Raw genomic sequence first — 60,948 nt, 5'->3', positions numbered from 1 at the left:
ATACATATACTGTAAGTAGGAGCAGATCAGCCCATGGTTTACATAACATCAGTACATACAACTGCAACGCGTTTCAACTACAAGAATCTTCTTCAGGCAGCGTTGAGAGATTCTCACAAATTATACTAAATAATCTGGACCAAGCTATTATGAAAATACTGATGATGCCATTGACCTCAAGAAGCCTATCAGTCCCACAATGTCATGCTGGTGTCCACCAATGCAACCATCCTGTACAAACAATAGATAACTGACCTATCTGAATCATTCAGGTCTGTTTTCAGGTCTGTTCAGGTCACACAATTCAGGTCTGTTTTCCAACATAACATGGAAATTTCAACTGGGCTCTTATCAAATGGGTCGAGCAAATGTGATTTTGATAGTATTATTGATTTGTGTCCTGCTGACCTTAGTACACTTGTGTTTGGATTAACACTAGCTGTCAGCTGTAGTAGGCTATGCTAAATCAAGAAAAGAAAGAGCATTCAAGATAAGATGTTCACTTTTCTTAAATCCCTAAATTACATAGACACGTATAAACCTATCTACTTGTGTTTTTTCCCCCTCTGTTGAAGTGATATGCCAAGACTTTACAGATATTCTAGTTTTTACTAGCTCTTTAAAATATTGCTGTTATATTAATGCTCTCAATAATACCACATAATTTATTTTAATGGCCTGTAATATATATATATATATATTGTACATTGTACATATATATTCCGTTGAGGAGTCAGCTGATCAGAGACACCGGAGAAAGATCTGGAAGAAAAAGGGATTTCCGGAATCTCTCCAGCCAATAAGCGCATTCCACATGCGGACACCGAGCGCAGTATTCGGAGCATGCGAACTGGTAGCGGACAAATACGATTGGTGCAGATGGTGATAGTAGTGAACGCGCGGCAGCACACAAGAAGGAACACACTGCGGACATACACCAAAGCAGCACTTTCAGACCTACCGTCTTGCATTAACTTACTACGCATGTCTTAAGTTATTGCTCCGTTAAGAATGAAATAGTTTTGATGGTGGTAGCTATGAATTATCCGTATTTCATTGTGGTGCCTGGAACGTTGTAACCGGCGAGTTTGAGGGGGTAAGGCATTGCTCTAGTAACAAGTGGCGAGGAGGGCTAACGCAGTCATTACACTAGCCAGTTTTTTTTTTTTTTTTTTTACTACATGTGAGGTTATTAAGTTAGATACAGACGTTTTTGGGATAACATACATTTCGAGATTGTTCCGGATTTTCGACAGCGTGAGTTGGGGGAAGACGTAAACGAAGTGAACAATCAGTGGGGTTCTTGAGGTTTCTTCAATTAACTATCTAGATAGCTGTCTAGCTAACGTAAGCAGCTAAGTTAGCTAGTGTTTATTCGAGCGGCTACTCACCATGGCGAACGCTCACACAAAGACGGTGGAGGAAGTTTACAGTCATTTCAACGTGAACGAAAGCACAGGTCTAGGTGTAGACCAAGTGAAGAGGCAGCGGGAAAAATGGGGACCTAATGGTGAGTAACATGTTTTTGAAATGTGATATCCCTTTCCTGGCAACACGGTGCACGGCCTGTTAGCTAGCTAGCATTCTTAAGCAACCGGCATGCGTGAAAAATTATTGCTGACGTCACGAACATGTTCAGGCTGACAGACAATGACTGTGTTAAAAAAAAAATGAATAAAAGACTGCAATTAATTCAGTAAACTGAAACAAAATGCTGCACATTTTGTAATGATCGGCCGATTCTAAACGATGTTCAATTCTTATTTCTTAGACGTGGACTGGATGAACAAAACATATCTATCTAGGTGTAATTTCACTTTTGATTTTTTTCCCCGGAAAACGTTCGTTCTGTTGTACATCTTGGAGTTGAGAAACTCGACATCGTATCAATGCCTAAATAAAGTATTCACACCGACTGCGACTTTTTTCCCCCACATTTTGTTGTTAGACTGAATTTAAAATGGATTAAATTGAGATTGTCATAACCAATACCCCTTAACGTCAAAGTTAAATTATGTTTAGAGAAATGTACAAATGAAAAGCTGGATTGTATTTAGCCCCTTTTGTTATGGCAATCCTAAATACGTTAAGGAGTAAAAATGTGTAAGTTGCATTGGCTCCCTCTGTGTGCAGTAATGGTGTTTAACATGCTTTTTTGAATGACTACCTCATCACTGTACCCCACACATGTAATTATCTTTAAGGTCCCTCAGTTGAGCAGTGAATTTCAACCCAGATTCAACCAAAGACCAGGAAGGTTTCCAATGCTTTGTAAAGAAGGGCACCTATTGGTAGATGGGTAAAAACAAAAAAAGCAGACATTGAATATCCCATTGAGCATGGTGACATTATTAATTACACTTTGGATGGTGTATCAATGCAGTCACTACAAAGATGCAAGTGTCCTAACTCTGTTGCCAGAGAGAACAGAAACCACTCAGGGATTTTACAATGAGAGGCCACTGGTGACTTTAAAACAGTTTGTATTTAATGGCTGTGATAGAACTGAGGATGGCTTAACATTGTAGTTACTCCACAATACAAACTTAATTATAGAGTGTAACGGAAGCCTGCACAGAATACCAATATTAAAAAATATATATCCTGTTTGTAATAAGGCACCAAAGTAAAACTGCAAAACATTTGGCAAAGAAATAGCTTTTTCTTCATAAAGCATTGTCGTGAATAGAAAGGGTTATGTTTGCGGAAAAACCAACACATTACTGAGTAACACTTCATATTTCAAGCATGGCTGCATCATGTTGTGGGTATGCTTGTCAACGGCAAGGACTAGGGAGTTTTATGATATAAATAAACTGAATAAAGCTAAGCACAGGCAAAATCCTAGAGGGAAACCTGGTTCCGTCTGCTTTCCAACAGACACTGGAAGACAAATTCACTTTTCAGCAGGATAATAACCTAAAACACAAGGCCAAATATATACATACATGCACTGCAGCTGCTTACCAAGATGACATTGAATGTTCCTGAGTGGCCTAGTTACAGTTGACACTTAAATTGACTTGAAAATCTATGGAAAGACTTAAATGGCTGTCAAGTAATGATCAACAACTAACTTGACAGAGCTTGAAAACAAATACAAAAAAAATAAATATATATATATATAATAATATTTGTACATTCTAGGTGTGCGAGGCTCTTAGACTGTAATCGCTGCCAAATGTGACTCTAATGTATTGACTCAGTGTGAATACCTATGTAAATTTAGATATTTCTGAAATTTAATTTTCAATTCACTTGCAAAATATTTAAAACTAGTTTTTACTTTTATGGTGTATTGTGTGGAGATAGGTGAGATCGGTTTAATCCATTTTGAATTCAGTTTGTAACAACAAAATGTGAAATATTTAAGGCTGATACTTTCTGAAGGTACTGCACATATGGTTGAGAAACACAGCTAGCTAGTTCTGTCGTAATATTCCGGGACACGCTCTTTTCACGCTACTTTGATTCAGTGATTTTCGTAGCAGGTTACCAGAGCATTTTCGCTAACCCTTATCCTAAGCTGCTGCGTAAGTTCTAACCTGTTACAAAAAAGTCACTTTGGTATCGAAGTGGCATAAAGAGTGTTTCTCGTAACATTTTTCTCACTCCTCTATTTTCGGTGTGGTGTCCCTTGGATGAATCGCAGAATTGCCTGCTGAGGAGGGTAAGCAAATTGTTTCTTTTTTGGATAGTTTGTCTTCAAAGCCACATACGAAGGTATCCCATTATTTGGATGCTCTTTTGTTCTCTTAGGAAAATCTTTATGGGAACTGGTGGTTGAACAGTTTGAAGATCTGCTTGTGAGGATTCTTCTTCTTGCGGCCTGCATATCCTTTGTAAGTATAACATGACTCAAATCAGGCACATGAGGATCCTAGTAAGTTTCATATGTCCAGAATAAGTATGAAGATAATTGGGGCACGCACAAATCTCCTGTAAGGCAGACCATACTCAATAGGGTTTTCTTTAGGGTTCAAACACACCAATGGCGTTTGCCTGCAGAGAGTACGTGTGAACAAATTTTACATGTAGAATTGCACAGAAAATGTCAACAGCGCGCTGAGCGATTAGTAGACGAATGGTAGATCCACATTCAGTGCGACGTGTGCCACCATTTAGAAAATGCAAGCTCCTAGGTTTTCATTAGGCCTGATGCCCACAGCGCCAGCCTCATGATGGATTTATATAGAATCTGACTATTCTGGTGAAAATATAATGAACTGGCATTTGTCCAGTACTATAGGAATAATTGGTTATTGCTCCTACTTGTATGTCATTACGTCTTAGGTTACAGTATTGGAATGAGGGGTGTGTGTAGTCCTGGTCGGTCCCTGGATGGGAGACCAGATCGAAGTTGTGTTGGGGGGGGGCTATTAGAAGGCACCCGTTACTCTGTAATTAAAAAATAAAAAGTTCCGGTGCCCCAGGGCAGTGTGTTAGGGTGTTGTCTTTTGGATGGGACATAAAACGGGTGTCCTGACTCTGTGGTCATTAAAGATCCCATGGCACTTATGATAAGATAGGGGGTGTTTACCCCTTCCTGTAGCTCAGTGGTTCTCAAACCTCTCCTCGGGGACCCCCAGACGTTTCACAATCTTGTTTGGCTTTGGCCCTCAAATAGTTCACCTGATTCACGAAGTCACAGGCTTGATGATTAGTAGGCAAGTTGAATCAGGTGTGCTAGCTCTGGAATAGATCAAATGCATGGAATGGCTGGGGGTCTTTGAGGAGAGTTTTGAGAACCACTGCTGTTGGCTGATATTCAATGCCACTGCTGTAAATATCACCAGCAGCAAGGACACACGGTGATGATGGTCAGGAATCTAGCCTGTAAATCACATCCAGTATTAGGCAGATCACATAAACATGTCCCGGGCGGGCTTGAGCTGTTCATGTTTGACATTTGATTTGATAGGCTGTGTTCGGATGAGGATAAACTTGTGACACATTTCTGGTTCTGGCCTAGATTCTGATTGAGGGGACAAGTTACTCCTGTCCCTGTTCTGAAATAGTTTTAGAGACCTCTCCCATTCTCTGGGGAAGATTTGCTGAATTGGGACAAACCCATTACGCTCAATATATTTACTAATGCGCAGTGGTGAAAGGCTTTCAATCTGCTATTCATAGCTCAAATGATTGTCGTTATATTATTGACTGTTATTGCCAAGAGCTTGACCAGGCTAATTAGTTGGGCTCTGAGTTAATGATGCCAAGGCCTTTGTAGTGTACTCCGCTGCCCGAGGAAGAGTTCTACTCTGGTCCATCTCCTCCCTGTATATTGATTGACTGTCGGGGACATCAAAATAGAATGAGAGGGTGTGGCTATTTAACCTCCTCATTCAATGAAGTGGTCATTGCATTGTAAAGCAATCAATATCAAGCTTGGCCTTTATGAACACCGTTGTGAGGGAGGCTACCACTCCAGCCCTGAAGTGTAGACTAGTTTGAGATGTGCAGTTGTCAGTATATCTACAATTATACCCTCCATTTCTCTGTGTCATTTCTTTGAGGTAATATGTTTGGGCCTCATCAGATTGATTTGATCTCTTATGTAATCTGGTCATTCAAACTGCGCTGGTTAAAATCTATGCATCTGATTTCAGTGGCTGAGAAGGACTTTATGGAAATGAACACCACTTCAAAGAGTAGTCGCTTGCTGTTCAGATAGAGGACTGAATGCTTAGCCAGAGACTGGGTGCCTGAACAGGACAGAGTTGTGCGGTGCTTTGAATTTGAACTACTACAGTTATTAGCAGTAGCATGTTCAACTAGGGCTGTGACGGTCATGGAGTTTTGGATGATGGTCATGTCAGCCAAATGACCGCGCTCACCATTTTTATAATCGTTCAAATGGCAACAATTTTTATTTTATTTAAGACACATTTACTCCGCTCATGAATGCCTGAGCTCCTGCCAAATGTGCACGAAAGTTAGATAGCTAGCTAATGTGCTTGCTAAAATAACATTTTATTGGCAACATACACATAGTTATCAGATGTTAATGTGAGTGTAGTGAAATGCTTGTGCTTCTAGTTCTTACAGTGCATTAATATCTAACAAGTAATCTAACAATTTCCCAACAACTACCTAATACACATAGATCTGAAGGTGTGAATGAGAATATGTACATAAGTATATGGATGAGCGATGTCCAAGTGGCATAGGCAAGGTGCAGTTGGTGGCGTTAATGTCATGAGTAATATAAGATCTGTAAACATTATTAGTGGCATTGTTTGAAGTGACTAGTGGTACATTTATTAAAGTGGATTGGGTCCCGATGTAGGCAGCAGCCTCCCTGAGTTAGTGATTGCTGTTTAGCAGTCTGATGGCCTTGAGATAGAAGCTGTTTTTTTCAGTCTCAGTCCCAGCTTTGATGCACCTTTACTGACCTCGCCTTCTGGATGGTAGCGGTGTGGACAGGCAGTGGCTCGGGTGGTTGTTGTCCTTGATGATCTTTTTGTCCTTCCTGTGACATCAGGTGCTGTAGGTGTCATGGGGGGCAGGTTGTTTGCCCCCGGTGATGTGTTGTGCAGACCGCACCACCCTCTGGAGAGCCTTGCGGTTGAGGGCGGTGCAATTGCTGTACCAGGCGGTGATACAGCTCGACAGGATGCGCTCGATTGTGCATCTGTAAAGGTTTGTCAGGGTTTTGGGTGACAAGCCACATTTCTTCAGCCTCCTGAGGTTTAAGAGGCGCTGTTGCGCCTTCATCACACTGTCTGTGGGTGGAACATTTCAGTTTGTCTGTGACGTGTACGCCGAGGAACTGAAAACTTTCCACTTTCTCCACTGCTGTCCCTTCGATGTGGATAAGGTTGTGCTCCCTCTGCTGTTTCCTAAAGTCCACGAGCATATCCTTTTGTTGACGTCGAGTGAAGTTGTTTTCTTGACACCACACTCCGAGTGCCATAACCTGCCATAACCATAACCATGCTAGCCATATGTTCAACATTGGATTTGATTGCTGTAACTGGAAGTCCTCGTAGAAGGCGCTGATGGGTAGCGTTTGTCCACTGACAGTTCTCTGCAATAGCATTCCCTTGCCTAGATGTATAGATAAAAAGCTATTTGATGGGCTTGTGCTGACCACATTTTCAGCGCAGACGAGCCTTGTCATTGTCCCAATGGATGCCGATTTTCACCCAAAATTGAAAGTCTCCTTGTTACCAAGTGATTGCCTTTGCCCTGATTTTACAATATTTCTCCTGGCTCTGTTACCTTGACTCTTGCCTCTGGCTCGCCTCATCTCCTCTAGTGTTGCACAAAACTTTGGGACTTTTTTGATACTAGAACACAAACGGTTTATTACTTGTGTCAAATGACTTGCATGGTATACTGGTTGAGCAGATCACGTATATCAATGCAGCCAATGTTCCCATATAGCGTGAGTGCACCGTTCATGCCTCTTGCCTACTCCACTTACTCATTGCGACAACACTGGGAAGCAATATGTTAGCTCCCCACTCATGCTGCACAGAAGTTAACACACTCGAATATGCCCCAGTATCTGTGCGTTAGATGTTGACAAAGAGAGGAGACGCGTCATACTCAAATGCCCAGGAACCCCGGACTCAAACTCCCCTTAGACAGCCCTACAAGCGTTCTCAAAATGTTTGTTACTCTAAATATGGAGTTTCGCTGAGCAACCATCTTCATTCACTTCAACAAAAAAAGAAGGGGGGAAAGGTGTAAATACATTTGTAGCAACCTCCAATTGCTCAGTACTGCCATGCACCAGGGTATTTGGAAATTGGAAATACTTTATTATTATTTTATTCTTTTTAACTATCTTTTGTGAATTTTTTGTTAATGTGAATATTTGTAGCTACTTTTAAGTAAATACCTGCACTCAACTTGTGCAATACGTTCCAGAGAAATACGATCGTATTCATTTCACCTGTTTCAATTTGAAGTCCCAGCCACGTGGTGTTTGTTTACAAGCACACAACGACGAGAGACCGGAGCCTAGTTAAAGTATGGAATTCACAACAAAATGTTTGCCAGCTAGATATCTTCTAAATATTTAAATCAACTGTCTAAAATGTGGTAAATGCTCTGTAGTTGTGCATTTGGTTTGCTAATTTAGTAGCTAAGTGGTTAGCTTCTTCCAAAATTTAATTTTGCTTGGTAACCGCAGAGAATTCCCTCCTGGATCAAGAGCGTTGCTGTCTTACATTTGCTTCGTCCATGGAGCAAGCTGAGTAGCTTTTTTTTTTTGCTGTTTCTTGTATAACTTAATGAGCTGGGATTTCTGTCTTTACAAATAATTTAGGTAAGCAACTATATAAAATGTTTGCAATGCTCTCATTGGTATTTAGTTAGCATTGCTGTAATTGTTAACATTAGCATTGCTAACCTTCGGATTACGAACTGTTGTGTTCAGTTTCGGTATTACCGAATATCCTGGTATGGCACAAGGTCGGTATAACAATCTGGATACCGGCCAAGCATAGTTGCTTGTACATTTTTATTTCAACCTTTTCTGGAAGTACATACCGGACCATTTTTACCATTCAAATAAATTAGCATTATGTTATAATGTTTTACAATTGTAATTGGCCGACATTAACCTTTCATGGAAATATTTGTATCTGTCTTTATTCCTCAGATAAAGCACACATTGTTTACACATAGGTCTGCTCATTTGGGGTCATTTTTATAATTTTTCAATGGCTGCCTTGAGAGGGCGGTCTACAAGCTGTTCATTGAATGATATTCAATCTGTAAGTCACGACGTGGGCGACGTAGGCATGGTGGTTTGCCAGTGAGTAGCTTGCCAGCGACAGGATATTTGAGTAAGTAAATAATCAATAGTACACTTCACCAAGCAAGCAGCCCTGTTCTCATAGCTAGCCTGCGAGGTAGTTAGCCTAGCTAGTGAGCAATCTTCGCTACTTATGTACGAACAGTGGACTGGCGCCGACGTGAACTCAACCTTGATACAAAAATAACACTTACTGTCTGGGCCTGTTAAATTTGTGGGCTTATGTAGTTTTCCTGAAATATTCAATCTGCATAAAGCAAGACAGTTGGCCCAGATCTATAATTTAGGCCTTGCTTGCTTGCGTTCATGATGAGAAGATTGCTAGCTAGCTAAATTAGAATGTTTGACTAAAACCAGTGCGGCAAGGATTTTCCTGCATGAAAGTTTTCAGTCATCGCCGCATTTGCAGCTGAAATATAAAGTGTACGAAACATTAACACCTTCCTAACATTGAGTTACACCTTCTGCCCTCAGAACAGCCTCAATTCACTGGGACATGGACTCCTACAAGGTGTCAAAGGCATTCTGCAGGGATGCTGGCCCATGTTGACTTCAAGGCTTCCCATTGTTGTGTTAAGTTGGTTGAATGTCCTTTGGGTGGTGGGCCATTCTTGATACACATGGGGAGTGTGAACCCAGCAGTGTTGCAGTTCTTGGCACGTTCAAATCGTTGTGCCTGGCACCTATTACCATACCCCGTTCAAAGGCACTTAAATATTTTGTCTTGCCCATTCACCCTCTGAATGGCACACGTACACAATCGATGTCTTAGGTTAAAGAAGGATTTTTAAGCCTAGTCTCCTCCCCTTCCTCTACACTGATTTTGAAGTGGATTTAACAAGTGTCATAAGGGATCATGGCATTCACCTGGTCAGTCTGTCATGGAAAGATCAGGTGCTCCTAATGTTTTGTACACAATGTGTAATTTCAATTATGCTTTCGGAGAGAACATTACGTAACAGCCAGCGTGTGCTTGTCGTAACAAGCTCTTATTGCGAGGTTGCCATAGTGTTTCTTTACATGACCTTTGACATGTAAAGCACTAGTGAATTTACTCCTCAATACAAATAGTGGTTTCATTATAAAGTGCATTTTACTGTATTTCACTGCATAGTTTGTAAACAGTGCAGTTTCAGATGTACTTTGAGACAGTTTAGTGATGCTTCAGCATCAACCCTGCTGCATTCTTATCCACTGCCGTAGAAAAAAATCTTTAAGTTGTACCTAAGGTAAACTGAACAAGTGTTTTTGTGTTTATAGATGCAGTTGCTTTTTGGTGGTTCATGTAAACTACAAATAAAAGATTCTGTTAATTTGTGTTTAGAGATCATTTAGAGTATCTCTTAATCCTTTGTAACACAACTTGTTTTAGGTTTTTTTTTCAAGTGGAATGAAATAACATCTCGACAGATTGAGAATCGGTGACTTTGGCCTCCCTAAAATCGGTATCAGACCCAAAAATCCCATATCATTGGAGCTGTAGTTGTTTGGTTGATGAAAATGAAGTCAAATGAATAGTAGGATTTGTATAATTGATTCATTTATGCATATGTGGCAGTTACTTGTAAAATAAATATTGTGATACCAAACCTGGTATCGTAGTAAAAATGCTGGTATCGTTACAAGACTAATCTCCTCTACATCATAAAACTGATATTTGATTGAGATGTTAATATCTGGTAATGCAGGGCACTATGTCTAAATCTGTTATGCATGTATTGCTGTCTGACTCGTCTGCCTCTTTTTTCCCTCCTGTTAGGTGCTAGCCTGGTTCGAGGAGGGAGAGGAGACCATCACTGCATTCGTTGAGCCTTTTGTAATTTTGCTGATTCTTATAGCCAATGCCATTGTGGGTGTCTGGCAGGTAAGCAGATCTTTTAAAACATTTTCCTTTTAATATGGTTAGCTTAGTTATTCTTTGGGGTTGGATTTACCGTCCTACCCGAACAGTAATTGTTAATTGATTGTAGTAGACCTAGCTTATGATGTGATCAGGCCACATCTCCAGGCCATATAACATACATAGGTCTGAACCAATTCCAGGTCACATTTTTTTGTTGTTGCTCATATTACGTTCTGTTTACCTTACGAAAATACCTCATATTTAGTGACAGATGTCCTCTGTGTCAAACTGCATGTAACTGCCAAAGTTGTGCTTTGGCAGTTACATGGGGTGGGGTGGTTATGAAAATGTGTCAACTGGTTGTCATGCAACAGACTGCCAGTCTCACGGTAATTTACTGCTAATTAACATAAACACGTTTTGCATCTCCAGGCCTCCTTGCATAAAAGCCGCTGATGTGCGCCTTTGGAACATCTGCATGTGAAAAAAAAAAAATAATAATAAAAAAAATGTTTGTATACATCAATTTAATATACACCATCACAATTAATCAATTTGTTTTAGGCAGGTTTAAAGAAACATGAAGAAACTCATTCTGTTCTTCTGAAATACATTTTTCTTACTGTATGTTATCTGGCTATGTGCCATGTCTATAGGCTTGTTCATTTGGCAAACAAGATATGCTTAAGTCCCATGCAATTATTTCATATTATGATTTTAATGTAATTGAACTTAGCTGAATAAAATAGAAAGGATTTTTTCCCCGTTACAGAGCGAGTGGCTATGTTGAGTGTAAACGTGATCATTTGAAACAGGTCCTATATGCTGGATTTAGTTATTTGGCAACTTTAGAGTTGAATGATACAAACCTCAATGTTCTAGAAATCAAAACATACAGTATATGGGATGCACAATGTTACTATAGGCTATTGATGATTGTGAGAAAGTAGCAAAAAAAGCTTGCACTCTGTTCCATGACTCAGGCTGCACACGCTGTTAATATTTTCACTTCTACATTTAATCAGGTCTTTACTAAATAAGTAAATTTGTTTTGATTTAGAATTGCCCATTTATCAAATGGGCAGGGGAAAAGATATCCATATGACCTTGAATAGTAACCGGAGGCCGCTTTCCAGCTGGTTTGTTTTTCAGACCACTCCGGTTATTTCACTCCATGCATCAACCACTGTTTAAGGAGCCTGCCGCCGCTTGCTGCACAACGGGTTATATTCTGCCCAAACTCTCTGTGCCATGGGCTCTCCAACCCTGTTCCTGCATTTACCCCGTGCTTGGGGAAACGTAGTGAAATCTGTTAAGGAACATTGATCATAAAAAAATGGCGCAACAAAACATTTCATTAAAACAGTTATTTTATTTTTCTGCTGTGCGTAAAATGCGTTAGGCTATGTTTTGTATAACAGCACAATCATTATTTTAATTTCGTTTTTTTTCGGGCTTGGGCAAATATGCCTATGCATAAACTCTATGCTTGTTGGATGTTTTTGAATGAAACATCACCTTAGAAAGCGCTGTCCATTTCATTCTATTAGGCTTTGAAACATCCACAGTGACCATGTTTTTCACTGTTTCAACCTGTTCATAAATTTGAAGAAAGATGTTCAATCACAGTGAGGTGAGTTTTCAAAAGACATACTGTTTTGATATGTGTTTGATGCCATTTTCATTTGCATTGATGTCAGTAGTTAGAGGGACATTGGAGCCCAGACTACCAGGCCATTAGGACCTGATGGAGGGACATTGGAGCCCTGAGTACCAAGCCATTGGGACCTGATGGAGGGAGGGACATTAGAGCCCTGAGTACCAGGCCATTAGGACCTGATGGAGGGACATTAGAACCCTGAGTACCAGGCCATTGGGACCTGATGGAGGGAGGGACATTGGAGCCCTAAGTACCAGGCCATTAGCAACCATATGTTTGGTACTACCAACACATTTCCAGAGTGCTTAAAAGGTTACCATTACATCCCGTGAAATTTTACTGTGGTCATGACTGCCGGTGTGGTGGTAATATGGTCACCGCAACAGCCCTAGTTGTGCTATATATTCATTGGCTATTTCATAGCTAATTCGAAAACGATAAATATTGATTCATTACTAGCTCATTCACTTAATCTGTGTAAATGCTCGGCTCAGGTGCATACATTTACACACTTGTCAGCTCAGACAAATCCAGCTGAGAGGCAAGGCTCTTCAGCTCCACCAGCAGCAGTTTGTAATTTATAATGGGAAATTAATGTTTATGTAAAAATAGTGAATCGCATCGTTTCAAACTAAAACGTATTTTTCCTGTATCGTATCAGAGCCCATGTATTTACATGCATATCACATCATAAAAGGGAAAGAAGCACATCTCTACTCACCTATCTACAGTTAAATGCACTAAGTCTTTCTGGATAAGACCGTCTCCTAAATGACTCAAATGTAAATGATTGCCTCCTTCACTGTAAATTGAGAGAATTGATTGTGTGAATGCAACTGAAATGATAGATACATGGTAGCAAAGATATTTTTTTTCCCTTGCTGGTGTAAAGACGAGACTTCTGGGTCACTCCAGTCAGTGGCGACCATTAGTTGCCTGTGATTGGCCACTGAGCTGGTTCTCCTGATGAACAAGGCAGGGATTGGATGCCAGGAAGAGGGTTTGGAGGAATCCCCATGGACGTCCTCTGGCCAGTTCATCTGCCTGTCCAAACGATCCTTCAAACCTTGGAGAGAAAATGTCATGAACAAAAAGACAGTTAAAAATAGATCCAAGCTTCGCGCTGAACCAGAGGCTATTCTTCTGTCCTCTGTGAAACAGGAGAATGAAGCTATACACTGGGCATGAAGCTATCCACATTTTAAACCTTAGTTATTTAGTTTAGAAGTTGAAGTCAGTCGGTTGAATCATGGCTGTGTGATGGTGTTGCCAGCCAGGTGCATTATTATTATTATTTTTTAAATTCCTAGATGCAGATGGGGATGGAGTTGGATAGTGAAACTTCAGTTATGAGTTAAAAAAAACGGATTAGCCTATATGCATGGTTTTCAATGTAAAACTCCAGGTCTAGATAACTCTCCCCATCCAGGCTAAAGATAGAGCAGGCGTCCCACTGGAGCACCGGGCCTGGAGCAGAGTGAGAAGAGGTCACCCTGAAACCCTCGTCCCACTTTCTTCTCCTTGGTTTTATTTTCATCTGCGTTCATTACCCTGACTGGCCTGAAGCCTTTGCCTACCCCAGCCCCCTCCCCCCACCACCACCACATACCAAGTTCCCCCTCAGTCTTGGGTCATTTTTAATATTTTTTTTATCCCTGAATGGCACAACCTGTATGGTTGTACTGATATGCCTCTGCGTGTGCTTTCCCCTGGACTTCTGGCTTAGCCCAGGGGGATAATGTGGCAGGTCATGGAGGAGTGAATTATTGATTTGGCCGTGTGCACCTTGGTGGAAGGAGCAGGCTTGGGGAGACACAGCCTAATTACCTTGCTTTTTGCCCTCTTTTTTTTCTCAATCCAAATTGGAGCAGGAGCGGATCATCCTGGAGTGGGGCCTGCTCGTGGGGCACAGGGATTCCCTAGTATCAGCCTGGCAACGCAATATTTAAAAGGACACTGAATAATGCCGGGCGTCTCGGCAAGCGAGGTGGAAACAGACCAGTTAGTGTAGGAGGGTGGAAGTGATGGGTCAACAGCACATTTGGAATATGTTAAACATTTACTATCATAGCATTTTGTGTTTCACTCTTGACACCTAGATTCGTCACCGAGGTTATTTTAAATTTAAAAAATTGTCCTGTTGGGTACTTGTCCACCCAAAGTCTGAGGGAATCCCATTAAAGCAGGTTCATACAGTCTGTCTGTTTTAGTTGTACCTTTTTGGTCAATAGTGTCATTGGCCACTGGAGTTTAGTATAGAGCAGTATTTTTTGCCTTTTGGCTTTTACATCCTGTGGATTTCTGAGATATTCCTCAAACAAGAGGATGATATTTTTGTCTAGACATAGAACCCTGTGGTGAGTTGTTCTAAGTGTATATTACCCACATTTCAAAAGGACACATTGTAATTCGCAACATTCCTTTGGCTCTTATTTGTGAACAATCGGTTACGCAGTTTACACTGCCGTTGAACACACCTCAGTCGCTCGGTACAGTGTGGCTCTGTGAAATGCTTTACGACATTCTGTCCCTCTTTGCTAAGCTGTGATGTCTGAGTTCTTATAATTTATTCTCTAGCCCCTGTTGAGGGTTATGCAGTCAGTCAGCTTGACTGGGGACGGCGGAGGTGAAGATGACACATGTTCAGAATACCCTTCGTGTTCATACGCAGTCCCCTACCCTACTTCAATAGAGGTGCCTTGGACCAATCAATGCCCACAACGACAACCGTTAACTTACAACACTCACCCTGCCACCTGTGTTTTTAACGAAGACATTTCCATGTTCCCATCCAATGAGAAAATCAAGCGGGGGTATCCTGAGCTAGGGTTGGGCGGTATACCGTATTTTATGATATACCGGTATTGATGCAGGGACCGGTTTGGGTCAGTTTGTTTCTTAATATAAATCCACTAGCGTTCTATGACACACTTAGTTTTTGTTTCTTACATCAGGTAGTTTGTCTTTCCTTAGCAAGTTGTCCTAAATCTTGTGAGATGCTAATTGTTAGCTGTTAATAGCTAGTTAGCTATTAGCGACTAAGAGCAAACGTAGCTAGCTAATAGAACCTGATAAAACCAGTGATGGTGTAGACCTAAATCAGCATGTTTGTGCAACAGTATCTTCTAAATCAGAGGATTATGCAAAGCAAGAATATGTTTGCAACATGAGATAGCATGTTCTCTCTTAGCTATGTAACCAAAGCTTATAGGGTCCCCTAGGAAACACTTATCAACACTTTAATTCCTACCCTGTCACAATAACTCCTCCCTGGCATTTTTCATCTCAAACAACACTGTATTTAAAGTGCCCACTTATATTCTAACTATAGAATTAGAATAAACATTCTATTTCCATGATTCCAATAGTTTTGCTTTAAATCGCAATTGCAACATTTGGTTAAAAATAAATCCTAAATTATTTGGCAGTGTGGAAATTCTCAATTGAGCAGGTGTGTAAAAAAATACTTTCAAGTACTACGTAACTTTTTTTGGGGGGGGGGGGGGGGGGGGCATCTGTCCTTTACTTTAACTTCACTACATTCCTAAAAATACTGTACTCTTTACTCTATATATTTTCCCTGACACCTAAAAGTACTCGTTACATTTTGAATGGTTAGCAGAACAGGAAAATGTTCCAATTCACGCACTTCTCAAGAGAACATCCCTGGTCATCTACTGCCTCTGATCTGGAGGATTGACTAAACACAAATGCTTTGTATGAAATTATGTCTGAGTGTTGGAGTGTTCCCCTGGCTCTGTAAAAAGAAAATGGTGCCATCTGATTTGCTTTAATATAAGGAATTTGAAATAATGTATGCTTTTACTTTTGATAGTTAAGTATATTTAAAACCAAGTGCTCTTAGACTTTTACTCAAGTTTATGACGTATCTACTTTTACTGAAGTACTTTTTCCGCCACCGCAATTGAGTGCAGGAAATGCAGAAATTATTAAAGTGCTGAAATGTATTTTGTTTGAATTGAACAGTAATAAACCAATCAGAATGGAGAAGGGCTAATTGAAATCTCTTAGAATGTATGTGTTGCCACCCTAGGATCACTCACTACTCATAAAGCAAATGTACAACTTTTATTATTCATAAACTAAAAATGCCGTCATACAATTTTTTATATTAAAAAAACCTTTTATACCCTGATATATTTAGGCTATATCGCCCTGACCTGTCCAGAGTGCTATGTGACTGTCCCTCGGGGAGTAATCACACAGAGGGTTGAGGTCAGCAGATCGCTGGCTGGGTACACCAGTCCTCAGCCATATCCGAGGGCACACTGACTGACGTTAAGCTTACAATATGTTAAAAACACAATCCAGTTGAACGAACCAGGAATGTATTGTTTCATTACACTTGATTAGGGGCTCAATTTTAGATGTAATGTTTTTTTTTTTTTTTTTTTGTCCTATTGTTTTTATTTTGTGTATGATGAGAGATCCACAGATTAGCATTGTAAATACTGTGATATTTCTTTCTTACAATATTCAATGATTTGCTGTGGGAAGCACTTCTCTCTTGGGGTTGATTCCTTTCTCAGCTTGAGGGTCACTGTTCAAGTGATCATTCCCATCGTTGAACCATCTCTAAATTCTGTGTGGGATCTTGTCAACCCACACTTAAAGTTAACATTATCTATAATATTGATCTGGTGGCTTGTCTTACAGGAGCGAAATGCAGAGAACGCCATTGAAGCACTCAAAGAGTACGAGCCAGAGATGGGCAAGGTGTACCGGCAGGACAGGAAGAGTGTGCAGAGGATCAAGTCCAGGGACCTTGTACCAGGGGACATCGTGGAGGTGGCTGGTAAGATGCTTCTAATACACTGAGTGGTGGATCAAACCTCTCTGTAGGAACTGGCTATTAACTGATTATTTGGTTGTCAACCAACCCCACACATGACTACCCCTGTACACTGTATTCAGACCCCTTGACTTTTTCCACATTTTATTACATTAGAGCCTTATTCCAAAATGGATTTTAAAATGTTTACTCAGCAATCTACACACAATACCCCAATAATGACAAACAGGTTTTTAGAATTTTCTAATTTACATAAATATTCAGACCTTTACTCAGTACTTTGCTGAAGCACCTTTTGGCAGCGATTACAGCCTCAAGTCTTGGGTATGACACTACAAGCTTGGCACACTTGTATTTGAGGAGTTTCTCCCATTCTTCTCTGCAGATCCTCTCAAGCTCTTGTCAGGTTGGATGGGGAGTGTCGCTGCACAGCTTTTTTCAGGTCTCCAGAGATGTTCAAGTCCGGGCTCTGGCTAGTCCACTAAATGACATTCAGAGATATGTCCCGAAGCCACTCCTTTGTTGTCTTGGCTGTGTGCTTAAGGTCGTTGTTCTGTCGGAAGGTGAACCGTCGCCCCAATCTGAGGTCCTGAGCGCTCTGGAGCAGGTTTTCATCAAGGATCTCTCAGTATTTTGAGCTGTTCATCTTTGCCTCTCTCCTGACTAGTCTCACAGTCCCTGCCGCTAAATCATCCCCCACAGCATAATGCTGCCGCCACCCTGCTTCACCGTAGGGGTTGTGCCAGGTTTACTCCAGATGTGGCGCTCGGCATTCAGGCCAAAGAGGTCAATCTTGGTTTCGTCAGGCCAGCTCTGGGAAGTGTCTCGGTGGTTCCAAACTTCTTCCAATTAAGAATGATGGAGGCCACTGTGTTCTTGGACCTTCAATGCTGCAGAAATGTTTGGTACCCTTACCCAGATCTGTGACTCGACACAATCCTGTCTTGGAGCTCTACGGACAATTCCTTCAACCTCATGCTTGTTTTTTGCTCTGACATGCACTGTCAACTGTGGGACCTTTTTATATAGACAGGGGCACCTTTCCAAATGTCATACATCATCCATCCCTTATATATAAATAGATTGTGCATCCCTAATTATATATTAGGGATGCATGATATATTAGTGAACATATCGGAATGGGCCAATAATATCTAAAAATGCCAACATCGGTATCGCCCCGATGTCTAGTTTAACGCCAATGTGCAAGACCAATGTCAAAGCTGACTTGCATACCTAATATAATGTAGGTACATGACACAATGTACATTTTTGCACTACACGTGCAACACAGCATTCCTAACATAGCCCACAATGTCTGCTGTATGAATCGAGCAGTCATTTGACAGAGTAAGAATTTCAGTGCGACAACATAAAGCTAATGGAATTCATTGCCCTTGACAATCAACTGTTCTGTTGTGGATGATGTTGGCTTTCGCCAACTGGTCGAGCACTGGTACACACGAACAAGTGCGCTATTTTTCAGATGTTGCCCTACCGGAGTTGCACAGTAATAGCGTCAGTGCTATTAGCTAAACGGCATACATACTATGGAATGCCATTTGGGTCTATGCGTGTCAAAACGGATACACAGTTCTATTATAGAATGTTGTGTGTTCTGAATTTGCATGTGCAAACCAAGTGCCACCACTACTATCAGTAGCACTGTCAAAGGTGTACAAAAAGGTCTGCAAACACCGGCCACAAACGATGTGTTTACAATTCCGCTTTGGTAATAAAGCATTGTTTGTTTGACCAACTTCTGGGGTAGCTAGCTTTAGCTGGGTACCTAACTAGCACCAATACAACCAGCCTGAAAGCAATGACCAGTAGAAACTGAAGTCATTTTTATTATTCTTAGCAGTGATTTAGGAATCCTTGTAAATATTAGCTAGGTTGCCACTTGTTGTTCGCCTACTGAAATTGAACTTCAGTTCATGAAAATAAATAGCTAGCCAGCTACTTAACCCTGTTGCCAAAGCTAACGTTATAAGCAGCCATCTAGCTTCATCTGGCTAGTGATGCTCGACCGGACTGGATTATGTGTTGTGAAGATAGCCGCAATAGTGGAATTTGCGGTTTGCCTTCAAAAATAAAAGTTCGCCTTTGAAAGTGATGCAGAAGGTTACAATTGATGGAATCATGCCATGTTTAACATTATCTAGTCAAATAAGGTTGGAATGTGAAGCAATGAAATATGAGTCTACTCGGTGACACCCACAGAACAGTTTATGCAAATATTAGCATTGTAGCTGTTAACGCAGGTCTGTGACAATGAAATCACCTCCCCAGTCAGCCTATTGTGTGTGACATTCATATTGCACTGTAGAGCTTTAACTAAGGATTGGGGCTCAATGAAATGGGGTATCGGTCTACTCAATACCCAATATTTATCAGACTCCAGAACATCCACGCAGTATTGTTTTTCCTCTGGAATAGTGTTCAATAGTGTTGACAAATGTGGCTCAATTCAGTTTCAGAATCACGCAATAAGAGCTAATCTTCTTTGGGCCTCACTAAGTAGACTGATACCCCATGTCATTGATCCACAATCCATAGGTATGGCTCTACATTGAAGTAAGTATGCCCCAACTGCAATTCTAAAGTATAATACAGGATCACCACTTTGTCATGTGATTTTAACAGATTTTTGTCAAATTAAAAATATATTTTATTTATTTTTTGTAATATAACATTCCAACCTCTTAGCATGATCTATTCAATTATGGCACAATTATAATATTTGTATTAATTTGCGTCACTATCAATTACATATTTTTATTTTGAAGGATAAATGCAAAGTCCACTATTGTGGCTAATCCTTATTGTGGCTAGCTTCACATAGATGGGTCCGACCACCATTAATCAAATAAGGGTTAGGGTTATTTTAGATGACAGCTATATAGTTAGCTAGCTACTAAAACTACAGATTATCGTTTTGCTGTGTCTTTGGGGAAGAACATTGTTAGCATCCATGAGCTAGCTAGCTTTTTTTAATGACCAGCACTGTAGGTGCGCGAGACAACTTTACCAGCATCGCACCATATGTATTGATGAATTGTTGTGACTTGAAATACAAGTGATGGTGTAATCAATGTGTAATAACTATGTAAAGGTCCTGATTGGTTACCTAGTGTTATTTTACATGCGAAGACCCAAACAGCATTCCGTAGAAATCCTGGTTGAGGATGAAACAAATGACAACGAAACGGCACAGGAAGTAGGTGAAAGAAATAGGTTTTGATTTTGTTTAACATGAGTAAATGTCCACAAAATAACTTTTGTGTCTGTGTAACCTTTATTTAACTAGGCAAGTCAGTTAAGAACAAAATATTATTTACTATGACAGCCCGGATGACGCTGGGCGAATTGTGTGCCTCCCTATGGGACCCCCAATCACGGCCTGATGTCATACAGCCTGGATTCAAACCATGGCTGTATTGATGCCTCTTGCACTGAGATGCAGTGCCTTAGACTGCTGTGTGTGTTAACTGTACAAGAATGCTTAAAAGGCTGCTAAAATGTGTATTTATTTGGCAAGGACGATATCGGTGCATCACTAATATATATTTATATATGTATATATGTATATAAATATATGTATGTATGTGTATGTATGTATGTGTATATAAATATATGTATGTATATATAAATATATGTATGTATATATAAATATATGTAGGGCTGAGCGATATGGCTAAAATATTACATTCTAAATTATTTCAATGGGTCTTTCTCCATTCTGATTTGTTTTATTCTGTTCAATTTAACTTCAACGTTAAATAATTTTGTGCACTAATTTGAGATCAATTCCACACTGCCACGATATGGACAAAAAAAACTAGGCCTTATTTTTAACCAAATGTTGCAATTGCGGTTTAGATCAAAACACTTGGGTGAACTTTTGCAATCATGGAAATACAACGTTTATTCTAATTCTATAGTTAGAATATAAATAATAGTGGGCACTTTGAATATAGTATTTGACATAACGACTAATGAAAATGCCATGGACGAGTTACTGTGACAATGTAGGAACCAAAGTGATGTTCCGTGTTTCCTAGGGGACCCTATACTCTTTGCCTACATTAAATCTTTATGTAGCCAACATATTCATGCTTTGCCTCATCTTCTTTGATTTTAGAAGATACTGTTGCACATACAACATGCTGATTTAGGCCTCCACCAGCACTGGTCTCGGGCTGTATTAGCGCAAACGTGGCTAGCTAACGTTGAGTCAGTACTAGCCAGCTAACTAGCGATTAGCATTAGTGGCTAACACAGTTTAGCTTAACATGCTAAGAAAATACACACTAGCTGTTTGCAGATGTAAAAACACAAACTAATATTGTAATTATAGAACGCTTGTGGATTTATAAGAGCAAATTGGAAACAACATTGTTGTCAACAACATTGTTGCATTGACCATGCAGACTGAACGAAAGTGTCCCGATCTTGTGATACGGCCCGGGATCGAACCGCTGAGCCATCCGGGAGCCAGCCCCCAATCAATTGAATTTACCGCAGGTAGACTCCAATCAAGTTGGAGAAACATATCAAGAATGATCAATGGAAGCAAGATGCAGCCGAGCTCAATTTTGAGTCTCATAGCAAAAGGTCTGGATACTTATGTAAATAAGAGATTCCTGTTTTATTAATATATTTCTAAACTCGTGTAGATAGAGGAAAAAACATTTTTAGAGGTTTTAACTTAACAAAATGTGGGAAGAGTCAAGGTGTCTGAATATGTTCCCAATGCGCTATCTCTGCTTAGGTTTGATAAACTAGTCTCCGGTGATAACACACATTGTTTGGGGGGGGGGGGGGGTGCAGGTCTGTCTGTCTTTAGGTGTGCGTGAGCATTTTGTATTTCATATTTGTGGTCCTGTTTTTTAATTTTTTTTGTGCATGCATTTTCTTTCATGTATGCAGATGGAGTTGTTTGATCTTAGTGCTCTGATAAGCAGAGAGGGATCAAAGCTGTGTTGCTCCTGATCTCTGCGCCTCTCTCCCCTGTCACCACCGCTAAACCCTGAGATCAGACACCACCTGGCATTGGCTCTGCTAATTGATTTAAAGATGCATTCACTGCAATTGATAAACCCAAACATTCTTTGATCTTGGCTGGTAAATGTTTCAATGTCTGATGTAGACAACTTAGAGCTATGAGCTCAACCTTTTTTTTAATTGAGTTTCACCGTACTTAATCACTTGCAATGAGGGACATTAGAAGGCTCTAAGCAGTTGACGCTCACGGTACTGCCAACAACAGATTATCAATGTAAAACTGGCCACTGTTTCTCTCTGGAGGGATAGACGCGGGGTGAGGCTGTTTGCATGAGAACTCCCCCTACACTGTTGTCAAATCTACCTGTACCTCGCCAGGCTGCGGTGGAACAGGTGCTTGAGATGAAAGATAGGCTCTGCTAAACAGGCTCTGCTCGCATTGTTTGCGATGTAGATAAGTCTCTCCCCCAACTTGCACATCCACAGCCTCCCTTTTTTTTTAGATTACATCAATGGTCAGATATCTGCCCTACTATTACACCATAATAAACATGTTTTACATGAGCGGTTTCATGTGGACAGTTTATTACATAAAAAAAAAGAAAGTTACATCTTTTTGTCCCCCGATATGTTTGCCAGCCATTGGTACTGGCTGCCTCCTGGTGGACTTTGGGTTCTCTGTAAGCATGGGGTCAGAGTAGAGTTCCTTTTGAGATTGTTGAAATGTGGAAGCCCCCGGGGGGGCTATAAACACAGCGGTGGTGCTAACGAGTGGAGGGGACGACCTCAACATGAGCTGAGGCGCGTGCCAGAAACCTGAGACTGCCTTCACCACGTCGTCTGCTGTGGCTTTCACTTTAACCACGTCGTGTGGCTTCAACCCCCGTTAAAGGAAGAGGGCGACCAGGCGGGATCTAGAGTGGAAGCCACTGCTTAGCTGTTGTCAAGCCTAGGTTTTTCCTCCAGTGCTAACAGCATTCCCGGTCACTCTGCTACAGGTTGCCTGATTCAGAGATTCCCTTCCTCGTTTCTCTTTTCATCCACAGTTGGCTGTCAGGATCAAACATTCTGTGTGATATTTCCTAAAACATCACAACAGCAGCAGTTCTTTCGCCAGCTCTCCTTCCAGTGATTTTTTTTTTTTTTTTAATTGTCTAAGTGATTTGACATCACCACTCACCACCCTCCCTTTCAGTATTCAGACCCTCACCAACCAACTGCTACTGTTGCCATGGCAATAACCCTGCCCCTTCAAGCCACAACATCCTGTATATAGGAATCAAACAAGAGCTCTCTCTTTCCCTTGCTCTCTCACTACACGTCCACCATGGCAGGTGACTGTCAGAATAGGTGAAACGACCCAGGAAATTGCAGGCCTACGTGCAGCCTCAACAGGGAGTAGTAGGAGTACTGGCCACTGTTTCTGGACCCCCCCCCATGTAGACTTAGCCCTGGGTGAATGTTTACCAGGACAGGAGGGGTGACATGACCTGCTTTTTTCCCCCCTCCACTTGTGGTCTGCAGTAACAAGTTTTACACAGCTCCACACAAGCATACAGGAGCACCACTGCAGCTAAGGCCAGGTTCCATGTCACAATGCGTGCACCTGCATTAGTGACTGTTAATCTTTGTGCTGAAAAGGATTGCATTGGCCTTTGTGGGCTGAAGTTTGTGTTGCTTCCCATTTATCTCTCGGAGAGGAACGTTGAGACGCCGGGGGGATGGGAAAAGGTCCTCAATCTGGAAGCAAAAGTCTGTCCCTTTCTCAGAAAGTTGACCAGCTAAATAAAGCTTCCTGGAGAATGACTTCTACAACCTCTAATGCAAGCTAGTTCACATTTCATTGCATTTTTAGAACCCCACGTCTGTCTGCAGTGGTGAGTCAGTTAAGGTTATCCAAACCACAGCGACATCCGAGGACACGGTGTGATACTCGGCTCTGCACTATGACTAATGGCACGGATAAGGTTGTGCGTTTCTGCTCAAACTGTTATTTATCTATGGAGTTATTAGGAAATTACCCTTAGTGACCCTGGTTTTTGGAGTAACCATTGATGGCACCAATCCATCCTACTCTTGTCAAACATGTTTTGAACAGCTTGTCTAAAGATTACCTATTCTTACAGACGCTCTGCTCTCATTGTCATCAAAAGTAGGTTACCCTACTATTCATGACCCTCTTAACCAACCCGCCGTGTATATTGGGAACACGCTCCACTATTAGCTAGTTTGGGTTAGGGGCATTTTGACAGTGGCTTTTTATAAATTTAGTCCACACAGGGTGGGAGAAATATTTAGTATATTCTGCACATGTATTTGTTATTGAGCTACCCTCATCTCACACATCCCAATCCATCCTTCAATCTCGTCCTGTTGAGATTGATCTAGTGTGAAGCCTGGCGGGTGATAATGATGTTTTGACAGCCACCAAGGATGAAGAGGATAGTGCTCCAATTTAAACTTTACTGCTGGAGTTGGTACAGCTAAGGCCAGACTTTTATCAGAGTGTTTGGCGGGATAAATCTAGAAAATAAGTAGCTGCTTCTCTTGCCTAGTTCCATGAGGCCCATAGCAGAGACTCCTGCCCAGCAGCGTTTCCATCGAAACAACAACTACTGCACTGTAGAACTGATCAAAATGGTTTTCCCTTTTCTGGATGCATGTTTGGCATAGGGCTGTCCCTTTTTTACTATATGCTTTCCTGATGCCGTAAGTGAACTGTTTGAAATACGACACAAATGACTCGGGAGCCAGAGATCAATATAACCAGAGAAAAAAACTTAACCTCACCCGACCATCCTCCCGTTCCTGCTGGCTTTTTCAAATTCTGCCTTTACTCTCCTGAAGTTGTCAGTAATAGGCTTCACGAGGAGTCAGCAACCTTTCTCATGTGGAATGCCAATTTATCTTTCCCACCTGTGTGCCAGTGCTGGTTTTCATATGCACAGTTTCGTGGAACATTAGCGCTCCAAACTAAAGACAATGCCTAACTTGACAAACATTGTAGATTAGGAATTAATGGTAAATGTACTACTGGTGATATATGTAAAGGGAATTGATCGACCCTAACAATCAAGGCAAACAATTCACACAATGATGTCGTGAAACAATGAATGTGCACAAATTGTCAGGAGAGCACATTCTGGAGAGAAGTGCGTTTTAGCCACACTCCCCTTGGACTGTGCCATCCACACGGCCTCCAACGGATTAGTTCACTGAGATGGGCATGAATCCGACGGTTGTCTCGTGTGCCATAAAAATAATATAGATATTTGCTACTGCTCGACAAAAACAAAATCTTGTTCGACCAACAGCCCGTCGACTAATTGGGGTCACCCCTAGTTTTGCATGTCGTACAGTAGGCCTTCCCGATCTTCAGGCTTTGTCTATATGAAGTAGTTGGACTAAATACACAGTAAAACTACATCTGAATAAGCCCTTATAAATTCTGCATTCTTAATCAAACCCCACTACCTAAAGCAACTTATCAGTCCCATTTTATCTTCTGTATGTAAAGTCTTTTGTCTGTAATGTGTTTTTTGTTGTCTGACCCCAGTAAGACTAGCTGTTGCCATTGGCGTCGGCTAATGGGGATCCTAATAAATCAAATCATATGAAACCTCATTTGGAAATCCCTGTTCTTTCAGGCTGACAGCAGGATACACTGTTACCCTCTCAGCTCTGTTACCCTCTCAGCTGTAACTAATAAATGTCAAGAGCCTTGAATAGCATCTTGTTCCTGTCCCATTTCAGTGGTGCAAAGAATTGTTTGGTAATGGGAGATTTACATTTTACCAAAGCCCTGTTTTAGTGGAAAGAATGAGCTGCCTTCTATTTCAGTCCCCCGCCCGTCCAGTGGAACGTTCATCGCTTTAGCTGCAAAAATGTTTCGTTTGATGTCTTTAGCCTTCATTCTGCATGTATTAGTGAGCCAGTGGTTTCGTGTTGGGAGAATTGGATGTTACCTGTGAACGTCATTAGTTTTTACTCTTTTTCACATGAAATAACTTGTTTTATAAAGCCGTAATCCATTTACTTAAGGTATCCTCACCAGTATAATCAACTCAAAGACCTGTTTTTAAAAAGGCTCTAGTTGTACTTAATGGTTTCTCCCTACATTGTTTTGCTCCACAGTTGGCGACAAAGTTCCTGCAGATATTCGACTGACCTCTATCAAATCCACAACCCTGAGGGTGGACCAGTCCATTCTGACAGGTGAGTCATACTTTTCAATCTTTGTCTTTGCCATTGCTCTTGCAGCCAGAAAAGCATTGCAGGCAAAAAAGCATTGCAAGAACGAAATGTTCCAGGGATTCATAGTCTGAAGGTTATTTACCCTTTTTTTTTTGTGTAGAGCTTGTATGTAGTTCAAATATATGGGCTGATGAAGAGCTCCAGTTTGAGTCACCAATTGAGGATGACCCTGAAACGGTCAATGTGAGAACAATGATAATTTCTCTCACTGAGTGACTCACTGATCATTTATTCGAGAGTCAGTCGTGCTTAGGCAATGCAGTGTAGAGGAGGATGGACTGATAGAGGGAGGGAAAGACAGACCGAAGGTTATGAGAAGGTCGTCTATTGTATCTGTTGGCGTTGATTATTTTCTGTCGATTTGTGAAAAATCATTCACGTGAGATGGTAAGGACTAAGAGGTTGCAACCTTGCATGATGTTAAAGCACCACGCTCTCTCATGCAATGCCATGCCAATTGGCCACATGGTGGTGTTGTAACAAGCGATTGAAAATGCTAACTTCTTTAAGGTCACACCCCTCACCCTGTTTGAGCTAGAGTACTGAAATTTGGTATAACGGTCACTCACAAGGAACAAATTTGCCTCAAGGACCCATAAGGTCTGCCATGAAGGATTTCTGCCATTTTGAATTGTTTAAAAAACTTAAAACACTACTCTGGCACCTAATGACCAATCTGCACAGAACTTGGTATCTATGGACCAAGCACTCACAAATGACTTGATGACCAAGCACTCACAAATGACATTTTTCCAGGATATCATCTCAAACAACATGACTAATAAACATTCATGTTGGCGTGGTCTGGCACGTGAAGGCATAGAACTCTGACACGGATATTTATTTGACATTTTAGTCATTTAGCAGATACTTTTATCCATAGCGACACACAGTGGTGAATGCATACATTTTCGTACTGGGAGTTGAACCCACAGCCCTGGTGTTGCAAGCGCCATGCTCTACCAACTGAGCCACATGTGACCCATCGTATTGTAACAAATCCTGGTACACATGTTCCATACTTTGTCGAGACTTAACATATCGCTCACATTCATATCGACCACAAGGTGTCGCTGTAACGGGCATATTTTTATCTCAATCTGTTTGACTCAGTGATGACATTTGACACACACTCAGCGATTTTGAGTCTTATCTATAAAGAATTGGTCAGTTTAGCCTCATGGTAACGATGTTGGACAGGAAATATCAGTCATGCAAGCTCATTGGCTCAGTGGCCATGTTTGAGCATTAATCTAGGAAAATATTGTGTTGGAAGATGTGCTTCTATATATGCTATATACCTATTTTGGTGCTGAGCGGTTCTGTAGTAAACATAATTTGAAAATGGTCCAAATTACATCAAAATAATATCGTAGGATCAGTTTGAGTTCTGATATTTGGCAAGCGTAAACGGTACAGAAGTAGCTCGTCCCAGGGCAATATGTGCAAATTTCCCTGATGGTGGCAGAGTGGGCCACAGCTGCTTGCAGCTACGCTACATGGCCCATTCCCAGTCAGTTGAAATCCATATATTAGGGCCTAATGAATTTATTTCTATTGACTGATTTAATAATATCAACTGTAACTCAGTAAAATCTCAGGAATTGTCACATGTTGGGGTTGCCACGGTCAACTGTAAGAGCTGTTATTGTGAAGTGGAAACGTCTAGGTGCAACAATGGCTCAGCCGCAAAGTTTGTGTGGCCTACCACAAACAGAACGGGACCCCTGAGTGCCGAAGGGCGTAAAAATCGTCTGTCAGTTGCAACGCTCCCTACCGAGTTCCAAACTGCAACGTCAGCAATAGAACTGTTTGTCGGGAGCTTCATGAAATGGTTTCCATGGTGGCGCAGCCGCACAAGCCTAAAATCGCCATGCACATTGCCAAGCGTCGGCTGGAGTGGTATAACACTTGCTGCAATTGGACTGTAGCAGTGGAAACGCGTTCTCTGGAGTGATGAATCACGCTTCACCATCTGACAGTCTGACCATTGGCACAAAGCGTGGTCCATACAAAAATGGTTTCTCGATCTGTGTGGAAGAACTTCACTGATCAGAGCCCTGACCTCAACCCCATTGAACACATTTGGGATGAATTGGAATGCTGACTGTGAGTGAGCCAGGCCTAATTGCCCAACATCAGTGCCCGACCTCACTAATGCTCTTGTGGCTGAATGGAAGCAAGTCCCTGCAGCAATGTTCCAACATCTAGTGGAAAGCCTTCCCTGAAGAGTGGAGGCTGTTATAGCAGCAAAGGGGGGACAAACTCTATATTAATGCCCATGACGAGCAGGTGTCCACACTTGTGGTATTTCAGCTGCCCCCCCCCCCCCCCTATAATCTGTGAAAAACGGTGCAACACTTGCTGACCTGATTACCCACTAGGCCTTGCTTTCCCCTGCAGTACAGATTCAGGAGTGTGAAAGTCTTTTGCATGCAGCGTTTTGTAATTGGCAGCCATGCTCAGTCAGCTGTGAAGTCAACACACCTGTCAACCTGTCACCTCATTGCTCTGTGTAAGGGCTGCGTTTGATCCTTACTCATCCCTCTTTTTGTCCTTCTGCAGGAGAGTCTGTCTCTGTGATCAAGCACACTGACCCGGTGCCTGATCCCCGGGCTGTCAACCAGGACAAGAAGAACATGCTCTTCTGTGTGAGTCTTTTAGAAAACCTTGAAATACCTCTCTCCTCCCTTCCCCTTTCGTCTTCTCTTGCCTCTTCATTACATGATCCTCTTTCTCTTTTAGCTAACCCAAGACTTATGTCCTCCATTCCCTCTATCATCTCCTTTACATGTTCCTCTCTGGGATTTTGATAGCTGGCCTCTTATCCTTGTCCGCTTCTTCCCCGGTTCTTTTCTGCTCCTCCCTCACTTGTTCATGTCCCAATGTGTATTTGAGGTAATTACATCCCTCAGCAGTGTACACCTGTAGTTTCACCACCTCTCTTTTCTCCTCCACAGGGCACCAACATAGCAGCGGGTAAGGCGGTGGGAGTGGTGGTGGCCACGGGCGTCAACACGGAGATCGGGAAGATCCGGGACGAGATGGCGGCCACAGAGCAGGAGCGCACGCCGCTGCAACAGAAGCTGGATGAGTTCGGGGAGCAGCTGTCCAAGGTCATCTCCCTGATCTGCATCGCCGTGTGGCTCATCAACATTGGCCACTTCAACGACCCCGTCCACGGAGGCTCCTGGATCCGCGGCGCCGTCTACTACTTCAAGATCGCTGTGGCCCTGGCCGTGGCCGCCATCCCAGAGGGTAAGAGAGTGGGAAGAGGAAGTGAGGGGAAGCCGTCTATAGTATACAGAAAGCAATACATTGGGCTCCAGCGTTGTTAGTATGTCTAACTCCCCTCATCGCTCTCTTTACTAGGGCTGCCTGCTGTCATCACCACTTGCCTGGCTCTGGGAACCCGCCGCATGGCCAAGAAGAACGCCATCGTCCGCAGCCTGCCCTCTGTGGAGACCCTGGGCTGCACCTCGGTCATCTGCTCGGACAAGACCGGTACCCTCACCACCAACCAGATGTCTGTCTGCAGGGTGAGTCCCCATCCGCAGAGCACCGTGGGGGGAGTAGGGGCGCTTGATAAGTATTATGGTTACGTCTGACTGTCAGGGTCGTATTCAGATTATTAAAACTAACATTACCGTAGTAGTGAAAAATATCGATCATTCTAGCTGTATTTGTGCTACAGCCTAGTCACTATATGAAACACATCTCCTGCTGCTCAATGTGAAAGCCGTGATTAAAAACACCACCTCACACCTGGCCTCCTAGGGCAAGCTTTCTGCACTAGCAGGTAGGGGTCCAGCTGAGATAAACAGAGCCTACAGCAGCCTCTTCCACACTTTAAGCTCTCTAAACTCATCTTTACTCGTCTTTTACTTTATGTAGCTGTAAACCTGCGTAAGGAGAAGGCCATGTTCTTGCCAACCGTGAACAATCCATTCAGTGAAAACATTGACAATGATTTGGCATCATCCCTGGAAATAAATCAGTCTTGACAGCATCTGCTGACAGTGTGGATTTATCCCCAGGGTGTTGAAGGGCAACACTTTATAATGAAGGATTCATTTATTTGCAAGCACGGTTTAAATGAGATTGGAAAGAGGGAGCTATGAAATTTCGCTGTTCCCGTATTCATTGAATTTTACCCTATTAGATAGATTAAATCCATCTGCCGAACTCTGTACCTTCCTGCCCCCACCTTGTGTGACTCATCGCCAGTCTGAGGGCAGTGAAAAGACCGTAATGCGTTATCACCCCTCCCTCAGTCCAACAGCCTGTTTCCCCAATGGTCTCCTCTGCTGCTCTTCTCTTCCACTACATCACTCCTGCCCTCTCTTCTCATGTTTAAATCCCTATTTCTTATATTCTTCATCCCGCTACCTCCACTCCTCTCCCCCTCTCTCTCATGCAGTATTATGGTCTTTATGCAGCAGTCAGTCACTTGCAGTAGTGTTGCATAACTGACCTTGTGTTTTAGATCTGTCCTTCTCCCCTCTAACATAGTAGCGTGATGCAGTTCTTGAAATTCGGGGGGGGGGGGGGGGGGGGGAGCAACATTTTGTTTGCATTGGAAAACAATTAGACAACGTAAAGGTTCCTAGCATAATGTACTTTTGAACTATTCCTGTACCGATACTGCAAATCGGCTGCTGTGTGAGAGGGGTAGCTCTAAAAATTAGCCGGCTGGAGTAGAGGAATGTTAATTTATTCTGTGATTTTGGTAAAGCATTCCTGATGTCACAGCTCTTTGAAGTCTGTACTGTGCCTCAGGAGAGAAGGGGAAAGAACACCGGTTCATCCTTTTATTTGGATATTTCTCTCCGTCTCTCATCCTGCCTCGATTCTTTGCAGAGCAGACGCCTGGGAGATGAGTTTTACTCCTTGTGTGTGTGTGTGTGCGTATCTCTCTGTTGCATGCCAGCTGTGGAGGCGGCAGGCTTGCCCTCTTACTCACGCTCTGTTTTCTCTCACGCACATGCTTTCTCTCTCTCTCTTTGTTTCAGTTTTTTCTCACTGCTCTTTCTTTTCTCTCACCCTGTCCCTGTCTGCTTTCTCTCTCCTCCTCACGCTCTTTCTCTCCCCTGTTCCGCCTCCTTGCTGGTTTGTCTGTTTTTGTTCCTTATGGAGAACTAATGTCCTGCTCCTCCGTCACATTGTGTGGGCTAACATTCATTTACATAGAGATGACATCCACGCTTTCATCCCAGCACGGATGTAAATTGGTTACCCTTGTCTACCCTGCAGTGAGAACACCTCTTCAAGAGACATATAGCCACCAGTGTAAAGTGTGCTTAATCCTTAGTGGTTTTATTCCCAGGCGCAGTAGAATTGATTTCATTCATTTACCTAAGGCTATTATGGTTTTTCAGTGCCCCCCTGTTGTATTGCAGTTACCTGCTGCACCCTACTGGGTAGGCTGCTACTACCGCATGTAGATCAATGGACTCTTCAGTGTTAGGTTGATTCAAGGGATCTAGATAACTACTGGTCCAGAACTGTTGCTGTGTGACTTGTAACCTGACAGATTCTCTCCCTGTGTTTGTTCTAGATGTTCATTATTGACCAGGCAGAGGGCAATAGCTGCTCCCTGAAGGAGTTCACCATTACTGGCTCCACATACGCCCCTGAGGGACAAGTGTGAGTAATTAGAGTACACACACACACAGTCAAGGAAACATGTTGTGTAGTCTCATTGTCAATACACCAATACAACCTACCTCAGCTCACTGTTCCCCCTTTTTCATGGCTGTTGTCTTTTTTTCCAGGTACCATGATGGTAAACCAGTCAAGTCCTCCCAGTATGATGGATTAGTGGAGATGGCCTCTATCTGTGCCCTGTGTAACGACTCCTCCCTGGATTACAATGAGGTTTGTGTCCTTTACATACTTCACTGTTCGGTACTTTTCAACCAGCCGGAACCTGTCACACAAATCAGTGGTTAATTTATTGGTTTGAATATTAGTAGTCTTCACTATTCTTTTTGTGGATATACAAGTAAACTGGTTTTTAGTTGTTCATCGCTACGATCTTGCTAATAATTGTGTGTGCTTTCTCCTCAGACCAAAGGTGTGTATGAGAAGGTGGGCGAGGCCACAGAGACTGCCCTCACCTGTCTGGTGGAGAAGATGAACGTGTTCGACACCAACCTCAAGGGCATGTCCAAGATCGAGAGAGCCAACGCCTGCAACTCTGTAAGCTACTGTTTGCTACTCTCTCAATCCCAACATGTTCCTCATGTGAAGTATTATACAACTGAGTGTTGGTCCCAAATGTCACACTATTCCCTTTATTGTGCACTGCTTTTGACCCAGGCCCTATGGGCCCTGCTGGTCAAAAGTAGTGCACTATATAGGGAATAGGGGGCCTTCAAGGATGCTGACTGAGTGTGGTGTTCCACTCCTCCAGTTAAGGATGTGTTGGTGTTTCCTCTCTGTGTGGTACAGGTGATCAAGCAGCTGATGAATAAGGAGTTCACCCTGGAGTTCTCCAGAGACAGGAAGTCCATGTCTGTGTACTGCACCCCCAACAAGGCCCGCTCCTCCATCGGCAAGATGTTCGTCAAGGTAACAATGAGGAGCCACCCACAGTATAGCTTGGATAGTAGACCACGTGGACACCTGAGAAATTCCCTATATGGTGCACAACCTTTTGAGTAGGGCACTATATAGGGTGCCATTTGGGATGCAGGTCTAGATGCCACTTCATAATTACTATGATAAATTATAGGATCTGTTTCTGTACCAGATTACTTTAGTAGTGTCTATTTAAACAATAAGGCCCAATGGGTGTGTGGTATATGGCCAATATACCAGGCTAACAGTGCCTGGGCACAGCCTGCAGAGTGTCTGGACACAGCCCTTAGCCGTGGTATATTGGTCATATACCACAAACCCCCAATGTTCCTTATTGCTGTTATTAACTAGTTACTTTACTTGGAACAGTAAACAAGTATTTTTGCATCATACCTATGGTATATTGTTTGATATACACATGGTTGAAATGCTATTTCAGACAATCAGCATCCATGACCGAAACTACCTGGTTTATAATGAAGCAATAAGGCCCGAGCGGGGGAGTGGTATATGGCCAATATATCACGGCTAAGGGCTGTTCTTGGGCACGACGCAACGCCTGGATACAGCCCTTAGCTGTGGAATATTGGCAATATACCACAAACACCCGAGGTGCCTTATGAACTGGTTACAAACATAATTAGAGCAGTAAATGTTTTGTCATACCTGTGGTGTACAGTCTGATATACTACGGCTTTCAGCCAGTCAGCATTCAAGTCTTGAACTACCCGGTTTATAATTGTAGTTTAATCTACAGTATGTAGTAAATGAGCTGAGGCTGATGCTTTATTTCCCCTGGTTTGACTTCCTCTCGCTCTCTCTTTCCAGGGAGCCCCAGAGGGAGTGATTGACAGGTGCACTCACATCCGTGTAGGAGGGAAAAAGGTGCCATTGACCCTGGGCATCAAGGACAAGGTGTTGTCAGTGATCAGGGAGTACGGGACGGGGCGTGACACCCTGCGCTGCCTGGCTTTGGCCACAAAGGACAACCCCGTCGCCAAAGAGGACATGGTGCTGGAAGACTCAAACCGCTTCATTGAATATGAGGTGAGAGAATGGAGGGAGAAGGGGTCTTAATGAAGTGAGTGACAGGAATAGCAGGGCATTTATTCAGAGAAGTGATTTAAGACTAGCCTAGCCCGTAGGCCTATGTGTTTTAAAAAGATTTGTATTACAACTAAAGTGGCCAAATAACTTAAAATAAATCAGCTTTACAAGGGGTGTAGAGCGTAACTTGCATATATAAGCAGTGAGTGATTTTCAAGTTTGGGGATGATCATTTTCACCATAACTGCACATGCATAATCGCAGTCACTTTTGATAATGGAACATTTTGTGTTTGTAACCTCCTACCATGAGCGCATTGCTGAGTTCATGCCTTTAAAGTAACTTTTTTCAAATCATCGTTAGTTTTATTTATTTTTTATTTATCCATCCGTTATTTTACCAGGTAAGTTGACTGAGAACAAGTTCTCATTTACAGCAATGACCTGGGGATTATTAGGTGACCGTGATGGTTTGATGGCCAGATTAGGAATTTAGCCAGGACACCGGGGTTAACACCCCTACTCTTAAGATATGTGCCATGGGATCTTTAATGACCACAGAGAGTCAGGACACCCGTTTAACGTCCCATCCGAAAGACTGCACCCTACACAGGGCAGTGGGATATTTTTTTGACCAGAGGAAAGAGTGCCTCCTACTGGCCCTCAAACACCACTTCCTGCAGCATCTGGTCTCCCATCCAGGGGATGACCTGGACCAACCCTGCTTAGCTTCAGAAGCAAGCCAGCAGTGGTATGCAGGGTGGTACGCTGCTGGCCTATTAGTCACGTCATGCAGCCTTACAATGTATTAAAAATATAATCATATAGCCCCATGTTTGGAGAACTAAAGTTACATTAATAACTCTAAATTAAGCATATAGGAGAACCTGTTTCTTTGTTAACCGCTCAACAGAGTAGCCGCATGTGCACACTCCCTCAATTCGTTTGGAGAGAATATCCTTTCTATTTTATTCAGCTTTGTTCAATTGTATCCTTCATACCAGAAAATGCCACAGAATCCTAAGCAAATCTTGTCTGCTCCATTAACTAGTGTAGTCCACAGCCAGATGAGGACAACTCGGTATGCTATTCTGTTCTTCTGAAATCGACTACATTTTCTTCATATCATGCTTCTTCAGACCTGTCTAAAATAAATCATGGCTTTATTGTGAAGGTGTAGGCTATATTACTTTTTAAAATGTAGATGTTTCAAAGGTCTGCATCAGTGTTAATTAACGTTTAATTATCGTGAGACCGACAGTTAATTGCTTGACAATCACCGGGTGCTGAAACTTTGACCGCCACAGCCCCAAGTACAACTAATAACACTTTAAACTTGATGAGGCTGCAAAGTAATTATAAGTGTATATTTCAGAACTGTATAATTTTGGTCATTGGATGAGGCGTGAGTGAGCCAAAGCCAGGACTCTAGTCTGGTCTGACTGTCCCGCCGTGTCTCTCCCCAGACGGACCTGACGTTCGTGGGCTGCGTGGGCATGCTGGACCCCCCCAGGGCTGAGGTGGCTGCCTCCATCAAGCTGTGCCGCCTGGCTGGCATCCGCGTCATCATGATCACCGGCGACAACAAAGGCACGGCCGTGGCCATCTGCCGCCGCATCGGCATCTTCAGCGACCACGACGATGTCTCATCCATGGCCTTCACCGGCCGTGAGTTTGACGACCTATCGCTGGCGGCCCAGCGAGACGCCGTGGTGAATGCCCGCTGCTTCGCCCGCGTGGAGCCATCTCACAAGTCCAAGATTGTGGAGTTCCTGCAGTCCATGGATGAGATCACAGCCATGGTGAGACATTGTCCACCTGAGACCTTCCTCATCAGTTTGTACTGAAACTCCACACTTTGTGGTTGGGCCTTCATGATTGATCAGCCCTCGGCATGTAATGTAACCTCGACTCAATCCAGTATGTGATTATTCTAAACGGTTTATTAACTGGGTAACCATGCCCTGTCCTTTCTCCATGGCCAGACTGGTGATGGAGTGAATGACGCCCCTGCTCTGAAGAAGGCAGAGATCGGCATCGCCATGGGTTCAGGCACGGCTGTAGCTAAGTCGGCCTCTGAGATGGTCCTGGCCGATGACAACTTCTCTACCATCGTGGCGGCTGTGGAGGAGGGCAGGGCCATCTACAACAACATGAAGCAGTTCATCCGCTACCTCATCTCCTCCAACGTGGGAGAGGTCGTCTGGTGAGGATCCCGACCGGCTCCCGATTTCCATTTGAAGGGCACTACTTTTGACCCAATAGGGAGGTGGTCAATAGTAGTGCTATATAGGGAATAAGGTGTAATTTGGGACGCACACAGCATCTCCTCTCTTCAGCGGGGTAATCGATAAATGGTCCTCAGTGCTACGGTAACAAGCCACCATGTAAATGTTTTTCCATCATTCCTACAGCATCTTCCTGACTGCTGCTCTAGGCTTCCCTGAGGCTCTGATCCCTGTCCAGTTGCTGTGGGTCAACCTGGTGACGGACGGCCTCCCTGCCACAGCCCTGGGCTTCAACCCCCCCGACCTGGACATCATGAACAAGGTCCCCCGCAATGCCCGAGAGCCCCTCATCTCTGGATGGCTCTTTTTCAGATACCTCGCCATCGGATGTGAGTGGGCCTCTATAGAACAACACATAAATATCCCTTCACCTTCATTGATTTTATTTAGTTGTATGTGTTTAGGCTGTTGTGTGTATCCAGATAGCCATGTGACTCCTGTTCTCTACCTCTTCAGGCTATGTGGGTGTGGCAACAGTTGGGGCTGCTGCCTGGTGGTTCGTTGCTGCTGCGGACGGACCCAGGATCACCTTTTACCAACTGGTAAGATGCCAATACAACACACACTCACACACACACACGCACAGTTACTCTTACTTGGCTGCTTTTCTCCTCTACCCACAGAGCCACTTCCTGCAGTGTGGTCCTGAGAACCCTGAGTTTGAGGGTTTGGAGTGTGAGCTGTTTGAGTCCCCCTACCCTATGACCATGGCCCTGTCTGTGCTCGTCACCATTGAGATGTGCAACGCCCTCAACAGGTCAGACTATGCCACTACATCTTTCACATTCCCTGTCTTATTTCACTGTTGCTTTAGGCTTGTCACTAGTGGTATAATGTTGTGAGATTCATCTGGTGTACATGGTGAAATGATGGGCAAATGGGTGTTCAGCCAGTGACTTAACCCAGTTCTTTCTCTCTCCCTCAGTGTGTCAGAGAACCAGTCCCTGCTGCGTATGCCCCCCTGGGAGAACATGTGGCTGCTGGGAGCCATCTGCCTCTCCATGTCCCTGCATTTTCTCATCCTCTATGTGGAGCCCCTGCCGGTGAGGTTACCTGCACTAATAATGGGCCCGAGGCTACCAGAAATGCTTTCTAGAACAAGATATTATAATGCTAGTGTAAAAGGTGGGATGGGTGGAGAAACTGCGAAAGCAGGAGAGGTTATCCGGCTCGCTCATTTTATCCTCTCCTCTACAGATCATCTTCCAGATCACCCCTCTGAACCTGACCCAGTGGCTGATGGTGCTGAAGCTCTCCCTGCCCGTCCTCCTGCTGGACGAGGTCCTAAAGTTAGCAGCCAGGAACTACATGGAGAACTACCCTGGTAAAGAGCTGGAGAAGCCCAGCAGCAAATGCTGCTCCCTGTTTGCTTGCATGGAGGGCATCTCCTGGCCCTTTGTGGCCCTCACTCTCCCGCTGGTGCTGTGGATTTACAGCACCGACACTAACATGGCAGACATGTTCTGGTCCTGACTGACTTGAGCACAACCCTCTTCCTCCTGTGTGTGCGTAGCTAGAGTGAGTGTGTTTGTGTAGACTTAGTGTGTGCCTGTGTGCCTGCCGAGCATGCACGAGGACACAAACTAAACAAATAATATAAAAATGTAACAATTAAAGTCCTGTTGAGTGTCAGTTGACCATCATGCCCATAGCTGTGGACTTTTTGCTGGTTCGAACGGGAAAAAAACTTGTCTGTTTTTATTGTTCATATTGCCTTTTTAAATGTGTATTTTTTTAATGATTTGGGATTGTAATTTTGTCTCATTTCACTACAGTAGAAATAATACATTCCTGTTTTCCGCTTCCCTTTTCACGAGTATACAAATTAGGTATTTAAAAGCAGTCCATTGACCTGTACAGAGATTTAACACTATTGTATGCAACTGTTTTTGTTCATCACTTTGTGTAAACGATGGACAAGTCCCGGTTGGCAGGAGATGGGTGTGACGAGTTTGTGGAGTGATTGTATGCATTTCTGAAAACAAAAGTATCCTGAAAAATGAAAGCTGCATGTTCTTTGACCTAGCATGAACTGTATGTTTTTTCACTTACGAGTTAGTCACGTCTCCCCACATCAATGTAAAAATGACCATGGATTTGTTTATTTTTAAACTGAACTCTTTGATTTTGAAAAGCCAGTATTTCTGCACTAGGCAGAGCACAGCTACCTCAATATGATCAATTTAGCTCATTTCTAGATGTTTTTACATACTTGGCTTTAGTCTCTATTCAACATTTAGTCAATATAGTTATGACGCCTGAGGTGCGCCCCTAGTTCCTTGTGTAGAAAACCAACTTGACAAAAAGCCATTGACCTTCCCTCTAACTTGTTTTAAAGGATGTAAATGTTGCCGTGTCTGTGGGACATGGGTTGATTCAAAGGAGAGCAGAGGCTACGAAACATTGATTTAAATGCAGTTTTTCCAATTGACTACTCAAACCATGAACTTCCAACAATTATATTTTTTTTCTACTTAAAACAAATACATTCATGAACCCTTTGAATCAATGTGTTTTTGTCTTTCTTTACCAGGAATAAGCTAAAGGTGTCTAGATCATTTCTATACAGTGTGGGTTTTGGATGGACACATACTTGAATATAGATAATGTACAAAGTCTTTGAATGCTTAATGGTCGCGACGTGGTTGTCAGGGTGTGTTTATACAGAACTCTGATCTAGAGTATTTTTCTCCCCTCTGGGGGGCTTACAAGTCTGACAGGTGCCGTATACTTTTAGAATAGGAGTCCATACAATCACGTTATCGGCTTATTAAATGGGTCTGATTTTCAGCAATCCAATGTAGAAACTTCCCTCTGTGTGAAGCATGTCTTTTGGTAGAGGCCTTGGTTTGATTGCACTGTGTGTGTTCTTTAACAACTACTTTCTCCTTCAATGCCTTCCACTTGCTTCCCTTTCGCTAGTGAGTATTACATTCTTCCTCCACATTTCTTAACACACCAATCGCTTATACCAAGAATTGATAAGACTGACTTAGCTCTTAAACTTTTGATTAACTGCAGGCATCAGCATATATTTGGCATTAAATAATTGACTGACCAGCTGAGCCCATCGGATCAATCCATTTCTGCTGTTCTTGTCATTTTGAGAGTGGTCTATCTGGTGCTCGGGCAGCTCTGCTGTCACTGTGATTTGATGACAGCTAGGGCTCCGCTCATCAGATTGAATTAACTTGTCTCTGACTGGCTAGACTCAGGATGGGCTTTTGACTGTAAGGCGAAACGTTCTTTTTTTGTAATTTAGTGCAAATAATGCACTCTGCTAAAGGGTCATGGACACACTCACAGTAGATCTTGTCTGTTTCTTTTGCGCAAAGTCTTAAAAAAACAGCCTCGATTCTATTGCTGCTCTTTTGGGGATTTTGAATACACATGTAAGTTACTTTTAAAGGACTGATAAGCTACTGATGTTGAGCATAGAAGTCTGATTCAGTTGGTTGTGGTTGATATTGAAGCGAAGATATTTCAAATCTATATCATAAATCGAGTATGTCACCGTTCTTCTAACGGACGTTACCTGAGAATCTTATTTTCTTGCACATGAACAGTTTTTCACCTTAAGCTTATGCTGCCACACAATCACAGATATCAGTGTGGGTGTCATCTAGTGTTGTCTGCAAGAAAATATACTGTACATTGTCTTTTGGAAATCCTGTCGAATTAATTTTCTGTGCTCATATTTGTACTCATCATATTTTCTTTCTCTACAGGTGAGGATTAAAACCTGTCATTCCATCTAGTCTGATAGTCTCTGCAAATATACTAACTGTCCTGTCCAGCATGTGTCCTGGGTAGTATCGCACCTCTATCATGACCCGTACTCTATATGTAACCTGTGCAGACATGGGTACAATGCATTTACAGTATATTCACAATTATGAAAAAGATGACCTAATAGTAAGTGGGATGAGATGGTATAGGAATGTGGGTGAGGGTTAGAATGGTTCGAGGGTTTTTCTTTCTATTAATGTTAGACTGGGGAGAGATGATGCCATTTGGATTCTTCTATACAGGGAAGCCTTCCATGTCCCTGACATTCCCACCTGCATGAAGAACCTTCTTCCCACCTTCAAGATTTCACATCAGGTGAACTATAGTTTTCTATCCATGTACAACACACAGTGCATGCCCTCCAGGTGTAAGCCATGCAGTTTATCCAGATTTCTATAGTAAAATAATATTGTGCAATTCTCCTTGACATATTAGATTTATTTTAGAGACCTATACTACAACATCACAAATACTATTTGTGTTCATCACTGATCAACAATATTTCTCAATGACATTGTTTGAATTTGCACAATATTGTTCCAGGAGATACTGAGGTCTGCTGAGTGAACTGTAATAATATAACCTCTCCACTACTGACTATTAGTTGTGACTCGTGACAAACAGAAGACAGACAGTGACTTTAATTTATCAGTGACTTGCAATATAGCTGTGTCCTATATATGTTGAATAAAATTGTCCCTTTTTGTCTTAGCAATGTCATGCAAGTTATTGAAGCTGCAGTTAAACTGTGATGCCTCTATCTGCTAAGAGCTGTTTTAACTCACGATGTTGAAACACATGAACATTGTAAATATGACTGATCATTATCTGCACAAAATGAATCACAGGTTGGTTTCTGTCAAATGGTTTCAATGGTTTATTAATCGGGGTCAATCCTTGTCTTGCAGCCTGAGTGTCGGTCTGTGATATAACTTGCTTTCACTCATTGTTTGCCAAATCTGCGATCAGGCTATGTGTCTTGATGAATGGATGGATGTATTATTGTTCACATATCAGCTATTATGGAAAAATACAAAATTAAATTGGGAATAGAAAGTTTTTTTTATTTTTTTTTATTATTATTTTTTTTGGGGGGGGGGGGTGGATCAGCTTAATATTGCGGAAAGAATGTTGCTTCCAATGTAATTGTCTGCATCATTTCCAATCCCCCATATTTTTTGGGGTAAATATATATATCCATTCACGTATGCATACATATACACATATATACATACACATACCTACATAGACATACATACTTTTTTTAAAGAGTATACCTTTATTATTATTCCCCGCAAACCCTACCACCGATCCCCCAATTGGAGTAAACTGATAAACATTTCTGTTTTTACCTTCAATTTATACATCTTAAACACATTTTAACAGACACAGTCTACTTTATAATAGTTCTCTCTTGTTTGCACATTTGTGGCCTGCTGGAGGTCATTTTGCAGGGCTCTGGCAGTGCACCTCCTTGCACAAAGGCGGAGGTAGCGGTCCTGCTGCTGGGTTGTTGCCCTCCTACGGCCTCCTCCACGTCTCCTGATGTACTGGCCTGTCTCCTGGTAGCGCCTCCATGCTCTGAACACTACGCTGACAGACACAGCAAACCTTTTTGCCACAGCTCGCATTGATGTGCCATCCTGGATGAACTGCACTACCTGAGCCACTTGTGTGGGTTGTAGACTCCGTCTCATGCTACCACTAGAGTGAGAGCACCGCCAGTATTCAAAAGTGACCAAAACATCAGCCAGGAAGCATAGAAGTGGTCTGTGGTCACCACCTGCAGAATCACTCCTGTTTTGGGGGGTGTCTTGCTAATTGCCTATAATTTCCACCTTTTGTCTATTCCATTTGCACAACAGCATGTGAAATTTATTGTCAATCAGTGTTGCTTCCTAAGTGGACAGTTTGATTTCACAGAAGTGTGATTGACTTGGAGTTACATTGTGTTGTTTAAGTGTTCCCTTTATTTTTTTGAGCAGTGTATATGCCAATTATGTGATGGTTCGACCGCATTCTGTCCCCTATCAAACACTTTTTAACTTTTGGTGCCAGAGAGAATGATATAAGAAAGTAGTCAAGGCGACTAGCTTGATTAAGCCTCCGCCATGTATATCTCACTAGGTCAGGGTATTTAAGTCTCCATATATCCACTAATTCCAATACATCCATGACATTCCTGATTTCCTTAAGTGCCTGAGGGTGATAGTTTGTAGTGTGATTTCCTTTCCGGTCCATAGAGGTATTTAAGACCGTATTAAAATCTCCCACTATAATAATAGAGTCTAGTGTTGCTTGTAGAGTTGATACATTCTTATATATATTGTCAAAGAAGCTTGGATCATCATTATTCGGACCGTATAGGTTAATAAGCCATATATGTTTATTGTCCAATAACATATTTAAAATAATCCATCTACCTTGAGGATCTGTTTGGACAAGTTGCACATTTGGATCAAAGTTATTATTAATTAAAACCATCACCCCTTTTGAATTTCTTTGCCCATGGGAGAAATATATTTTGCCCCCCCAGTTCTTTTTCCACAAAACTTCATCTAAAACTGTCATGGGTTTCCTGTAAACAGTAGATATTATAATCCTTCTCTTTTAGCCAGGTAAATACTGATCGTCTTTTCTTATTATCTGCTAAGCCATTACAATAGTAACTGGCTATACTTATATCACCAATTACCATAATGAGACACACCTTTCAATTAATTTTATCAAAATATATGTTTGTAAACGTCCTATTAAAAAGTAACATAATGATTGAGTGTCTATATAGTTGTACCATGACATTTGCATCTCCACTAAGCAAACCTCCAATTGGTGCCCACTATTCCACCCGCCAAAAACCCCCATCTCGAGTTGGGTTGTCATCCCAATGCCCGGCAGACCACCCCCGACCCCCCGCATCGCACAGCCCCGGACCGACTGGGATCCATCCTTCGAAAAGTGCACACAGCACCATCCACCGAACCGAAGCAGATCCATTGCCAAATGCATTTCCATCGCCCTCACCTCGATTTTTATTACATATTGCTGTGAATCATCCTCTATAGTCCCTAACATCTTTTACTTCTTCCTTCGCAACAGTTGTGGGATACACACATACACCCACACACATTCAGCCCTTACCCCCACACAACCATAAGCTCACCCTCTCAACAATTGCACCATCCCAGAGCCCAACTCCATTATTCCAGTTTCAGCTGTTCTGCCTGCGGTTATGGAACCGCCACCTGTCCCAGACCTGTTGTTTTTCAACTCTTAATGATCAGCTATGAAAAGCCAACTGAAAATTATTCATGATTATTATTTGACCATCCTTGTCACTTATGAACATTTTTGAACATCTTGGCATAGTTCTGTTATAATCTCCACCCGGCACAGCCAGAAGAGGACTGGCCACCCCTCATAGCCTGGTTCCTCTCTAGGTTTCTTCCTAGGTTTTGGCCTTTCTAGGGAGTTTTTCCTAGCCACCGTGCTTCTACACCTGCATTCTAGCTGTTTGGGGTTTTAGGCTGGGTTTCTGTACAGCACTTCGAGATATTATCTGATGTACGAAGGGCTATATAAAATAAAATTGATTGATTGATGATTGAACTCAAGAAATAGAATAGAATAGAAAGTTACTTCAGTACTACTGTACTCCTATGTTTACCTTAAATATAAATGCAACATGCTACATTTTTTTATACTGAGTTACAGTTCATATAAGAAAATCAGTCAATTTAAATAAATTAAGAATCTATGGATTTCACGTGACAAGGAATACAGATATGCATCTGTTGGTCACAGATACCTTAAGGTAGGGGCGTGGATCAGAAAACCAGTCAGTATCTGGTGTGACCATTTTCCTCATGCAGCGCAACAAATTAATTTTGCATGGGGTTGATCAGGCCTGTGGAATGTTGTCCCACTCTTCAATGGCTGCGAAGTTGCTGAATATTGGCAGGAGCTGTAACACAATGTTGTAGAAGTTAAACCAGAGCATCCAAAACATGCTCAATAGGTGACATGTCTGGTGAGTATGCAGGCCATGGAAGAACTGGGACATTTTCAGCTTCCAGGAATTGTGTACAGATCCTTGAGACATGGGGTCGTGTATTATCATGCTGAAACCTGAAGTGATGGCGGCAGATGAATGGCACGACAATGGGCCTCAGGATCTGGTCGCAGTATCTCTGTGAGTTCTAATTGCCATCAATAAAATGCAATTGTGTTTGTTGTCCGTGGCTTATGCCTGCCCATACCATAACCCCGCCTCCACCATTGGGCACTCTGTTCACAACGTTGACATCAGCAAACCGCTCACCAACACACCATACACGTGGTCTGTGGTTGTGAGGCCGGTTGGAAGTACTGCCAAATTCTCTCGAAGTTGGAAGGGACTTACGGTAGAAAAATGTACATTCTATGGCAACAGCTCTGGTGGACATTCCTGCAGTGCGCATGCCAACTGTGCGCTTCCTCAAAACTTCAGACATCTGTGGCATTGTGTTTTGTGACAAAACTGCACACTAGAGTGGCCTTTTATTTTACATGTAATGATCAGTGCTGATTTTAGCATGCAAATCTTGGTGGGGCAAAAAAATATATAATGTATATGCATGCCAGCAAAGCCACAACACTAAACAATACGTTAATTGCACTTTATAACGGTGACGAACGGTGCCCACAAACTGTTAGGTCCTACATAAAGCTGTCCCAACAGCAGAGTTTTATTTTCAGCACCATAGAGTGAATCCTTACCACTGCTACACCTGTCTATCAGCTGAGCCTTGTCTGGCAGCAAAACAATTCATTCAGCCTCATTTACTGCCTTTTAAAAAACCATAGCTGATATGGTTGACTTGCTTAAACAAATGTAAAAACTATGGCATAAGGGAACGATGAGCGGATCATTTCTATTGACAATGAGTGAGCTAAGACAAATGTAGTCAAAAAAACGATTTGTTTTCTGCACTTTTGAAATGTACATCGACAGAATTCAGAACATGGGCCATTCTTACATTATTTTTGCTGTACACCAAGTCAGAACCGTAGGATAAATAAAGGGGGTATATAAGCAGACAGTGAAAGCTCTTACAATATTCGATGATGACATTTCTCTAAAACAGGCTATAGGCTACATGTGCACCACCAAGTCAGAACAGTAAGCACATGGGCTACTAATAGCTTACTACACAACATACACTTAGTATTACTTTCTTAGCTACAGTATAGATATCGCCCTGGCATATTACAAAATGTATGCAGCAACATACAATATATTTTTGGACTCACCTTGTTGTGCTGAACAGGAAGGTGGCCCGGCACTTCTTGTGGGCAAATTTTGTCATGAAACTTTGTCATCAATGTCTGGCATTCTCTGGATTTATGGTGCTTTCAAGACAACTGGGAACCTGGAAAAAAACACGGTTGAATCATGATGTCAGTGATCTTCATGTCGGAACTCTAGAAAGAGGCCCGAGTTCCCGACTTGGAATTCCGAGTTGGATGACCATTCAAAACGTATTTTCCCTGTCAGAGCTAGTTTCCAGTTATCTTGAACTCACTAAAGTCTGAGATTTCCCAGTTCTAAATTTCCAGTTCTTTTGAACTCGGAAGAAGTAATGCTGTATTGACAGCATGACCAATGTATTCAACCTTTTCTGGCCCATGGTGTTGCCTGTGAATGTTTATCTTTTTAATCTTTGAAAAGAGACCCTTAAACCGAGACTTGGACCACACACCCTCTCCACCGAATAGCAGGCTAGTGATTGCTTTGCAACGCTTGCAGTTAGCCACTGATTCCTTCCAAACCACTTATTGTTGAATTTGCGATTTCCAACTTGTTGTGTAATGTTTATGTCCAATGGCTGATGAGCACCGATATGTTTTATCTATAATTTATCTTCATGTGACTAGGATTGAAAAGGATTTGCCAGTAGATTGTCGACTTAACTCATGAGGATGATTGCTTGTCTAGCTTGCTAGCTAAGATTTTGAAAGTATGATGTTGACATGATCAGTCCAACCAAAGCAACAGGAGATATAATGTGATTTAACATAATTTTATCTGTGGCCAATGACCTTGAACCTTCCTGAGATGGGCACTTCTAACGTAAATCTATGGCTCTGTAGATTTTGCGGTGACATAGTGTCCCCATGAGTGACCGAACACTGAGCCAGTCACGGCACAACTAGAGAAGATTACCACCCCCTACACTCTGTATTTCCGCTGGCTGCCACTCCACCACAGAAAGCGCTGAGCTAGGCAGCTCCAAAATGCAGGTGTTTCAGCCTTACTCAAGAAAGCAAAGCGAAATCATGTTTGTATGAGGCTTTATTAAGTCAATATATTCTTTTTTTACATTGTTTGTCAACTGATATGTGACACGTATTTAATGCCAAAATAATTTACAAACAGGCTGAACATGGTAATTGTCTTGGATATTTTATTTCAGCTCATGAAACATGGGACCAACCCTTTACATGTTGTGTTTATATTTTTGTTCGGTGTATATTGTGGATTTGAAGTGAGTATAATCATTAGCCTACTACTGTATGCACTTTAGGTGAACAGCCACAGGGTTGCAGTCTGGTGTCATTTCAGGAATTCCGACGCTCCCACAAGTATCACACCTGCACGGCAGGTTGATTTCAATCACTGTAGCATATTATAATTGCCATTTCTTAGTCCATATGAAGAGAGAACACAATAATATATTTTAATACCTCTTTCTACCATCCAAGCTGCAATGCATAGAATATAGACTACATCCATCAGTCTCGACTATATATTATGCTTATAGGATTGACTGAAATATCAATAAATTAACCACCTCCGGAATAATGAATTATTATCTGAAAATGGAATAATAATTGTTCTGTGGTATACTGTTGAATACATCCATGCCCTGTCTCTTTAATTGAACCGAAACCGAGTGTGGCCACTGTCAATCATTTTGCGTCTGGTCCCTCCCTTTCCTGCAGTCTCAGTCTCCAGTGCGAGATTGAGATGGGAACACGAAGCACAACCACAGGAGAGGAACAGGGAATGTCTGCATAAACTGTACATTGACACGAAACCGCGAAAACATGGGGTAACAAGACAAAACAAATTATAATTAATTATCGATTTCGAATAGCAACAGGAGTAAATTAATTTGTCGTGGGAAATTATATCATTCTCGGGTTTCTATTTTTATGCCATTCTCCTTGGTCGCTGCTGGTACAAAGGGCTAGGAACAACTGGAGGCGATAATGGAACAGGGATGTTGTCATGTGAATGAACGACGATCATCAATGATGGAATAAAGTGAATTGAATAAGAAAATGTAAAGTAAGTAGTTGCAGATCCGTTATCACTTTCTAATCACACGGAAGATCCAGATCCGCTCTAGATCCTGATCATCCGCTCAGGAGGACAGATGCTGTCATTGTGTCGAGACAGATTTTTTTTTCTCATTCTGCAAGTGGCCTTTCAGGAATAATGCAGAACAGGCGTTTGACTGGAAATATTTCTATTGTTGACAATACAATATATTTTGTCTGCGAAATCGGTAAAGACGTGACAACAGTTAAATTGTCCGTTTTTGAACCGCTTTATCATACCATTAAAATGAATGGGTTTTTTCTATTGTAGATTCTCTAGGTACATTCCGATTTTTCCCCTGTTGGAAACTGGATGATAGGCGAGAAATACGGTTACTGGTGACATCAACCGGGTCAGATCTGTATTGCTATACAGTAAATGTCAACAATGGTGGAGCCGGTGGGATTTATTGAAGCGTGGAAAGCTCAGTTTCCAGAGTCAGACCCCCCAAAGATGGAGCTCAGGTCGGTGGGGGGCATTGAGCAGGAGCTGGAGAAGTGCAAAGCCTCCATCCGGCGGCTGGAGATGGAGGTGAACAAGGAGCGCTTCCGTATGATCTACCTGCAGACGCTGCTGGCTAAGGAGAGGAAGAGCTATGACCGCCAGCGCTGGGGTTTCAGGAAGGCCCAGATGAATGAGGGAGGGGACCAGGCAGGGCTGGGCGCTGAGTCTCAGCAGCCACACGTACAGGAACAAGGAGAGCGGAGCCGGTTCCAGTCGGTGGGGGAGGCCAGATCCAAACAGAGACCCCCTACAGCCCGGAAGTCAGCCTCCCACGGTGACGAGCTGGAGCTCCAGTCTGCCTTCGAGGTGCCCCAGCAGGCAGAGCCCTGCGAGACAGACGGCCTCTCGCCCTCCAAACAGAAAGGGGGTATCTCCCCTCGCCGCCCAAACCCACCCTCAAACAAGGACCTAGCGTCTGACCCCAATGACAAGCTTGGCATGGGGCTGGGGGTGGCAGCGCTGAGGTCCAACTTTGAGAGGATCAAACGGGCCAACTCTCACTCTGCCGGGGATGGAGGAAAGAGCCAGGAGAAGCAGCAGCAGCAGCCCTTCTACACCAACATGGAGTTTCACCATGACAGGGGCCTGGTCAGGGTGAACGACCGAGACGTCTCTGACAAGATCAGCACCCTTGGCAGCCAAGCCATGCAGATGGAGCGCAAGAGGTCCCTGCACTCTCTGCCCGGCAACCTGGCCACTGTGGCAGGCGAGCTCCGCACCCGGCCGGTCTACAGGGGACGCTCTACCGAGAGCACCTGTGGGTACGATGCTGAGTATGAGGACGGGGATCCCAACCCACGCCACCCCAAGACCAACGGGGGAAAACAGCCCCCTCCACCCCCATGGCAACCCTCTGACTTCCAGCCTTACACCAGCGTCTACGTGGGCGGGGTGATGATGGGCGAGGGCGGGGGGGATGGGAAAGGGGGCGTCACCATGAGGGACCACGTTGGAGACGAGCACCACCTGACCTGGCCCGGGCGCTCCTACTCTCCCGGGAGCTTTGAGGACGTGGGGGGCGGAGGCGGCGGCTACACACCAGACTGCAGCTCCAATGAGAACCTGACGTCCAGCGAGGAGGACTTCTCGTCTGGCCAGTCCAGCCACGTGTCGCCCAGCCCCACCACGGCCTTCCGACGGCCTTTCAGGGAGAAGAGCCGCTCGCCCTCACAGAACTCACAGAACTCCCAGCACTCTATTGACAGCAGCAGCCCCCCCACTCCACAGTCCCAGAAGCGTCCCCACCGCCAGCAGGGCCACGTGGTTATGTCCGAAGCCACCATCGTGAGCGTCCGTAAGACCGGCCAGATCTGGCCCCCGCTCGACCCGGACACCACGCCGACCAGCAGAGCCCCCCATGACAGCAGTTTCCATGGAGACCTGGGTGAGTGGCCGCCGCCCTCTCTAATCTTAGCTCTAGTTGCTACTCCGTTCCTGTCTGGAGGTTGAAGAGGCAGTCGCATGCTGACTGTTGCCTGGCAGGGTTGATTGACTGCCAAGTAAGGAAGGAGTGAGGATGGGCTTAGAGCCTCATCATCCACACTGGTAGGATTTAGAGCATCTAAATCAAATCCAACGGTTTCCATTTTTTTATTTGACTTAAATCTCACAACTGCAGGTCCTTGCATTGGTGCCGTTGATTCTCAGGTGTAGTTTCTGGTACTTGACATGTTCCTTGGCTAAAATGTCAGGTTTGACCTCTTGACTGAGACGACCCATAGAAACCCGACTAATTGCCTGCACTGAGTGCTCTCTTCATTGCCTGTTCATTACACAGTCATAGAGCCACTAAGCCTTGTGAGACATGGGCTCCTCCTAAAAATAGCTGCACAATGAATTGTCAGCGTTGTTTTCTTTTGTCTGTGTGAGCAGCTTTTCCCCTCATTCACTCTTCTCTCTCGGTGAATTTTGACACTCTTGTCTCCTCCCTCCCTTGTCTCTGAGCAGGTACGTTCATTGTGAGGGGCTATTAGAGGGCTACATGAGCCTCACAGAGTAGATGTGTGTGTCTGCGAGCCTCAGCCAGCCAGGGGAGACAGAGGATGCATCCTAAATGGCACCCTATTCCCTATGTAATGCACTACATTTGACCAGGGCTCATAGAACGCTAGTCGAAAGTAGAGCACTGTATTAGGGAATAGGGTACCATTAGAAAGCAGGGAGAGAGGCTTCTGACTCAGCCCACGAATATTTCTGAAACCCAACTAGATTTTTTCTAGAAGCTTTTACTGGAATACTAGACAAAGAAAGCTATATTTTCCCCCTCTCTCCCAAGCAATCAGCTTCAGTATCTTTAACCTGTTTGTAGCCTCGAGGCCCAGTTACTGCCCAGCTAACAGAGCAGGTTAGCGGTTAGCCGTTTGGCTTGGAGCTAGAGGCGTGGGCGCTATGCTTGGCGCTAGCTGCAGCGTTGTCTCCTTCTGGCCCGGTGTCCCTGGGCTTTCTGCTGACGAAGTGAGTGGCGTTTTAGCGCCTGCCCTCCCGCCGCAGCCCTGGCGGAGCAGACAGAGCTGCGGGCCATTGGCAGCGGACGCCCTTTACTGTGCCAGGATGAGCCCTGTGTGTGTGTGTGCAGAGAGGCAGATAAGACTGTCTTCTCTGATGGCGGGCGGGCGGGGGGGGGGGGCAGCAGATGCACACTAACCCCTGTACATAGGGTGTGGCGCCAAATCTGGCTTGCCTACTACCTACTTAAACTGCATACTGTGTACTAAGCGTACTACATACTATTTAGAATGTACTTTTTAGTAAAAACGAATGCAGTAAGGAACAAATATCTGCATACTAGGCTCCTCCTACTGAGAATTTGTTGATTCCTGCCATTTCATACCTAGTTATGAGCGATTAGTGCTTTTTGAGGTCAGTTCAGGTTTTAGTTCGATTACTAATAAATAATCACGGATTTCGGTTCATATTATTCTTTTTTTATATGAAATGCTTTATGCATTTTGTGGGTTGAATGCTGTAACACAGAATAAAACAATTAATAAAAGTCCCATGATGGTAGTGACTAACCATTTACCGCTTATTAACAATCATTTATTCACATCACTTTACTTTAATTCAATATTTCAGTTGTTTATATTATATTTGTTTTTTTTGATGACTTAATTTCATTCCAAGTCATCATCTCATCTCTATAGAGCTGCTGCCTATGTTGTCTGACAAAATCACAATTTTAGTCGTTTTTTCAAAGTGCAGTGCATTCGGAAAGTATTCAGACCTTATATAGACAGGTGTGTGCCTTTCCAAATCATGTCCAATCAATTGAATTTACCATAGGTGGACTCCAATGAAGTTGTAGAAGCATCTCAAGGATGATCAATGGAAACACATGGCACCTGAGTTCAATTTCGAGTCTCATAGCAAAGGGTCTGAATACTTATGTAAATAAGGTATTTCAGTTTTTTTTATTTTGTAGAAATGTCTTTCTTGTTCTTAACTGACTTGCCTCGTTAAATGCAAATGGGTGTTAATGGCAGAGCGGGGTCACTTACAGTGCCTTCAGAAAGTATTCACACCTTGACTTTTTACATATTTTGTTGTGTTACAGCCTGAATTTAAAATGTATTATATAGAGCTGTTGTGTCACCGACTTACACACAATACCCCATAATGTCAAAGTGGATTTATGTTTTTAGAAACTTTTACAAATTAATTAATAATTAAAAGCGGGAATGTCTTGGGTCAATAAGTATTCAACCCTTTTGTTATGGCAAGCCTAAATAAGTTCAGGAGTACAAATTTGCTTAACAAGTCACATAATAAGTTGCATGGACTCACTCTGTGTGCAATAAGTGTTTAACATGATTTTAAAATGACTACCTCATCTCTGTACCCCACACATACAATTATCTGTAAGGTCCCTCAGTCAAGCAGTGAATTTCAAACACAGGTTCAACCACAAAGACCAGGAAGGTTTCCAATGCCTTGCAAAGAAGGGCACCTATTGGTAGATGGGTAAAAAATTACTTTGAGCATGGTGAGGTTCTTAATTACACTTTGGTTGGTCTATCAATACAACCAGTCACTACAAAGATACAGGTGTCCTTCCTAACTCAGTTGCTGGAGAGGAAGGAAACCTCTCAGGGATTTTACCATGAGGCCAATGGTGACTTTGCAGTTACAGAGTTTAATGGCTGTGATAGGAGAAAACTGAGGATGGATCAACATTGTAGTTACTCCACAATACTATCTTAATGATAGTATCAAGGCACAAGGCGAGACCCACATGCAGACACAGGAGGCAGATGGTTGGAGTCTTACAATATTTAATAATCCAAAGGGGTAGTCAAGAGAATGGTCGTGGACAGGCAAAAAGGTCAAATCCAGATCAGAGTCCATGAGGTACAGAGTGGCAGACAGGCTCATGGTCAAGGCAGGCAGAATGGTCAGGCAGTCGGGTACAAAGTCTAGAAACAGGCAAGGGTCAAAACTGTGAGGACTAGAAAAAGGAGAATGCAAAAAGCAGGAGATCGGGAAAAACACTGGTTGACTTGGAAACATACAAGACGAACTGGTACAGAGAGACAGGAAACACAGGGATAAATACACTGGGGAAAATAAGCGACACCTGGAGGGGGTGGAGACAATTGTAGGTGAAACAGATCAGGGCATGACTAAAGTAAAACTGCAAAACATTTGGCAAAGAAATATGTCCTCAATACAAAGCGTTATGTTTGGGGCAAATCCAACACATCACTGAGTACCACTCTTACTATTTTCAAGCATGGTGGTGGCTGCATCATGTTATGGGTATGCTTATCATTGGCAAGGACCAGTGTTTTTTATGATAGAAATAAACAGAATAGAGCTAAGCACAGACAAAATCCTAGAGGTAAAACTGGTTCAGTCTGTTTTCCAACAGACACTGGAAGACAAATTCACCTTTCAGCAGAACAATAACCGAAAACACAAGGCCAAATATACACTGGAGTTGCTTACCAAGACGACATTGAATGGCCTAGTTACAGTTTTGACTTAAATCGGCTTGAAAATCTATGGCAAGACTTGAAAATGGCTGTCTAGCAATGATCAACAACCAACTTGACAGGGATTGAAACATTTCAAAAATAATAATGTACAAATATTGTGCAATCCAGGTGTGCAACACTCTTAGAGACTTACCCAGAAATACTCACAGCTGTAATCACTGCCAAAGGGGATTCTAACATCTATTGACTCAGGGTTGTGAATACTTACAGTTGAAGTCGGAAGTTTACATACACCATAGCCAAATACATTTAAGCTCAGTTTTTCACAATTCCTAACATTTAATACTAGTAAAAATTCCCCGTTTTAGGTCAGTTAGGATCACCACTTTATTTTAAGAATGTGAAATGTCAGAATAATAGTAGAGAGAATTATTTATTTTAGCTTTTATTTATTTCATCACATTCCCAGTGGGTCAGAAGTTTACATACACTCAATTAGTATTTGGAGCATTGCCTTAAAATTGTTTAACTTGGGTCAAACGTTTCGGGTAGCCTTCCACAAGCTTCCCACAATAAGTTGGGTGAATTTTGGCCCATTCCTCCTGACAGAGCTGGAGTAACTGAGTCAGGTTTGTAGGCCTCCTTGCTCGCACACGCTTTTTCAGTTCTGCCCACAAATGTTCTATAGGATGAGGTCAGGGCTTTGTGATGGCCACTGCAATACCTTGACTTTGTTGTCCTTAAGCCATTTTGCCACAATTCTGGAAGTATGCTTGGGGTCAATGTCCATTTGGAAGACCCATTTGCGACCAAGCTTTACCTTCCTCACTGATGTCTTGAGATGTTGCTTCAATATATTATATCCACATAATTTTCCTGCCTCATGATGCCATCTATTTTGTGAAGTGCACCAGTCCCTCCTGCAGCAAAGCACCCCCACAACATGATGCTGCCACCCTTGTGCTTCACAGTTGGGATGGGGTTCTTTGGCTTGCAAGCCTCCCCCTTTTTCCTCCAAACATAATGATGTTCATTATGGCCAACTTTTTGTTTCATCAGATCAGAGGACATTTCTCCAAAAAGGGCAGTCTTTGTCTCCATGTGCAGTTGCAAACCATAGTCTGGCTTTTTTTATGGCGGTTTTGGAGCAGTGGCTTCTTCCTTGCTGATCGGCCTTTCAGGTCATGTCGATATAGGATTTGTTTTACTGTGGATATAGATACTTTTGTACCTGTTTCCTCCAGCATCTTCACAGGGTCCTTTGCTGTTGTTCTGGGATTGATTTGCCCTTTTCGCACCAAAGTACGTTCATCTCTAGGAGACAGAACGCGTCTCCTTCCTGAGCAGTATGACGGCTGCGTGGTCCCATGGTGTTTATACTTGCCTACTATTGTTTGTACAGATGAACGTGGTACCTTCAGGCGTTTTGGAAATTGCTCTCAAGGATGAACCAGACTTGCGGCTGTCTACAATTTTTTTTCTGAGGTCTTGGCTGATTTCCTTTGATTTTCCCATGATATCAAGCAAAGAGTCACTGAGTTTGAAGATAGGACTTGAAATACATTCACAGGTACACCTCCAATTGACTCAAATGATGTCAATTAGCCTATCAGAAGCTTCTAAAGACATTTTCCAATCTGTTTAAAGGCACAGTCAACTTAGTGTATGTAAACATCTGACCCACTGGAATTGTGATACAGTGAATTATAAGTGAAATAATCTGTCTGTAAACAATTGTTGGGAAAATTACTTGTGTCATGCACAAAGTAGATGTCCTAACTGACTTGCCAAAACTATAGTTTGTTAACAAGACATTTGTGGAGTGGTTGAAAAACGAGTTTTAATGACTCCAACCTAAGTGTATGTAAACTTCTGACTTCAACTGTATGTAAATTAGGCATTTATGTATTTCATTTTCAATAAATTCGCAAATAAATAAAATGTTTCCACTTTGTCATTATGGGGTATTGTGTGTAGATGAGTGAGAAAAAAAAATCTGAAATAATCCATTTTGAATTCAAGCTGTAAGACAACAATATGTGGAATAAGTCAAGGTGTATGAATTCTTTCTGAAGTCACTGTACAGTTCCACAGACGATGCCGGAGTTGCACTCATGTATTTGTGGGATAATCGGCATTTTAAAATGTATGGAATCTGTTTGATCAAGCTTCAGGGGACGGAGAATAGGAGATGTTTTCTGTTAGTGGTTGAGCCGTCGTGAGTGAGGATGGGGATGAAAGTGATGAGGTGGAGGAAGAGGTGGAGGAGGAAAATGATGAGGGTAATGATTATGATGGGGAGGAAGAGGAAGGGGTTGATGGTGAAGATGATGAGTACGGCTGAGGCAGATTGCATGGCTGATTTGGGGTTTCTCACTTCACTGGTCAGGGATGGGGGTCTGTAGAGAGGCACAGATGGGACGAGCTCTCCCGTTGCGTAACAGAATACACACGCACAAACAAACACACTTACACAAACAAACACACACACACATACTCTCACACATATATTGGGGCTAATACGCTGTCAGCAGTGCGTGTGTGTGTTTGTGCCAAAGCGTACATGCATGTGTTGTGACCAGGTGCTGGATGCTGTTTGTTTGTACTGTAGTTAGCTGGGCTGTTTGTTCGTACTGTAGTTAGCTGGGCTGTTTGTTCGTACTGTAGTTAGCTGGGCTGTTTGTTCATACTGTAGTTAGCTGGGCTGTTTGTTCGTACTGTAGTTAGCTGGGCTGTTTGTTCGTACTGTAGTTAGCTGGGCTGTTTGTTCGTACTGTAGTTAGCTGGGCTGTTTGTTCGTACTGTAGTTAGCTGGGCTGTTTGTTCGTACTGTAGCTAGCTGGGCTGTTTGTTTGTACTGTAGCTAGCTGGGCTGTTCGTACTGTAGTTAGCTGGGCTGTTTGTTCGTACTGTAGTTAGCTGGGCTGTTCGTACTGTAGTTAGCTGGGCTGTTTGTTCGTACTGTAGTTAGCTGGGCTGTTTGTTCGTACTGTAGTTAGCTGGGCTGTTTGTTCGTACTGTAGTTAGCTGGGCTGTTTGTTCGTACTGCTGGGCTGTTTGTTCGTACTGTAGTTAGCTGGGCTGTTTGTTCGTACTGTAGTTAGCTGGGCTGTTCGTACTGTAGTTAGCTGGGCTGTTTGTTCGTACTGTAGTTAGCTGGGCTGTTCGTACTGTAGTTAGCTGGGCTGTTTGTTCGTACTGTAGTTAGCTGGGCTGTTTGTTCGTACTGTAGTTAGCTGGGCTGTTTGTTTGTACTGTAGTTAGCTGGGCTGTTTGTTCATACTGTAGTTAGCTGGGCTGTTTGTTCGTACTGTAGTTAGCTGGGCTGTTTGTTCGTACTGTAGCTAGCTGGGCTGTTTGTTCGTACTGTAGCTAGCTGGGCTGTTTGTTCGTACTGTAGTTAGCTGGGCTGTTTGTTCGTACTGTAGTTAGCTGGGCTGTTTGTTTGTACTGTAGCTAGCTGGGCTGTTCGTACTGTAGTTAGCTGGGCTGTTTGTTCGTACTGTAGTTAGCTGGGCTGTTCGTACTGTAGTTAGCTGGGCTGTTTGTTCGTACTGTAGTTAGCTGGGCTGTTCGTACTGTAGTTAGCTGGGCTGTTTGTTCGTACTGTAGTTAGCTGGGCTGTTTGTTCGTACTGCTGGGCTGTTTGTTCGTACTGTAGTTAGCTGGGCTGTTTGTTCGTACTGTAGTTAGCTGGGCTGTTCGTACTGTAGTTAGCTGGGCTGTTTGTTCGTACTGTAGTTAGCTGAGCTGTTTGTTCGTACTGTAGTTAGCTGGGCTGTTTGTTCGTACTGTAGTTAGCTGGGCTGTTCGTACTGTAGTTAGCTGGGCTGTTTGTTCGTACTGTAGTTAGCTGGGCTGTTTGTTCGTACTGCTGGGCTGTTTGTTCGTACTGTAGTTAGCTGGGCTGTTTGTTCGTACTGTAGTTAGCTGGGCTGTTTGTTTGTACTGTAGTTAGCTGGGCTGTTTGTACTGTAGTTAGCTGGGCTGTTTGTTTGTACTGTAGTTAGCTGGGCTGTTTGTTCGTACTGCTGGGCTGTTTGTTCGTACTGTAGTTAGCTGGGATGTTTGTTCGTACTGTAGTTAGCTGAGCTGTTTGTTCGTACTGCTGGGCTGTTTGTTCGTACTGTAGTTAGCTGGGCTGTTCGTACTGTAGTTAGCTGGGCTGTTTGTTCGTACTGTAGTTAGCTGGGCTGTTTGTTCGTACTGTAGCTAGCTGGGCTGTTTGTTCGTACTGTAGCTAGCTGGGCTGTTTGTTCGTACTGTAGCTAGCTGGGCTGTTTGTTCGTACTGTAGTTAGCGGGGCTGTTTGTTCGTACTGTAGTTAGCTGGGCTGTTTGTTCGTACTGTAGCTAGCTGGGCTGTTTGTTCGTACTGTAGTTAGCTGGGCTGTTTGTTCATACTGTAGTTAGCTGGGCTGTTTGTTCGTACTGCTGGGCTGTTTGTTCGTACTGTAGTTAGCTGGGCTGTTTGTTCATACTGTAGTTAGCTGGGCTGTTTGTTCGTACTGTAGTTAGCTGGGCTGTTTGTTCGTACTGTAGTTAGCTGGGCTGTTTGTTCGTACTGTAGTTAGCTGGGCTGTTTGTTCATACTGTAGTTAGCTGGGCTGTTTGTTCGTACTGCTGGGCTGTTTGTTCGTACTGCTGGGCTGTTTGTTCGTACTGTAGTTAGCTGGGCTGTTCGTACTGTAGTTAGCTGGGCTGTTTGTTCGTACTGTAGTTAACTGGGCTGTTTGTTCGTACTGTAGCTAGCTGGGCTGTTTGTTCGTACTGTAGCTAGCTGGGATGTTTGTTCGTACTGTAGCTAGCTGGGCTGTTTGTTTGTACTGTAGCTAGCTGGGCTATTTGTTCGTACTGTAGTTAGCTGGGCTGTTTGTTCGTACTGTAGTTAGCTGGGCTGTTTGTTCATACTGTAGTTAGCTGGGCTGTTTGTTCGTACTGTAGTTAGCTGGGCTGTTTGTTTGTACTGTAGTTAGCAGGGCTGTTTGTTCGTACTGCTGGGCTGTTTGTTCGTACTGTAGCTAGCTGGGCTGTTTGTTCGTACTGTAGTTAGCTGGGCTGTTTGTTCGTACTGTAGTTAGCTGGGCTGTTTGTTCGTACTGCTGGGCTGTTTGTTCGTACTCTAGTTAGCTGGGCTGTTTGTTCGTACTGTAGTTAGCTGGGCTGTTTGTTCGTACTGCTGGGCTGTTTGTTCGTACTGTAGTTAGCTGGGCTGTTTGTTTGTACTGTAGTTAGCTGGGCTGTTTGTTCGTACTGTAGCTAGCTGGGCTGTTTGTTTGTACTGTAGCTAGCTGGGCTGTTTGTTCGTACTGTAGCTAGCTGGGCTGTTTGTTTGTACTGTAGCTAGCTGGGCTGTTTGTTTGTACTGTAGTTAGCTGGGCTGTTTGTTCGTACTGTAGTTAGCTGGGCTGTTTGTTCGTACTGTAGCTAGCTGGGCTGTTTGTTCGTACTGTAGCTAGCTGGGCTGTTTGTACTGTAGTTAGCTGGGCTGTTTGTTTGTACTGTAGTTAGCTGGGCTGTTTGTTCGTACTGCTGGGCTGTTTGTTCGTACTGTAGTTAGCTGGGCTGTTTGTTCGTACTGTAGTTAGCTGAGCTGTTTGTTCGTACTGCTGGGCTGTTTGTTCGTACTGTAGTTAGCTGGGCTGTTTGTTCGTACTGTAGTTAGCTGGGCTGTTTGTTCGTACTGTAGTTTGCTGGGCTGTTTGTTCGTACTGTAGTTAGCTGGGCTGTTTGTTTGTACTGTAGTTAGCTGGGCTGTTTGTTCGTACTGCTGGGCTGTTTGTTCGTACTGTAGTTAGCTGGGCTGTTTGTTCGTACTGTAGTTAGCTGAGCTGTTTGTTCGTACTGCTGGGCTGTTTGTTCGTACTGTAGTTAGCTGGGCTGTTTGTTCGTACTGTAGCTAGCTGAGCTGTTTGTTCGTACTGTAGCTAGCTGAGCTGTTTGTTCGTACTGCTGGGCTGTTTGTTCGTACTGTAGTTAGCTGAGCTGTTCGTACTGTAGTTAGCTGGGCTGTTTGTTCGTACTGTAGTTAGCTGGGCTGTTTGTTCATACTGTAGTTAGCTGGGCTGTTTGTTCGTACTGCTGGGCTGTTTGTTCGTACTGTAGTTAGCTGGGCTGTTTGTTCGTACTGTAGTTAGCTGGGCTGTTTGTTCGTACTGTAGTTAGCTGGGCTGTTTGTTCGTACTGTAGTTAGCTGGGCTGTTTGTTCGTACTGTAGTTAGCTGGGCTGTTTGTTCGTACTGTAGTTAGCTGGGCTGTTTGTTCGTACTGTAGTTAGCTGGGCTGTTTGTTCGTACTGTAGTTAGCTGGGCTGTTTGTTCGTACTGTAGTTAGCTGGGCTGTTTGTTCATACTGTAGTTAGCTGGGCTGTTTGTTCGTACTGCTGGGCTGTTTGTTCGTACTGTAGTTAGCTGGGCTGTTTGTTCGTACTGTAGTTAGCTGGGCTGTTTGTTCGTACTGTAGCTAGCTGGGCTGTTTGTTTGTACTGTAGCTAGCTGGGCTGTTTGTACTGTAGCTAGCTGGGCTGTTTGTACTGTAGCTAGCTGGGCTGTTTGTTTGTACTGTAGCTAGCTGGGCTGTTTGTACTGTAGTTAGCTGGGCTGTTTGTTCGTACTGTAGTTAGCTGGGCTGTTTGTTTGTACTGTAGTTAGCTGGGCTGTTCGTTCGTACTGTAGTTAGCTGGGCTGTTTGTACTGTAGCTAGCTGGGCTGTTTGTACTGTAGCTAGCTGGGCTGTTTGTTCGTACTGTAGTTAGCTGGGCTGTTTGTTCGTACTGTAGCTAGCTGGGCTGTTCGTTCGTACTGTAGTTAGCTGGGCTGTTTGTTTGTATTGTAGCTAGCTGGGCTTTTTGATTCCTCCAATCCCAAAGCTGGAGTGAGTGTTCACAGTGAAGTGTTCCTCTAGCAGAAGGCTTTTCTCCTAATGGCTGCTCTGGTTCTGGAGAGAGAAGGTACTGTCTCTGTGGATGATTCAGGCCGTCTGCTAGCTAGGACTTCTCTCTTCTTCCTCTCCTCCACTCCGTGATCTCTCTCTCCCCATGGTAGATGGTCTTGCTGTAAACAACAATAGTAATTGTTCGTTCATGTCCCTTTGGCCTGTTGAAGTGGGTGTTGTTCAGGAGGAACTGTATTCATGCTGGTCAATCCAAGATGGCTGCTTCTTCAATGCGAAAGAGAGGAAAGACAAAACATCTCCCTCTCAGTGCTCTCAAATACAAGCGTCATTCAATGGAGAAGTAACCAGGAGAAGCTTGGGCTGAAACAGAGCTTTGTCAGTGGAGCATCAGTAAAGCAGTGCCACTGAACAGATGATTGTATTGTTTACGTTCAGTTAGCTTTCTGACAGACCCACTTCCTCATGTACTACATGCATAGTCTGAAATAGACCTTCATCTCACTTGCCAAGAATGGAAGGATATTTTCTTCCACGGCTAGCCACAGCGATTGACACTGAAAGGAAAGACTTACATTTCTGAAATATGGAACAGGAAAATTGGGACACACTGACTTAAACGCCGTCGAAAGAGAGGGGACAGAGATAGCCACATGGAAACTTAAGAGTGAGAGAAGAATTTCAAGCTGAAAGCGGATGGAAGAGTTCAAGCGCGATAGAGAGAGCTCATAATCTTGGCCATAAGTAGGTGGGTTTTAAAAGGAGAGAAAGAGGGCTGCTCAAATGTAAGGATTCTTTTAGGCAGCCTATGTTGGGTTTGTCCAATTCAAATGATCCTCTTTGGTGTACCGATGGCCTCTTAAGCTTCCTATCATTATCTCTATGACCTATTTCACATGGGTCGGGGGTAAGCTGGTAAAACCTACATATTGGGTGGAATCGTTTAGGCAATCTTTCTCATTATTTAACATGTTTATTGCCAGTATATTAACCATCTTATTGCCATTTAGTCTATGTGTTAGCCTTATGTGTCATTTAGTCTATGTGTTAGCCTTATGTGTCATTTAGTCTATGTGTTAACCTTGTCTTAGTCCCGTCTAGAGACACGTTGAGAGCCAGCTGATTTCATTTGAATGTAGCCTGTGTACCTGTAAAAGAGGTGAAACAGCACATCCGCCTCTAGGATGTATAGGTATTTTGTT

At 43.1% G+C, this 60,948-nt stretch overlaps 2 protein-coding genes across 2 annotated transcripts in view; both read left to right on the top strand.

Annotated features, from left to right (window-relative positions):
- Positions 1-831: 831 nt before the first annotated feature.
- Positions 832-38,768, top strand: LOC129863863 (sarcoplasmic/endoplasmic reticulum calcium ATPase 2). Its single transcript, XM_055936203.1, has 21 exons — positions 832-1,510; positions 3,653-3,670; positions 3,760-3,842; positions 10,530-10,634; positions 16,951-17,089; positions 26,228-26,308; positions 28,913-28,998; positions 29,308-29,605; positions 29,720-29,886; positions 31,905-31,993; positions 32,122-32,224; positions 32,417-32,548; positions 32,801-32,920; positions 33,758-33,976; positions 35,442-35,777; positions 35,961-36,181; positions 36,390-36,592; positions 36,720-36,805; positions 36,887-37,020; positions 37,189-37,306; positions 37,461-38,768. Exons 1-21 carry the CDS (start codon positions 1,393-1,395, stop codon positions 37,734-37,736), a joined length of 3,132 nt encoding a protein of 1,043 aa, XP_055792178.1. The 5' UTR covers positions 832-1,392; the 3' UTR covers positions 37,737-38,768.
- Positions 38,769-47,043: 8,275 nt separating this feature from the next.
- Positions 47,044-60,948, top strand: part of LOC129863861 (breakpoint cluster region protein-like) — a 139,932-nt gene continuing 126,027 nt past the window's right edge. Inside the window, exon 1 of the mRNA XM_055936201.1 lies at positions 47,044-49,306. Coding sequence (XP_055792176.1) covers positions 47,797-49,306 — 1,510 coding nt within the window. The 5' untranslated portion in view covers positions 47,044-47,796. The remainder of the gene's footprint in view (positions 49,307-60,948) is intronic.

This window comes from Salvelinus fontinalis, chromosome 10 (assembly GCF_029448725.1).
Source record: "Salvelinus fontinalis isolate EN_2023a chromosome 10, ASM2944872v1, whole genome shotgun sequence".
NCBI lineage: Eukaryota > Metazoa > Chordata > Actinopteri > Salmoniformes > Salmonidae > Salvelinus > Salvelinus fontinalis.
The sequence above is the reverse complement of the archived record's forward strand: the minus strand, read 5'-3'. Positions and strand labels throughout refer to the sequence as shown.

Excerpts from the sequence above, each read along its gene's own strand:
- LOC129863863 (XM_055936203.1), top strand. The coding sequence starts at position 1,393 with ATGGCGAACGCTCACACAAAGACGGTGGAGGAAGTTTACAGTCATTTC. Across the intron at positions 17,090-26,227 it reads GGACATCGTGGAGGTGGCTG|TTGGCGACAAAGTTCCTGCA; the intron begins GTAAGATGCTTC and ends TTTGCTCCACAG. Across the intron at positions 35,778-35,960 it reads TGGATGAGATCACAGCCATG|ACTGGTGATGGAGTGAATGA; the intron begins GTGAGACATTGT and ends CTCCATGGCCAG.